At 32.8% G+C, this 72,089-nt stretch overlaps 2 protein-coding genes across 7 annotated transcripts; one reads left to right on the top strand and one right to left on the bottom strand.

Moving 5' to 3' along the window:
- Nucleotides 1–29,266: 29,266 nt before the first annotated feature.
- LOC139890525 (uncharacterized) lies at nt 29,267–36,375 on the top strand. 6 transcript variants are annotated; one of them, XM_071873403.1, is made up of 14 exons: nt 29,267–29,349; nt 29,614–29,728; nt 30,721–30,782; nt 30,927–31,014; nt 31,116–31,177; nt 31,254–31,350; nt 31,680–32,072; nt 32,744–33,178; nt 33,562–33,666; nt 33,803–33,907; nt 34,011–34,097; nt 34,399–34,570; nt 34,696–34,741; nt 36,149–36,375. In XM_071873403.1, the coding sequence occupies exons 2-14, from the start codon at nt 29,630–29,632 to the stop codon at nt 36,270–36,272; spliced, it is 1,875 nt and encodes a 624-aa protein (XP_071729504.1). In that variant the 5' UTR covers nt 29,267–29,349; nt 29,614–29,629; the 3' UTR covers nt 36,273–36,375. The 6 variants fall into 6 exon arrangements, with proteins under 6 accessions (XP_071729504.1, XP_071729502.1, XP_071729503.1 ...); XM_071873401.1 differs by having other exon boundaries at nt 29,268–29,349; nt 29,610–29,728; XM_071873402.1 differs by lacking the exon at nt 29,267–29,349 and adding an exon at nt 29,374–29,434 and having other exon boundaries at nt 29,610–29,728.
- A 1,564-nt stretch (nt 36,376–37,939) lies between these two features.
- LOC139890524 (uncharacterized) lies at nt 37,940–42,199 on the bottom strand. The gene is made up of 12 exons (XM_071873397.1): nt 41,983–42,199; nt 41,467–41,540; nt 41,184–41,343; nt 40,850–40,874; nt 40,663–40,752; nt 40,418–40,589; nt 39,548–39,621; nt 39,406–39,469; nt 39,183–39,254; nt 38,572–38,705; nt 38,409–38,482; nt 37,940–38,279 (listed from the first exon to the last, which is right to left on the bottom strand). The coding sequence occupies exons 1-12, from the start codon at nt 42,197–42,199 to the stop codon at nt 38,221–38,223; spliced, it is 1,215 nt and encodes a 404-aa protein (XP_071729498.1). The 3' UTR covers nt 37,940–38,220.
- Nucleotides 42,200–72,089: the final 29,890 nt, after the last annotated feature.

Below are 72,089 nucleotides of genomic sequence, written 5' to 3'. Positions count from 1 at the left end.
AAATACCTGTAACTTCTGATGAAGCTATTCCTACTCCACAAGAACCACAACCTGATCAAGATAAGGAAAAAGAACCGGTAGTTGAGAAGGTTAATGAAGATAACACAGTTCAGGCTAAACCTTATGTTAAACCATACCAACCACCACTTCCTTACCCGAGTAAAATGAAGAAAGAGAAACTTGAAGTCGAGCAATCTAAATTCTTGGATATGTTTAAACAGATAAATGTAAATCTTACTTTCATTGATGTGATTTCAGGAATGCCTAGATATGCTAAATTCTTGAAAGATCTAATCTCAAATAGAAAGAAAATGGAAGAACTCTCGGCTGTTACTATGAATGCTAATTGTTCAGCAGTGCTGTTGAATAAGATACCAGAAAAACTATCTGATCCAGGAAGTTTCACAATTTCATATTTTCTGGGTAGTCTTAGTTCAATAGAAGCATTAGCAGACTTAGGTGCTAGTATAAATTTAATGCCGTATTCACTATACGCTAAACTAGACCTTGGAGAATTGAAACCAACAAGAATAAGCATACAACTAGCCGATAGATCAATAAAATATCCTAGAGGGATAATGGAGAACATGCTAGTTAAAGTTGGTACTTTAGTATTTCCAGTAGATTTTGTTGTTCTGGACATGGAAGAAGATTCTCAAGTTCCTCTCATATTAGGAAGACCATTCTTAAACACGGCTAAAGCAATGATAGACGTGTTCAGTAAGAAACTGACCCTAAGTATAGAGGACGAGAGTGTTACCTTTTCAGTTGATAGAGCAATGCAACAACCTCAATCTGCAGATGATACATGTTATTATATTCAAACTATAGATTCACATGCAGAATTATTAGAAGAATTTCCAGAATTACAAGGAACAGGAGAATGTTCTTTAGGAGAAGGTAATGAACCAATAGATGAAGCTGAAATGTTAGCTACACTTATAGCTAATGGATATAAACCAACAACAGAAGAAATTCAAATGCTAAAAGAAGAAGATAGATATCGATACAAATCATCGATAGAAGAACCACCGAAATTAGAGTTAAAGCCACTTCCAAACCATTTGGAATACGCTTATTTACATGGTGAATCTGAATTACCTGTAATAATATCGTCTTCTCTTACTGAAAATGAGAAATCACAACTCATTTCTGTGTTGAAAGCTCATAAACCAGCCATTGCATGGAAGATTCATGATATCAAAGGAATAAGTCCTTCGTATTGCACACATAAAATCCTTATGGAAGAAGGTCATAAAACGTATGTACAACGCCAACGAAGACTAAATCCTAATATGCAAGATGTAGTTAAGAAAGAGATTATTAAACTGCTAGATGCAGGTTTGATATATCCAATTTCTGATAGTCCATGGGTAACCCCAGTTCAATGCGTGCCTAAGAAGGGTGGCATGACTGTCATTACAAATGAGAAAAATGAGCTTATTCCTACTAGGACTGTAACAAGATGGCGTGTGTGTATTGATTATAGAAAATTAAATGACGCCACCAGAAAAGATCACTTTCCCTTACCTTTCATTGATCAAATGTTGGAAAGATTAGCCGGAAATAGTTATTATTGTTTTCTAGATGGATTTTTCGGATATTTTCAAATTCCAATAGCACCCGAGGACCAAGAGAAAACCACGTTCACGTGCCCTTATGGTACTTTTGCTTACAAACGCATGCCATTTGGACTTTGCAACGCCCCTGCAACCTTTCAAAGATGCATGATGGCGATTTTTCACGACATGATAGAAGAATGCATGGAAGTTTTCATGGATGACTTTTCAGTCTTCGGTGATACATTTGAATCATGTCTAGTTAATCTGGAACGAATGCTTATTAGATGTGAACAATCAAATCTAGTTCTTAATTGGGAGAAATGCCATTTCATGGTTAAAGAAGGCATCATTCTTGGACATAAAATTTTAAAAGAAGGAATTGAAGTGGATAGAGCTAAAGTAGATGTAATTGCTAAACTTCCACTTCCCACCAATGTTAGAGGAGTTAGGAGTTTTCTAGGGCATGCCGGTTTTTACCGACGTTTCATAAAAGATTTTTCTAAAATTGCCACTCCTATGAATAAACTCCTAGAAAAGGATGCTCCATTCATCTTTTCAGATGAATGTATCAAATCTTTTAATATTCTTAAAGAGAAACTTACTAATGCGCCGATCATGATAACACCAAATTGGAATCTACCATTTGAACTAATGTGCGATGCAAGTGATTTTGCAATGGGAGCCGTTTTAGGACAAAGGATTGAAAAAAGATTTCAACCTATATATTATGCTAGTAAGACGTTACAAGGAGCACAAACGAACTATACAACTACTGAAAAAGAACTCCTTGCTATTGTCTTTGCTTTTGACAAATTTTGATCATATCTCGTTCTAGCAAAAACGGTGGTCTATACCGACCATTCTGCTCTTAGATACCTATTTTCGAAACAAGATGCTAAACCAAGATTAATCCGTTGGATCTTACTCTTACAAGAGTTTGATATTGAAATCCGAGATAAAAGAGGAGCAGAAAATCTCGCCGCTGATCATCTTTCTCGTCTTGAAAATCCTGAGTTAGAAGTTCTAAATGAATCGGCCATACAAGACAACTTTCCTGATGAATATCTATTGAAGATAGATTATTATGAAATACCATGGTTTGCAGACTATGCAAACTACTTAGTATGTGGATTCCTTGAAAAAGGATTATCGTACCAAAAACGAAAGAAATTCTTCAGTGATATAAAACACTATTTTTGGGAAGATCCACATTTGTTTAAAAGTTGTTCAGATGAAATAATACGCCGATGTGTATTTGGAGATGAAGCTAGTAAAATTTTAAACCATTGTCACACAGGACCAACAGGAGGGCATTATGGGCCTCAACTAACAGCAAGAAAAGTTTATGAAGCTGGATTCTATTGGCCTACAATTTACAAAGACGCACACCTTCTTTGCAAATTCTGTGATGCTTGTCAAAGGGCCGGAAAAATAAGTCAACGTGATGAAATGCCACAAAATTTTATCCAAGTATGTGAAGTATTTGACATTTGGGGTATTGACTTTATGGGTCCATTTCCAAAATCTCATAATAATCTCTATATTCTCGTTGCCATTGATTATGTATCTAAATGGGCAGAAGCACAAGCTCTCCCAACTAATGATGCATGAGTTGTAGTCAACTTTTTAAAACATCTTTTTGCAAGGTTTGGAACACCGAAAGCTTTAATAAGTGATCGGGGAACTCATTTCTGTAATAATCAACTTGAGAAAGTTCTTAAAAGATATGGAGTAACTCATAAAATCTCCACCGCATATCATCCGCAAACAAGTGGACAAGTTAAAAATACCAACCGAGCTTTAAAACGTATTCTAGAGAAAACCGTAGGATCAAATCCGAAGGAATGGTCCACTAAATTGGAGGATGCACTCTGGGCTTTTAGAACAGCCTACAAAACTCCAATTGGAACCACACCTTTTAGACTTGTTTATGGAAAAGCATGTCATCTTCTAGTAGAAATTGAACACAAAGCATTTTTGGCTTTGAAGACATGTAATCTTGATATACATGAAGCTGGACGTCTACGATTAAGTCAACTAAACGAATTAGAAGAATTAAGACATGAAGCATACGAAAATTCGTTAATCTATAAAGAAAGAACGAAGAAATGGCATGATAAAAGAATCAGAAGTTCAAAAGAATTCAAAGAAGGAGACAGAGTTCTTCTTTTCAATTCACGATTCAAGCTATTTCCTGGAAAATTGAAATCAAGATGGTCTGGACCATTCATAGTCAAAAGAGTTTTTCCATACGAAACAGTAGAATTAATAAATTCAAATGGGATTGAATTTAAAGTTAATGGTCACAGAGTTAAACATTGCATAGATAGTCCAATGGAAGTCGACAATGAAGTTAATCACAATTTCGATACCACAGCTAACTAAGTGTGGGGAGAATCAAGTCTTTAAAGGATAATATGTATTTCTGTTAGAGTTAGATTGTCTGTTTTCGTGTAGTTCTCGAAAATGGAACCCGAATGGTCTTTCCCTAGCAGACCCTAAAGAACTAGTCTTCTCCCCCCATTCTGAATTTTTATTTTTTTTTAGGTTTTTACGAAATGAAGACTGCCTGTGAACTAAACCATGGTCTAATGCTACACGCTTTGATCACTAAACGTAATAATGACACACTTCCGAGTGAAATAGTATCAGTAATCAGAGAAAGATTGGACGGAGTAAGAAAAGAATCCAGATGCGAAGATAATAAGTCACAATTTGGTAAAGGAAAATCAAAATCCACAGCGAAAAGAAGAGCACGACACCTAGAAAGATGTCACAAATGCGGAAAATGGTCACATGGAGGTAAATGTTCAAATAATCAAACCTATTCAAATACCGAATTTGTTACTTTATGCAGAGACGGACCGTTCATATGTTTAGAAGAAAAAACACTGAATGCTCGAGGTTACGCCTATGTAGCCATGGAAAACCAATTAAACCGACTATCTTATGAATGGGATAGATCATATAACTAAGAATACTATCTCACAGGTAAGTCTGTACAGTTTTTTTTTGTTTTTATTTTTATTTTTATTTTTAACCTTTTGATAATAAAAACGCTAATTTATTCGCTATAAAGTATTAAATTGGTATTGAATAAAATTAGGTTTGGCGACCGAAATTATTGATATCATTCAAAAATTTATTAAATCACTGCAAAATTTAACGTTTATTCTTAAGGTATAAATATCTTTAATCAATCAACCCAAAATATTTCAAAAATTCGTCATGAGTTAAATTAGGTCTTGGAACCGAAATTACTTTACCGAAAAGAGGGGCGCATATTTTTGATAATATTTGATTGATTAAAGTGGGATAAAAAGCCAAAAAGATTTTTAATTTTATTTTTACCATGTTTTTAAAATTAATATATAAATCTTAAATTAATATTGTAAACTTTGTAAAATCAATATATTTAAAATTGTAAATATTTGAAAAATTAATATAAGTTTGGTGTGAATTTATAATATGAATTTTTAAATTAAGTTTGGTGTGAATTTTTAATTTTTAAAATATGAATTTTATTTTTATGCATTTTAAATTGTAAGTTTGGTGTGAATTTTTAATATTAATTTTGAATTTTATATTTAAGTTGTGTGAATTTAAAAACAAAAATTTACTTTATTTCGTTAAGTTAAAAATATGATTTTTAAAATTCGTCGTAAGTTGAAGACTAGGTCTTTGAACCGAAATTGCTTTACCCGAGGGAGGGACGAGAACTTTTATTATCATTATTTTTAATCTTATTGAATTAAAGTATGCCAAAAACATTAAAAAAAAAACCAAAAATCTTAGCTTTTAAAACAATCGCTACAAAAAGACAAATTTTAAAATTTTGTTGAAGGACGGACTAGGACATCGATCTGAAACGACCTCGTCCTAAATAACAAGGGAAACAAAATTTTAAAATTAATTACTTAATTGTTTTAATTAGTATAAGATATATATAAAAAAAATACAAACTCCGCGACTCGCGGAGTTTGAAGGGTCAAACACCGCGACTCGCGGAGGGACCAAAACCCAGAAAAAATAAAAACGTAATCAGCTCAGTCCACACACCACAACACAAAAATAAACTGCGAAATAAACCCCAAAAAACCCGAAAAACACACACCAAATTCGCAATTTTTGACCGTTAATCAACAAATCTTTTACTAAAATCATGTTGAGAAGGATGCTATCAAGGAATTACTCAAGAAAAAGGGTAAATTTCTACACCTAAACACCATTTAATCCGAAAATTAGTGTTCTTGAGCAATTTTATACCCAATTTGATTTTGATGCTTTTTAGTGTAATTATGCTTAAATTGTTTATGTATTATGCTTGTATAACCTTGATTGATGCTATTTAACATGATTAGAAGCCTTAAACTTCAAATTTTGAGTAATCTAGGATTTGTGTTCTTGAGCAATTTGGGGCTTTTTGATATAAACAGGTTATGGCCGATTTTTGTCATGAATTGTTGCTAAATTAAGTAGTGTAACATGTTTAGGTAGTTAAATGATCCAAACTTTGAGCCTAAACATGATTTTGAGAATTAAAGTGGACTTTTTCAAGTCTAAAATTCATGAACTTGATTTTTGAGAGATAATGCCATTTAAAACTTGTTTAATTGCTAGTAATGATTATTTTGACATGTTATTTGAGTTGAATGCTTATGAACTTGGCGAACATTTTCGTATATGCTTATTTGAAAAAGTGTAGATTTTATGAAAATATGAAAATGAGCTTAAGTTTGATATAAATTAAACATGTCATTGTAATTATTTTGATTGATGATTTTGCTGACACTAATGCATATTTGGATGCACAAAATTGTGTTTGATGTGTTTTGCAGACTGAAAGGGGTGAATCTTCATCCCAAGCTCGCAATGCTCCTGCTGAGAATGCGGAACAACAGGAGGTGGATAACTACTACAAACAAGATATACCTCATCCAGTCATGACATTTTCTGATATGCACTTGGAAGATTTGCACCCGAACCTGAGATTTGATAGACTTTGGATAGATTATCCAAAATACCAAAGGGGTTTGCATACTCTTCATTCTAAAGCTGTTAAATTACCTAGGGTCATATAATGGGGACCATTAGAAGCTGTAGAATTGGCCGGGCCAATAAGGGAATTACTTGCACAGAGGTATGGTAATTCTACTTTTAACGATTGGGAACGGTTATTCAACATGCGTAGACCTGTATATAAAGTATGGTGTGAAGAATTGTTGTGTAGTATAGAATTAAATGATCGGGTAGCTAGTTTAACCGATCGATCTTTTATTAGATTTTTGTTAGGAGGTTCGATGCGCCACATGTCTTTACTAGACATGGCTCAGGCTTTACGTATATATACGCCTGAGGAGCTAGCATCTGCCGATTGTAGAGGGTTGATACTAAATGGTAGAAAGATAGACGAAAATTTTGATACGCATGGTGTATGGAGTCAAATGACTAGCCATCACCGATTTAAAGGGGGAAATTACTCTTATTTGGATATAGATAGAGCTGAATTAAGAGTAATTCATAGGTTTTTAGCCAATTCGATTACACAATGAGGTAAGAACAAGGAAAAGGTAAATGAACAGGATTTGTTTTACCACATGTGTATTCGAGACCCACAAAGCGCTGTAAGTATACCTTATTGTGTGGGTTATTATTTATCAGCTATGGTTAGGGGGATGAGACTGCATAGCATAATAGGAGGTGGTATATTTATTACTTTGATTGCTGAATATCTCGGTGTGGATATAAGTCGGGGGGACTACTAATCGAAGAACCAGAACCCCGAGATACAATAGGTTTAAATGTATACCATGGTGTGAAAGTTTTGAAGAGGCGAAATAACGCCGCAACACGATATAATGGTAGACATCCACAGGTTGAGAGAAACCAACAGCAAGGTAATGTAGGAGGGGGAAATGAAATGGCAGAAATGCAAAGGTTTATAGCTTCACAAGAGTATGAAAATGCTAGACATAGAGCATTTGAAGATTGGCAAGTTCATCAAAACCAAATCATAGCTTATTGCCAACATATAGGTAGAAACTATATTCCTACTCCATCGCCCATATTCCCTCCCTGGTCTATAGAGATCCAACCACCGTATCCTACGTATAACCCAGCCGAAGCATTTTATAACACCTATGGTTATGCATGGAACCCCTACTGGTATTAGTATCATCCCTAGTCTACTTAGTTTTTTTTTTATTATTTGTAATGTTGATACATTTAATACTTATGTTGGATTTGTAATAGTTTTATTATTTTCTAAATTTTATTATTAGATTTCAATAATTTTTGAATGTGGGGTAATATACCAAACTTCAAAAATATGTATATATGTTTGCAGTTTATCTTATGTACACAACAGGGTAAAACAACGCATTTTCAAAGACTGGCATTAAGTTCAGCAAAAGCAACTAATTTTGACGACAAGATGCAAAATATATGTGAAATAACAACAAGACGGAATGAACAAATGATATGCACCATTTATCATTCAGCAAGCAAACACAAATATGTTTGGAAACTTTGGTAAAATTTAATCATTTTCACACAAATCACCCTCAATAATTTAAATTGTTACTGATTTCTTGCAAATGAGGGCATTGCAAGATCTTAAGTGTGGGAAGGGGTTAAATTCTTTCTGATTTTAAAATTTTTACTTTATACACTTGGTTACCATTAGAAATACTAGTAAAGTAGTAGTTGTATTAGAATCTAGTGCTCTCTGATAATAAAGAACAGCCCTAGTCTTATACACTGACTACCCAATTCTAGTAAAATTTTTAAAAATTTTCAACTAAATGAACTCAAAATCATGTTTATACATATTTATGAACGATAAAACTAGGTGTTAACACCGAAATTATTGTTACCTCGGAAAGGACATAAATTGAGAAACAAACCAAAATGTTAAAATTCATTTAAAATGGAATAGAGGACAATAAAAAGGAAAATAAAAGCCAAGTGTAGGAAAATTCTCCAAGTTATTCAAAACATATGTCACATATTTTTGTACAAATAACTGAAAATACTTTTGCTTTGGACTAAACTAAAAAGTTTTACCTGATTTACTGTAAGAAAGATGGATCTACACGATGAATCAATTCCATCATTAAAAGGAAGTAAAGTCTTCCGAAAAAGAAACGCGCTTCTTGATTTAGGTCAGGAAGTTGTCGTCCAGACCAGCTGTAGGTTGACAAAAAATCTAGAAAAGTCATCACTAAAATTAGCAGGAAATCCACGGACCTCAGCATAAAACAGGGTCGCCAAGTGGTCAGATTTATCCTAACCATGAGAAGGATTTATCTCGTACAATGGGAGGGCGCCGTGCAAATTAGCTGGATAAGACTAATGAATCAGATCCCCAGAAAGGATAATCTCCTTAAAAGATCAAAAATCAGCTTTTAAGCCTGATATTACTCAATCCTTGAGATTGACCTTAAAGATTGAGAATTACAAACTCATGAAATTCAATGATATCTAAACTCGAGCCTGAACGAGAAAATATTTTGATCAAAATTACAAACCGATTTGTTTTCTAAAAACCCATTTTCAATGCGTTCATTACCATTGGACGTAAAATCCTAGGAATTCACCTGGAATTCATTAGGTCACCTGAACCAAATCGGGTGTCAACCGTAAGAACGGTGGTTGTATAGCATGGTCAAAGACAGGACATTGTGCCAGACCAAAAAATCATAAGGGTGAGCTTTACTATTGCTCCTACCAAGGATAGTAATTGCGTCCGACACGTTATAGACCATAATTAAAAGCATGTCAGGGGACATTGCCTTAACAGTTGCTTGTTCAACGCTTTCCTTTACAACCGGACGGTAGTTTACCGAAAGGTAATATACGGGACAAGTAAACTAGACGTGTTGCTTTCCTAATACAAGGTTAACAAGTGGGTGACACAAAACCATAAGTTTTGAGCTAAAATTTTCAAATATGAAACCCACCAAACCCACAAAAATAATTTGCAAACACCGGTGAAGGGTTATTCCGGAAAACTTATCTAGGGTAAAAACTAGATTTAATTTTCAAAAGATCAAATGTTTTCATAAAGATCCAATTTTCTTAATGGATCTAAATTTTTATAGTCATGTGGGACTGTAAACCATATCGTTACTACCATTGTTTATACCGCCGTATAGAAATCACTGATGTACAAAGTGTGAAGAATAAAGAAGTGATTCTAGTATTTCAAGACTATATTGCTTTAGGACAAGCAACGCTCAAGTGTGGGAATATTTGATAATGCTAAAAACGAACATATATTTCATAGCATTATTCCTCAAGAAAGACAAGCTTTTAGTTGCAATTGTTCTATTTACAAGTGATATTCGTTTAAATATTAAAAGGTGAAGACAAAAGACAGATTCGACGAATTGAAGACGCAAACGACCAAAAAGCTCAAAAGTACAAAATACAATCAAAGAGGTTCCAATTATTGATAAGAAACGTCTCGAAATTACAAGAGTACAAGATTCAAAACGCAAAGTACAAGATATTAAATTGTACGCAAGGACGTTCTAAAATCCGGAACCGGGACCAGAGTCAACTCTCAATGCTCGACGCAACGGACCGAAAGTTATAAATTAATTATGTATATAAATATAATATAATATATAATTAATTATATAAATTATATATTTATATTATATTTATATATTAAATTCCGTCGGCAGATTAAAAGACAAAGATGTGTGAGCTGGAAATACGATCTCCGCGACTTGCGGAGTTTGAAGAAGAAAAGGGCCGTGAGTCGCGGAGCCCCAAATGTTGAAACTGCCTATAAAGCTCGCGCATTCTGATCGTAAAAAATATATCAATATATCCATCCATCTATCTATACGTAATATTTATATTTATAATTTATATTTTAATTTTAATTTTAATCCTAATAATAAGGGTATGTTAGCGAATGTTGTAAGGGTGTAAGTCGAAATTCTGTCCGTGTAACGCTACGCTATTTTTAATCATTGTAAGTTATGTTCAACCTTTTTAATTTAATGTCTCGTAGCTAAGTTATTATTATGCTTATTTAATCTGAAGTAATCATGATGTTGGGCTAATTACTAAAATTGGGTAATTGGGCTTTGTACCATAATTGGGGTTTGGACAAAAGAACGACACTTGTGAAAATTAGACTATGGGCTATTAATGGGATTTATATTTGTTTAACTAAATGATAGTTTGTTAATGTTAATATAAAGATTTATAATTGGACGTACCCATAAATTACCATATATACTCGATCGGACACGATGGGCGGGGTATTTATATGTACGAATAATCGTTCATTTAACCGGACACGGGAATGGATTAATAGCCACTAGAATTTTTAAAACAGGGGTGAAATTATGTACAAGGACACTTGGCATAATTGATAACAAAGTATTAAAATCTTGTTACAGTTTAAGTCCCCAATTAGTTGGAATATTTGACTTCGGGTATAAGAATAATTTGACGAGGACACTCGCACTTTTTATTTATGACTGATGGACTGTTATGGACAAAAACCAGACGGACATATTAAATAATCCAGGACAAAGGAAAATTAACCCATGGGCATAAAACTAAAATCAACACGTCAAACATCATGATTACGGAAGTTTAAATAAGCATAATTCTTTTATTTCATATTTAATTTCCTTTATTTTATATTTAATTGCACTTCTAATTATAGCACTTTTATTGCACTTTTAATTATCGTACTTTTTAATTATCGCAAGTTTATTTTATCGCACTTTTATTTATCGCAATTTCATTATCGTTATTTACTTTACGCTTTAAATTAAGTCTTTTATTTAATATTTTACATTTTGTTTTAACTGCAACTAAAGTTTTAAAATCGACAAACCGGTCATTAAACGGTAAAAACCCCCCTTTATAATAATAATATTACTTATATATATATATATATATTTGTATTTTTATAAAAGTAAACTAATATAGCGTTAAGCTTTGTTTAAAGATTTTCCCTGTGGAACGAACCGGACTTACTAAAAACTACACTACTGTACGATTAGGTACACTGCCTATAAGTGTTGTAGCAAGGTTTAAGTATATCCATTCTATAAATAAATAAATATCTTGTGTAAAATTGTATCGTATTTAATAGTATTTCCTTGTAAAATATAAAGCTATTTTATATACACCTCGCATAACATCAAGGTGAATCACGATTAAAATGATGAAGGTAAAGATATTAATATCATGTTAAAAGATTAGGATATGAAGTATGATTATGATAATAATTAGGTTTTAATTGAAGAAGAAGGAGGAAACGGAAGAATATAGGCTAAATAAAATTAGACTGAGGATTAAATCAGAAAATCTTGGACAGAGGAATGGTTCAGTGGTGTGTTGGGTTTAACGAGAGGTCCTGGGTTCGAACCCAGGCCACTGCTATATTTTTTTTTTTATCAAGAGAAGCTGTTGGGTTATTTGAATGGACTGCTTCTTGGGCCGATAGGTGGGTTGCCATATTTCTGGTTGGGCCGAAAAAAAAATAAATCGGGTTAAATATAAGTTAGGTGTATTTAAATTTAGAAATACAGAAATGGTAGAATGATTTGAGGTGTTGTTGGATTAGCTAGAGGTCACGGGTTCGAGCCCATGCGTGGGCAACTATTTTTTTTTTGAAACTCTTGCGAGGTAGTTTTCTCACTTTTATTTATTTATTTATTCATTTATTATTATTATTATTATTATTATTATTATTATTATTATTATTATTATTATTATTATTATTATTATTATTATTATTTTTATTATTATTATCAAAATAAGTATTATTATTACAATCATTCAATTTATTAAAATAAGAAATATTAATATTGTTATCAACATTAGTAAAATTATTATCATTATAACTATTATTATTATTTTTATTATTATTATTATTATTATTATTATTATTATTATTATTATTATTATTATTATTATTATTATCATCTTTATCATTTTTATTATTAGTACTAGGTATTATTGATATTAAAATTATTATTAAGGATTATTATGTTTTATAAAAATACAAGTTTATTTATTATTACTAGAACCATTATTATTAATAATAGTATGACTTTTATATAACAAATAAATATTATATATTAACATTACATAAAAATTTATATTAAACATATTAACCTTAATTATATAAATATTACATATAACAAGTTATTAATTTTTGATATAATACAAATTACAAATATAATATATATTAATACAACTATATGTATGAATATTGATTATTTTACAAAACCACTATATATAAAATATAACTAAAAATATAAAATATAAAATAAAATATATAAATTTATACAACTACAACATAAAATATATATATATATATATATATATATATATATATATATATATATATATATATATATATATATATATATATATATAAATCTTACATAGAAGGAATTATGTGGGTATATGTGTTAATATGTATATACATAATATAGGTTCGTGAATCCGAGGCCAACCCTATACTTGTTCAATGTCGTTCTATGTATTTTTACTACAAAATACATTCGGTGAGTTTCATTTGCTCCCTTTTTAAATGCTTTTGCAATATATATTTTTGGGACTGAGAATACATGCGCTGCTTTTATAAATGTTTTATGGAATAGACACAAGTAATTAAAACTACATTATATGGTTGAATGATCGAAATCGAATATGCCCCTTTTTATTAAGTCTGGTAATCTAAGAATTAGGGAACAGACACCCTAATTGACACGAACTCTAAAGATAGATCTATCGGGCCCAACAAGCCCTATCCAAAGTACCGGATGCTTTAGTACTTCAAAATTTATATCATGTCCGAAGGAGGATCCCGGAATGATGGGGATATTCTTATATACAAATTGTGAATGTCGGTTACCAGGTGTTCAATCCATATGAATGATATTTTTGTCTCTATGCATGGGACGTATATTTATGAGAAATGGAAATATGAAATCTTGTGGTCTATTAAAATTATGAAATGATTATTTATGTTAAACTAATGAACTCACCAACCTTTTGGTTGACACTTTAAAGCATGTTTATTCTCAGGTACGAAAGAAATCTTCCGTTGTGCATTTGCTCATCTTAGAAATATTATTTGGAGTCATTCATGACATATTTCAAAAGACGTTGCATTCGAGTCGTTGAGTTCATCAAGATTATTATTAAGTCAATTATAATAAGATATATTACGAAATGGTATGCATGTTGTCAACTTTCGATGTAATGAAAGATTGTCTTTTCAAAAACGAATGCAATGTTTGTAAAATGTATCATATAGAGGTCAAGTACCTCGCGATGTAATCAACTGTTGTGAATCTTTTATAATCGATATGGACTTCGTCCGGATGGATTAGGACGGGTCCTTTCAGTTGGTATCAGAGCGGTGGTCGTAGCGAACCAGGTCTTGCATTAGTGTGTCTAACTAGGAGTTGTTAGGATGCATTAGTGAGTCTGGACTTCGACTTAATAGCTATTAGATTACTTTAAGGAGTCTGGACTTGAACCTGGTCTGCATGTTAAAAGTTTTGCTTATCATTTCGTGTCGAAAATTACCTGCTTATCATTCTTAGAGAATCACTTGCTTATCATTCTTAGTCTAGACACGTTTTACTGCATTGACTGCATGAATAGTGTATAGACAAACTTCATATCTTAGCGTATCTGCTACTTCATATCTTAGCGTATCTATTACTGTAACGTTGTCTGACATATTTCGTAGATTCCTCTGTAACTTATGGGATTTTAGTATTATATATGCATATGTAAATTATGTACTGCAAGGTACTAATCTACATCCTATAATCTATTTCTTATCGAAAATCCTTCATCTGATTGTACGAGATGAATCCCTCAACCAGTTCGAGTCCCTCAGATTTCGATAGCTATTCCGATAGTTATTCCGACAGCTATTCCGACATGGATATTCACCTAAGCTCCGAAAGCAATGTCACCAGAATGAATCAATCAATCAGCCATCCCAATTCATCTAATGCATTCGTAGTCGACTTAATCAATGGAGACGCGAAGAAGGCGATCCCTTCCACCAACCGAATTCACCTCTTGACAATGAATCTGAAGCGTTTACCGGCGAACCTATCCGAAACACCATTTTCAGCCTCATTTCCAGGGTAGCTCGTCACGATTATATTATATCTAAAATTCTAAACCTTATTCATCTGCTCGTTCCGACCGACAATCATCTTGGAATAATAGGAGTAATAAGTCAACGAGTTTCGCGCTCGAGTTGTAGTCTTGAAAAATATGGTGCAAAACGTACCAGCTTCAGCAATATCAATGACACCAACAGTACCATCAACATCAATACCAGTACCATCAACAATTCATGCCTCAACATCTCATTCTGTACCTCTGAGTATAATCATCGTGTTACGAACCGTTCTACATCATTTATCTTCGCTCGACATGGCGATTATGTAATCTCTAATGTTTTAGAGATTATGTACTCCAGTTCTAACTGTAAATCAGATGAGTTTAATATCATATTAACTCATTAAATCCCTAATTACATCTGAAGAAAATATATATGTATATGTTTTCATAAAAATTGTAATTAAAAATTCTTTTGTACAAACTGTTAATGGTGAAAATATTTTAACGGGTAGGTAATACCCGAGGAATATTTAGATTTCACATTAATAAGTTACACTGTACATTCTTCGAATTTGATTCAACGATCATTTACTATCCTATTTACAACCACCGATATATGTATCCGTTCACCGCAAAATAACCCTTTTCATTCAATTTCATATTTGGATTTTGATCTATCAGAATCCAACAAGTGGCATAATGAAGAAATAATGGACACAATAAAAATTGATTAGAAACAGACTAATTAACAATATGAAATTTTGTTAAGAAACCACGCTAACAAGATCCTAGCTAATTGTTCCTAGCTAACTGTTAATTCCGTATTACATTTTATTTTATTGCAGTTTATTTATAGCATTTTACATTCTCGCAATTTCATTTATCGTCATTTAATTTATGTTATTTACTTTACGCACTTTATTTATCGTCATTTAATTCCTGATATTTATTTTACGCATTTTAAATATCGGGACACGTGTACAAGGTTTTGACATATCATATGGACGCATATATATATATTATTTGGAATAACCATAGACGCTCTATATGCAGTAATGATCGAGTTCTCTATACAGGGTTGAGGTTGATTCTATAATAATATATATACTTTGAGTTGTGATCGAGTCTGAGACATGTACACGGGTCACGATACGTATTAATTAATTCGAATATTATAAACTATATATGAATTATTGAATTGCCAACTGTGGACTATCAATTATGGACAATCAATATTGGACAATTAAAATGAATTAAAATATTGACTATAACATATGAAACTAAACAATTCTTCAAGTTTGCCACTTGATTTCATCTTAAACCTCGTTTGTATCTTGATGATTACAATCTGCGTTCAAACCTTTCATGATTCTTGAAAACACCTCAATCGATAGGATGAATCAACCGCACTTCATCTACGGAAGGAAAGATTTATGCATATAGTTATGTACCTAAGAAACTCTCGGCAACTGAGTAAAAGTTTAACACGTAGCCGCGTCAGATCCTTTGGCATTTATTAGCAAAAATAACTTTGCGATCCCTCTTCATAGTAGCAAATTTTGTCACAGATTCAGCAAATCAACTTCGACTTTTCGTTCGAAACAACTTTATTATCACCTTGACTTATATGTATGCTTTTTTATTGTTACCGGGGAACCTTTTATATTCCACCATATTACCGTCAGCGTTTAATCATCTAAAAACACAATTCTCCTGAAACCACCTCGGATTGATAACCGATGATTCAGATATCGTAGCTTTAAATGCAGAGGAAACAGAAAAATTGTAGATGATCTAAATGCCAAGAGTTTGACGATAAAGAAGGGAGTGTTGGGAACGCTCGATAGAAAAATTTGGTACTGAAAAAAAAAACAGATTGAGCAAACCAGGAAGGAGATCTAGGTCAAATACAAGGACCATACCATATATTCAAAGAATCCAGGTAATTCTGGATCCGATGAAACCTTCAACGAATATCTTGCTCCGTACTCATGTTAAAATCTTGCGGAAAATCTTTCTTCATCGACCATCGAACTTAGAAATTCCAAAATATCATCATCAATATCTTCGATATTTCTGAGAATATTTTCATAAATATTCTCGTCCGAAATTATATACCTCTTCGTGCTTCCTGTGTATCATTATATTGGAAATATTCAATAGAAAATTTAGTATCGAAAAACAGATTATGCGAAACTATGAAGGAAGTCGTGGACAAATCACAAAGAATAAGTTTGACTTCAAAGAATCCAAATGATTCAATGCCTACTGAAGTCTTTAGCGAATATCTTGCTCCCTACTCAAAACCCTTGCGGACAATAGGCTCCATCATTCTCTGACCTTAGATATTCAAAGATATTATCGTATCTTTCATTATAAATATCCTCGATATTTCTGAAGATATCTTCATAAATATTCTCGTCTGATATTAATTATGTCTCCGCGTTATTTGTATTACCACATAAAAGAAACTGTTTTAGTTTCTAAATTCCGAAACCTTCGAATTTAAAATATGAATGTTATTGAAGTAGTGTTGGGAACTGATGCATGAGTTAGTATAATATAATGACACTTGATTAACGTGATTATATTACAGTAAGTCATGCTGAGTTTCTAAATGGAACAGGATGATTCACAGATTATAACGTCATCATGTACCATGTTACATAACTCTTTCATTCTGCTTAACTTCTGAACATATCAAAGAAATATATTCTTGATAGTTCTATTCTCAGTAATTCAGGTAATTTGACAAAACAAAATGTGCTACTACCTTTCCTTTCTACCTTGTATATTATGATAATTCGAAACTCCATACCTATGAATTCTGGACCGTTATTTGCGAAAAGTAAACAAAAGCATGAAGCTCCGAAATAGAAAGGGGGTATAAATCGCAGCAAATAAGAGAGCGCATTAACTGTGGATGACAAAAATTATAGGAGACAGAAGCAGGGACAATGAAATATAAAGGAAGATATAAAACCCAATAACAACACAGAAGTTATAAACCGTGGATATTAATACGGATAGCAATATAAAGACACAGTATAATTAAGAATAGTATCACCCCAAGGTAATAGTAGAAGTAAACAGATTTTTCTGATGGAAGATTGAAAAGAAGAAAGACAGAAATGATAATTAGGAAAATATCAAGGATTAGAACTGAATTAAGCATTTTCACAATCTTTTGGATGCATGAACTAAGGAAGAAAGTATAGGAATGGTGAAAATAATGGAACGAAAGAATTTAATTTATAATGGAAAATATCAGACAGAGTAATCGAGGCAGATCCCTGTATTTAATTAGAAAGATCTTAATTTCCATAAATTTCGAAGAATCAAATCTTATAGATTTCGAAGATTTTCTTTTAAATCCATGGAATTCCGGAATTACACCAAGACAACGTCAAAAGTAAAGAAACACCTTATTTTCTAAATTCAATCGCGACTACGTCAAAAGTTATGGAAAATCTCCATTTCTTCATCTCGATCTTTTGTGATAGCTTCATTCATACGCTTCGATTAATTGAATCATTTTATCCATATTACTCAATGATGATAAAACTCTATTTATCAACTCATATTCGTCATGAAAATATTTTTATTGTTAACCATGACCACCTCACTCAAATTTCGGGACGAAATTTCTTTAACGGGTAGGTACTGTGACGACCCGGGAATTTCCGACTAAATTTAAACTTAATCTTTATATGATTTCGACACGATAAGCAAAGTCTGTAAAGTTGAGTCTCAAAACTTTTGAACCTTTTTAATGTATTCATTTACCCTTTGACTATTCCCGACGATTCACGAACAATTGTTGTTACTAAAATATGTATATATATATAATTTGAAATTATAAAATATAATCTAAACATTACAATTAAAGGTGTAAAATAAGATACAAAATAATTACGTGTAATTTAAAATGAATATATATATATATATATATATATATATATATATATATATATATATATATATATATATATATATATATATATATATATATATATATGATTTCTGCGTATAATTATTATTACGTATACATTATAATACATATAAAGTTTATAAATATTAAATATTCAATAAAAGTTATTATATAATGTAGTACCTAAATATTACACGATTAATAATATAATACAAGTAAAATATAGTTGTTATATTAAAATTATTACTTTCATAAATATTAACATTAATATCAGTATTATTAATATTGTTATATATATATATATATATATATATATATATATATATATATATATATATATATATATATATATATATATATGTGAAAGTTGATACATTTGATTTATTATAATATTATTATTATTATTATCCTTATTGATATCATTATTATCATAACTAGTAGTAAAAATTATAATTTTAGTTATTATGATTAATATTAGTATTATTATTAGATATTATCATTATTTACAATATTAGTAATAATTATCATTATACTTATTATTAAGATTGTTATTGTTAGATTTATTATTATTATTATTAATATTGAAAGTATTATTATTATTATTATTATTAATACATTTATACTTATAAATTACTGATCCAATCAGCTAAATTATTACAGAATCCGATATGCAATCCCTATCAATTTTAAATTTTCTCTTCTGTCTTCTTATTATGATTGAATATTCATGTCGATACATCAAAAACAAACAAATGCACCACTATTGCTAATTGAATGCTTTCTGTTTCCTGTCTATCTCAATTACTTTCTAAGATTATCACTATCTATTACATACACATATACATGCAAACTGAGAGACACAAAATCACCACCATCATCACTTGTTTTTTTTTCTTTCTTCTCTTTCATTACCTGTTTATGTGAGATAAGCAAGACAATCAAAACCATCAACCACCTTCACCATAAACCACCATGAATATCCTTTACGGTTTCTTCATTTGTCGAACACAACCATCACCTAAACCATCACTTGCTACTGTCGTCATTTCTTTCTACTTCTGTTTCTGTTTCTGCAACAGTAACACAACCCAAACCGACATCTTCCTTGTTACTTGAAGAACCCATCACCATCTAAATATGCAACTGTTTCTGTCAAACCACAACTCGAAACCAACATCATCAATAAACCTTCGAATACAACCGTATATTTTACTTCTATTTCTTGCTCATCGTTTCTGTTTACAGCTCGAACAAAATTGCTGCAGTTTAGCTTCTGTCTTTCGTTAGTTACTGAAAAAGACCACCATCATCGAGCCACCACTTGAACCGCCTAAGAACCCATTTACCTCTACCTGCTATACATTTCTGTTCTTCCTTCTGTTATGTCCGAGATTCAGAAAAACCACCATGGAACTTATTGTTTCCTTTTCCTGAACACATCAATACCCACTTGCTCGATACAAACCCAAACCAAAAACCCATGACTACCACTATTATTTTCTGTTTAAATAATGAAGATACACAATGAAGATGATGGATTAAATTTCTTGGCGTGTTCCTTTTGTAAATTTCTTTCTGTGGCCGACAGTTACGATCCCACCCACTACTTTCTGTTTCATCTAATTAATTCACAAAAACTGATCAATTAAACCGATATGGACTGAATAAATTGATGGGTTTGTTCTTATACTTGGGCCGTTATGTATTGTTGGGCTGCTGGACTTGTTACAATGTTGGGCCAATTATTATCGGTTCAAAAACAGAAAAACTGGATCGGGTGATTTTAGGATAATGGTATAAAATGTTTCGGTTTTCAATTCTGTTTCTATTTTTCTATTCCAGTTTTTTTTTCTTTTCATGGTAATAAAGACAATAGTGATTATGAGTTGATGATTAGGTTATTATGAAAATGAGGTTATGAGTATGATAGTCGATGTATGAAGGATACGGTTATACTAGGGTGCCTTATGATAATAAGGATGAGGAGGTGAATCACGATTAAAATGATGAAGGTAAAGATATTAATATCATGTTAAAAGATTAGGATATGAAGTATGATTATGATAATAATTAGGTTTTAATTGAAGAAGGAGGAGGAAACGGAAGAATATAGGCTAAATAAAATTAGACTGAGGATTAAATCAGAAAAGCTTGGACAGAGGAATGGTTCAGTGGTGTGTTGGGTTTAACGAGAGGTCCTGTGTTCGAACCCAGGCCACTGCTATATTTTTTTTTATCAAGAGAAGCTGTTGGGTTATTTGAATGGACTGCTTCTTGGGCCGATAGGTGGGTTGCCATATTTCTGGTTGGGCCGAAAAGAAAATAAATCGGGTTAAATATAAGTTAGGTGTATTTAAATTTAGAAATACAGAAATGGTAGAATGATTTGAGGTTTTGTTGGATTAGCTAGAGGTCACGGGTTCGAGCCCATGCGTGGGCAACTATTTTTTCTTTTGAAACTCTTGCGAGGTAGTTTTCTCACTTTTATTTATTTATTTATTCATTTATTATTATTATTATTATTATTATTATTATTATTATTATTATTATTATTATTATTATTATTATTATTATTATTATTATTATCAAAATAAGTATTATTATTACTATCATTCAATTTATTAAAATAAGAAATATTAATATTGTTATCAACATTAGTAAAATTATTATCATTATAACTATTATTATTATTATTATTATTATTATTATTATTATTATTATTATTATTATTATTATTATCATCATCTTTATCATTTTTATTATTAGTACTAGGTATTATTGATATTAAAATTATTATTAAGGATTATTATGTATTATAAAAATACAAGTTTATTTATTATTACTAGAACCATTATTATTAATAATAGTATGACTTTTATATAACAAATAAATATTATATATTAACATTACATAAAAATTTATATTAAACATATTAACATTAATTATATAAATATTACATATAACAAGTTATTAATTTTTGATATAATACAAATTACAAATATAATATATATTAATACAACTATATGTATGAATATTGATTATTTTACAAAACCACTATATATAAAATATAACTAAAAATATAAAATATAAAATAAAATATATAAATTTATACAACTACAACATAAAATATATATATATATATATATATAAATCTTACATAGAAGGAATTATGTGGGTATATGTGTTAATATGTATATACATAATATAGGTTCGTGAATCCGAGGCCAACCCTATACTTGTTCAATGTCGTTTTATGTATTTTTACTACAAAATACATTCGGTGAGTTTCATTTGCTCCCTTTTTAAATGCTTTTGCAATATATATTTTTGGGACTGAGAATACATGCGCTGCTTTTATAAATGTTTTACGGAATAGACACAAGTAATTAAAACTACATTATATGGTTGAATGATCGAAATCGAATATGCCCCTTTTTATTAAGTCTGGTAATCTAAGAATTAGGGAACAGACACCCTAATTGACGCGAACTCTAAAGATAGATCTATCGGGCCCAACAAGCCCCATCCAAAGTACCGGATGCTTTAGTACTTCGAAATTTATATCATGTCCGAAGGAGGATCCCGGAATGATGGGGATATTCTTATATACAAATTGTGAATGTCGGTTACCAGGTGTTCAATCCATATGAATGATATTTTTGTCTCTATGCATGGGACGTATATTTATGAGAAATGGAAATATGAAATCTTGTGGTCTATTAAAATTATGAAATGATTATTTATGTTAAACTAATGAACTCACCAACCTTTTGGTTGACACTTTAAAGCATGTTTATTCTCAGGTACGAAAGAAATCTTCCGCTGTGCATTTGCTCATCTTAGAGATATTATTTGGAGTCATTCATGACATATTTCAAAAGACGTTGCATTCGAGTCGTTGAGTTCATCAAGATTATTATTAAGTCAATTATAGTAAGATATATTACGAAATGGTATGCATGTTGTCAACTTTCGATGTAATGAAAGATTGTCTTTTCAAAAACGAATGCAATGTTTGTAAAATGTATCATATAGAGGTCAAGTACCTCGCGATGTAATCAACTGTTGTGAATCGTTTATAATCGATATGGACTTCGTCCGGATGAATTAGGACGGGTCCTTTCATAAATCATTGTTATAAAAAGGATCAGCGAGCACATATCAACCATTCTTGCCAACTTCTAAATATAATTTTGCGTCAACACTAGTTACAATAGTATAAATTATATAATTAAAATTAATATTGATATTTTTTTTGTCGCATGTTAGACATTGATTCAAGTTGTCTAAATAATGTAAGAGTCTAATGGTGGAAAGTTTTTGAGAATTATCTTGAAGGGAATTCTCTGAGTGAATATTATTTTTAGAACTTTTGGAAGGAAATGTTGTGGCTATAAATTGGAGTTATTGTATGTATAGAAAATTGGATGAGATTAAGAGAAAAAATATCAAGTCTATGAGAGTCGTCTTACTGCATCCCGTGAGGTGGTCTGAGTGATTCAATAACGATGGGAGCGAATTCCATTATTGTAATCAACCGCTTTGAGAGTGTTGAGAGATACAGTATGTGATACAGTAATATTCAAGAGTATTGTAATGGGCGTTCATTATTATAATATTGTTCGTATATAGTGAAATTTAAGTGGTAGTTGGTCCTGTAATTTTTACTCTCCCTTGAAAGGTTTTTCACGTAAAACATTATGTGCGTATTATTTTTATGTTTTGTTAATTCGTTAATGATTTATATATGTTTGTGTGATTCTTAGTGTAGTATCAATTCCAAAAGTGGTATGTAGGCGAGTCGATCCCAACATCGCAAACTAAGGTAGTGTTCGTTTCACCCATCTTAGTAAGGTAAATAATATTGACCGATTCTTCAACTAATTTTGGTTTTTGTATTACTTTAACATTATACTGATCTAGTTGATCTAGTTAGTTTAAATATAAAAATAATGTGGTTGTAAAATCAATATTGGTATTTGCTAACCCTATGAAAGTGACACTTTTTATTTTTGTGTTGGTGTAGAAAATAGCAAAATCATGATTAAGCCACTTTTTATTAATATGGGTATCCAACATTTTTTTTTAATAACTGACTAATCTCAGAACGACTACTCGTTTTGCGAGCAGCTCAGAGTCATTGTAGGCGAACCTCCGTGATTATGAGAGAGAATAACTTTGTGAATGATAAAAATCGAACATTTACCTCCACATTGAAAGGCCAAGATCTTACAATGCCAATGGTTGGATGTCCTAAATTATTCGTAAATGATGTGCTTATTATTACATGCTCCTTCTAGAAGGTCATTCATATCACTATCATTGTACAACTAGACTTCAAATAGACCACGAATTAACTTATCAACTGGTTGAAAGGTTATGCACGAGTAGGATCAAGAGGGAAGTAACCAATCGGGGGGAAGCGGGGGAAGCAATTTTTTTTTTTTTTCGTTTTTTGAAAAAACTTTGTTCACGGACATTATAGATGAGATGAAAATATGAACATTTAGTAGAGACACTTTGTGATAAATGTTTTTATTTTGGCGGAAAAACGCTCGAAGAAGTAATATATAACAATTATCGTGTTTTTCGAGCGTATTTTGAGGTTTTAGCTATTGGGGTTTAGATATTAGGGTTTAGATATTAGGGTTTATAGGGTTTAGATATTAGGGTTTAGAAATTTAGGGTTTAGGGTTTAGATTTAGGGTTTAGATTTAGGATTTAGATTGAGTTTTTAGAACGGTTTAGAGTTTAGGGTTTAGGGTTTAGGGTTTGGTGTTTTGGGTTTATGGAATAAACCCAAAACACCAAACCCTAAACCCTAAACTCTAAATCGGGCTAAATTTTACTTCACAAAACATGGAAAAAAAAAAAACGTTCATATTCTTCACGAACAATATTATCTTGAATGTTATTTTTGTCGATCGTTTTTCCGCATAAATAATAACATTCATCACGAAGTGTCTCTTCTAAATGTTCATATTTTCGTGTGATCTTGATGGCGGAAAAAAAAATTAAAAAAAAACGAATTTTTTTTTTGTTTTGCTTCCCCCGATTGGTTACCTCCCCATTGATCCTGCCTATATATATATATATATATATATATATATATATATATATATATATATATATATATATATATATATATATATATATATATATATATATATATATATATATATATATATATATATATATGAAATCTAACAATAATTTAATACATATTTATTCCTACCCAATTACTCCTTATGTACACTCAAGAGTTTCTTCCCGAGAGACGGTAAGAATGTAATGATTCGTATAAAAAAAATAATCGGTAAGATGGATGGATGTCAACATCGCGTTCGACTCCTCGTCAATAACTCTTAAGTGTAATTCAAAAAAATATGTACATGACATATGTGGTTATATAAATATAGTATATGTGTTATATTGCAAGTTTGCATTTATAAATTTAGGAAACACATTAAAATTTTGTATCACTTCTGGTAAGAGAGCTTCATGTAAAAAAAGCATTTTTTATAGATAGACGAAGAGAAGTAATAGGTAATAATTAAGAGATGTCAACGTCGAGTCCTCAAACATGTAACTATGGTAAATATGCAAACGATGTTTCGACAAGTGTATTGTCGTTGCATATACCTAATTTATAAAAGTCTCGTATCATCGAGAATGAGTTTGAAAACGTTTAAAGTGTGATGAAAGTCAACTTGTCTTACTGGACATCGATTCCGAAAGTTACGTGTTTGATTATATGGTTTGGTTTTATTTGGGCCGAAGTCGACATTGTATATTGCTGATGGGCTTTTGGGCTAATGGCCACTCAAGAGTCAAGTCTACGTATTTCTTTGAGCTAATTGATATAACTAGTTGTGGAGCTTTCGCTTCGCGTCGGGGGTTCCGTTTTGAATGCGAGTTAAAAAAAAAAAGTCTTGATCTATTTCGTAAAAAAGAATTTTTCCCGACATCTAACATTGAAGGGTTGTTCTTTTTGTGAAAGTTGCTTCTTTTAGCGTTCGTTTTTTTTTTTTTAAAAAGTTACTTGGTCTATTTTGTAAATAAGAATGTTTTTCGACATCTTTTCGTAGCATTGAAGGGTTGTTCCTTTTATGAAAGTTGCCTCCTTTATCGTTGAGGAAGAAAAAGAAAGAAAAAAAAAGTTAGTTGATTTTTTTGGTAAAAAAGAATTTTTTTTCGACATCTTTTGGTAGCATTGAAGGGTTGGTTCTTTTACGAGAGTTGCTTCTTTTATCCTTGGAGACAAAAAAAAGAAAGTGAAATGACAAAAATATCCCTGGTTACTATTGATGAATAGTGCTACAAGGTTTTGTCTATTAGATATATAGATAATACAAATACAGGTAAAAAAAAAATACAAATACCAGCTACTATGTTTAATTTACAAATAATTTAGGTACAATATATTATTTAATCCATGTATAAAATTATTATATTTTTCAATAAATTTTTTTACTTCAGTTTATTATAAAAGAAAATAAAAAAAAGAAATTGAGAATAAAGTCTCTTTCAATATGCAACAAGTTATGTGTATAGATTTCATACCACTAAATAAGAATCCATATATAAACAAAATATCTATTTATATATGCTTATATGATCATATATCATCATATAAATCACCTCTAATATACTCTTTGGTCTCATAATAACTATTTCATTTTAACTATTGAAGCTTTTTTTTGCAAACTTGAATTTAAATATTTTTGTTTATGTTAAATAATATTTGATGTGAACCGTTCCACTCGTACTTCTCTAACGAGAATCACTTCGTTCCACTCTCCCAACAGACCACCATGCCATTTCTAGCGGCTTAGCCCACCATTGAAACCACATTTAAAACTCAACCGATTCCTATAGATTTCGTCGAATATAATATAAAATAAATTAAAAAGTCAAAGTCAAAATTAAAAAATAAATATTTTTGAAAATAAAAATGAGATGTTTATTCTAAAAATGAAATAACCGTAATAAGAGTAACTTACTAAAAATGAAAATGAAAATAAATCTTATAAGACCTTTTTCGTTTGTTTATTTGTACACTTTTTAATACGTAGACAATGAGAATGACAAGTGAATAAAACGAGGTGGGGATCTATCACTTGTTGCCGCAGGTCTCTTTGTTTGCAGTAATTTGTTTTGATAAAATATTTGTTGTATGCGTTTGACCTTAATAATAGTTGTATTTAGAAGTACATAATCGAATCTTATAATTTGGTATGTGTGTTTTAAGTTTTATGTGATGGTGCTACTTTAAGGTTGATGTTTTTAATCTTTATAATAGATAATAAATTTAGGGTATGTTTGTTTACCTTTCAATGGAATTGTTCAATAATAACTGATGAACCTTTCAGCATTCAGCACGTTTATTCTGACATCTGATTGACAGATGATGCTGAATGGTTCAGATATGCTGTGTTGAATCATTCAGAACTGAAATACTCTAACCAATAAGTACATAAATTTTATGTAATATCATTTTTAAATTATATCAGAAACACTTATTAAACAATATTATAGTTTTATCATATAAAGGTTAATAAGGTAATTTTACATCATTAACATTAACATTGCTAATTCAAGATAATTATCAAACAGATTATTTTCATTTGAAACTAAATTCATCTATAACTATTGAATCATTCAGACTATATAAATCATTCATTACTTAACCATCCAATTTTATTAAAGGCACCCTTAATTATATATATATATATATATATATATATATATATATATATATATATATATATATATATATATATATATATATATATATACCTTTTAGACTGACAACTAGTTATAAAAAAAGTTCAATGAAAATCATTTAAATAAATTAAACATAACCTTTTATATATTTAAATATTTATAATAAGTATAAGATATGTATTGAGGTGATAATACCATCACCATTTTTAATAGGGTTTTACTAACGTACGTCACGGAAGTATATGTTAAGGTCTGTTTAATGAACATGAAATTTTCTTATATATCATTATTTGTTTTTAATATTCATTAATTCAATCTTATAATTTCCTTTTTATGTGTCCATTAATTGCAAATTCTATTTTTTAATGAAAATTACGAGCTAATTAAATGCAACTTAACGTATATCCCTGTCGTATACGTTAGCAAAACTCAAATTATGGTGGATCTAGTAAAGCTACGCTAATATACCAATCAATCTATATGCCTGTATGTAAATGTAAATGTATAAGTAAAACTACGCTAATATATCAATCTATTTATTTATCTATATGCTTAAATGTAAATATAAAGGTGTGTTTGGATGAAACTAGCTGTAGCTGGAGCTTGTAGCTGGAACTTATGGACTAGAGCTGGAACTGGAGTTTATTTTTGAAGCTGGTAGCTGGAGCTTATTATTTCATATAAGTGTGTGGTAAACTAACTGGAACATATTTTTCAATTCATAAGCTCTACTTTTTATCATAAGCTACTAGAAGTAGCTTATTTTTCTAGAGCTTATGATTTTTCTAAGCTCTACTTTTTATGTCTACCAAATAAAACTTATTACTTAGAGTTTATGAAAATCACAGGACTGTTTATAACCCTGCCTATGACATCACAGGCAAAAGTGCATTTTTTGGCCTAAAAAGTGTAAGGTGACTGTGACTGGACCATGTCAAAATTTGACCCTCAATAACCCAAAATGTCAAGTGTAATGTGTCAAATGTTAGTAGGGTCCACTAATTTATTTATTTTATTCATCGCGCCTCAATTCCGAGTCTTGACACCCGAACAACAACATCAACTATTCTTGGAACAACAACGACGTTATGAAGATGCCCAACAATTTCGCAATTTTCAATCACCGATGACTCCGATTTATCAAGAAACGGTGCCGGAAACTTCGATCGAAACGGTTCCGGAAACACAAGATCGTTCCAAAAGAAAGCACAAAAAAAAGAACGTCGAGTTAGGTATAATTTTTTTCCCAAATTATGTTTTTTTCGTATTTTTTCTGTTTCTTTTTATTTTTTTTCGGAATTTTTTTTACTTTTTTTTTTCAGTTTCAGATTTCAGTTTTTTCTGTTTTTTGTGATTGTATGTGAATTTACATATATATATTAGTTAGTATATGTAAATATGTATATGTATTTGTTAGTATATGATAAAATGAATAAAAGAAATAAAATAAATAAATTATTTTCGGAATTAAAAAAAAAACTCAAACGAATATAAGTGTGGAATTATTTTTTTGAAGAAGATTGAAAAAAAAATTGAAAAACTTGAAGATGAAGAATAGGAAGGAGATGAAGATGGAAGAAGGAATAAATAGGTTTTAATTAATTATTTTCGGAATTAAAAAAAAAAAACTCAAACGTATATATATCCGTTGAATTTTCCAGCTAGTGTGCTCGTGACACGTCACACGCGTCCCTGACGAGTCTCTGACCTGACATCAAATAGTAGACTGACGCCTCCACGCGTCAAATTCTGACGCCGCGTTGGAGGCGTCAGGGCGTCAGTTTTTATCACATCGTCTGACACGTTTGAATGTGACACTGAGTTTGTTTCAGTCTAAGCTCAACCTCCCATAAACTAACACTTTTGTGCCAAACATACTCATGTAAATGTAACGTTTTTTTCTCGGTCGACAATAGAATCGCACGCTAAATTCTCTCTCTAGCTGTACAACTAAAAGATCCGTAAAATCTCTCAAAAATCACAAATTTTGAGGTCAGTTTTATCGATTCCATAAACTTTACCCGATACGATTACGAACTCTATATTCATCTTTCTTTTTCTTCATCAATTAAACACTGTATGTCTGTATGTATGTATGTACGTCTCACATGTTTAGATCTGATATTTAATTATTATTATTCATCTTAGCTAAATTTTGATATTAATTAATTGCCGAGTTTGATGACTGATGTATTTATATTGGTAACGAAACGGGATCATTTGAATATTGCTTGATTATTTGATTGATGTAGTTAGGGTTTTGATTGGAGAAATGGCGAGTCGGTTGAAGGAAGATGAGAGAAACGAAAGGAATATAAGGAATCTTATGAAACTTGCTGAAAATCGGAGGTGTATTAACTGCAATAGTTTGGTACTGTGTTTAGTTCTTTCTGTATTTTTTTTTTTTTATATCAGATATGTATAAATTATTTATATCTTGATTATAATGTTATTATTCTTACCTGCATATATCTATTTATCCATGTATGTATATATTTGAAGTTTTCGATTGGGTTAAATAGTTGGTTTTATTCTCTATATTACAATTAGAATATCTATCTATATATCCATTGTTGTGGAAGTGAAAGTGAGGACAATGTGTAGGTACATCAGAACTGCTTCCTAGTGTAAGAAAATAATAAGAAGTAATCAGCAAATTTGTGTTCACTACAATCCATTAATAAAGTTGAAAAACATCTTAGTCCGTATGAATATGATTATAGGGTCAGCTAATGACTGGGGTTGGCTATTGGGAACCTTGTTTGTTAATAGGGACATAATATTTTTAGTACTGATGATCTCTTATATTTTAGTTTCTGTTCTAATATTTAGATGCATGCATAGAACATGACACATAGTCCTCTCTGCTTTGCCCAACTTGACACAGTTATATTTCGCCCCTTCTTGATGACTAGTATTCAACATAAATATAACTTGTTGTCTGTTAGTAGTGGCTAGGCATTGGATCATGATGTATGACCATTTCCCATTATGGTGGTTCTGAAACCTGAATGTCTCCTCTTTTAACATTGAACATGGCATGATAACTTGGAATTGCTTCAAACTCTGGAACATGGTAGACACTTTTAGCTTTTTAATATAAATCAATAATCGTGAACAAATGTGAGGCTGGAGTAGCGTTAATGTAATCGCTCTTATTGCTACTAAGCTAACTCTTTTATTTTGTTTTAGCTATTTGGTTACTTCTTGATGTAATAACTGCAGTTTAAGTAAGGCAACAATTGATGTCTATAGAGTTGAGCAATATGCCTTTAGTTGTTCTGACCATTATTGTTGATTTAAATATTGACAAAAATCTTGATATTGATGCTCTTAGCATTTTTCATGTCATTTTGTTAACAGGGACCGCAGTATGTGTGCACAAGTTTCTGGACATTTGTTTGCACAACCTGCAGCGGCATACAGTAAGGGGTCCACATTTTATGGTGAAATGAAGTTTATTTTGTATCTGTATAGAGGATGATAGTTGTACTTAGTTGTATTAATAAAGACAACTTCAAATTCGATTCTTGCTCACCTATTAACATGTGCATTTCAATTTTCTACAGCCGAGAGTTCACTCACAGGGTAAAATCTGTGTCGATGGCTAAGTTTACTACACAAGAAGTTAGTGCCCTTCAAGGTGGAGGAAATGCGGTAATATTGTTTTCTAAATACCCCTATTCATTCTAATTGCTTACAAGTAGCTACTTTCTACAGAATTTGCCCTGTTTGATCTCTTTTTATTGGAATAATAGAGCGCCAAAGAAATTTATCTTAAAGAATGGGATGCACAACACCAATCGCTTCCTGACAGCAGGTATGTGATTATGAATGTAATGCACGGTTTTGTTCTTCATTAGAAACTTTAATTTTGAAATTCTTCATGTTTTCAGTAATGTTGAGAAACTTCGGGATTTTATCAAGCATGTCTATGTGGATAGAAGATATTCTGGTGAGAGAAGCTTTGACAAGCCTCCAAGAGTCAAGACGGTATTCCCACCTCACGTTCTAAACAGCACCAATCTTTAGTGTATAGCTAGAATATGTAGATTTTAATGATTTATAACTCAAATAGGCTGCCTATGACCCGCCTTTGGGAACAGTAATTATATTAGGTGGTAAAATGGGACTTTGTCAGTTATCATATCTTAACGGTGGCTGTTGAAGCTATTAGGTTCTGTAGAACTCAAATAGGCATGCCACATGTTAATAGTGATGGTTTCATACTAAGAGATTCACGTCTTTTGTTGTTATTAGTTTTGAGTTGTTCCAAACCTTGTACTGTTTCCGTATCTTGAATGTATCTGCATATAAAACAGGGAGAGGCAGAAGACAGGTATGGTTCTAGAAGTCCACCTTACGAGAACGAACGTCGTTACAGTGATAGGCCTAGTCCTGGTGGAAGAAGTGATGTTAGTTCCAGAAATAGTTATGATGAAAGACGTAGTCCTGGGTATGACAAAGATATCAAGAAAAGTCCTGCCCGTGTAGATATTGTTAACGATTGGCGTCGAGAAGATAGATATGGGAATACAAGGAGCTCCGATGCAGGTTCAAAAGTTGAAGTCAGGTCACCAGATCGAGAAATTTCTAGCCCACCAATAGTTAGACCGGTTAGGGATATACTGGGAGATAGTGTCTCACCTCTACGGGTCATAGAACCCCCAAGAGCCAATGGTTCAAGGCCAGTAGATGTCTCTTTGCAAACACAGGTGATAGTCTTATCCGTCACGGTTTATGTTAAGTTATGTGGCGTTGCATTTGTATATACTTGAGGCAAAAACATGTATGAAGATCAAAGGTGGTTTAATGTGTGGGTTGGATAATGGGTCAAATAACATAAGTTTCAGTACGGGTTGGAAAGATTCAGGTTAATGTGGGTTGACCGGGGCAATCTTGGTCCAAAATAAAATTATAAAATTCAGTAGTTCGTCATTTACGATCACAAAAGTTTTACTTTTTTTTTTTTTTTTTTTAATAATAATCTAGTTTATGTAAGGAAATGATTTAGAAGTATTAATGCACTACGAATTCTTTTTGGGTAGTTTTTGATGCATAATCCCTCTTTTCTTCCAATCTATATTTTATTTTTTCTCGCTTAACTATCAGAAATAAGTCATAACAGAACGTTTATAACTAACTAGATCTAATCTGCTACATCTAGTTGGTTTGTTGACATTTGCCTATCAGCTTGCTCTTTTTGATGTATATGCTTGTGGAGCAACTTTAGAAACTGTTATTATACTATGGTAATGCATTTCCAGTTTTTGTAACATCTTCAAGCAATCTGTTATTATTTGCTCATAAGGTTGTGGTTGTTTCTTTGTCTTTCGTGTTCCAACATAATTTGAAACGTAATCTTAAGTTACCTTGCTGGTTGCAGAGAACTGTTTCTTCCAGTAGCTTAGCATCTTCTAATGAAAATCCAACCGATCTTAGAAGAGAAAATTCATTAATTGATTTTGATGCTGATCCTGAACCTCCTTCAACTGCTCCCGTGGCACAGCAAGTCACTCCTCCTGCTCCCGCTACATTTTTGGCCCCACCTTCAGTATCATCAAATGATAATTGGGCCAGTTTTGATTCATCAGCTGTAGTAAAACCATCTCAAGCCCCTTCAAGTGGTAACTTGCTTGACATGCTTTCTGATTTATCAGTTCCTGTATCTGGTTACAATCATGCAATTTCAAGTGTACAAGTGTCACCTTTTGGTACAACTGCTCCTCCTGTTACACCACCATCGACGTTTACACCTGAAGGTGCATCATTTAATGCTTTTGCTATTCAACCGCCTACTTCAACATCAACATTTAATCAGGTTTTTCTTTTTGACCATCTTTCTCTTTGACAGTTCTTATTCTAGGTGGCAAGATAGGCATTAGGCGGGTTGGGTAACAGGTTAGTTGGTTTTGGGTTAAAACACATCAACTTTTATGGGTTCGAAATGAGCCAGGTGGGATTGAGTTGACCTGCAACCACTATTTTCTCCATCTAAAAACGAAACAATAAAAAATGATTTTGGAGGTTTTTCGCTTATGAATGATTCTGAGCAACTTCACCTGTTCAACATCATTCCCCTTCAAGCCCAATCGACCCACTCATAAGTGAATCGTTGATATTTATACATCTAGTATTATGTATTATTGCCCGTTTAACAACTAGTTGTTTACAATCATCCGTTCTACTTGCAATTTCATGCAGGCATGGGGTGGAGATAAGCAAGGGCCTGCTAGTGCTCCAGGTGTAGATTCTCAAGTTACATCCAGTGTCAAAGCTAAACCTGCAGCTAAACAAGAATTACCTGCGGTAATTGTGTATAATTTTATTGTCTTTATCAGGTGTTTGATTCTATGCCGTGTCTATTTGTCAAAAACGGGACATTTGACATGTATTGTTGTATGTTTTTTCTGACTCATTTCTAATGAGTTATGTGTGTATGAAGGATTTATTTACTTCAAGCTATGCACCTTTCGCTGCTCAGGGCCAAAGCTGGTACCCAGCTCCACAATATGGCATGGGTTACAATACACAATATAACGTTTCACAGGTTCGATGCAAGTAACCAAAATTAAATTAATTTCTTGTGATTTTATCTCTTATGTTCCTTTGTATGAGATGCTAATGCTTCTAAGTTCACTGTGGTATTTTAGCAGCCCATGCCTCCTGCTTTCATACAGTCATCACAACCCTCAAATCCTTTTGATATCAGCGATTCACCTGCAGTTCAATCTACACCAGTAAGCAAATGAGTTACAATTGTTACTCAATGTTATATTTTACTTTCGCTTGAGCTTTCATGATATATATATATATATATATATATATATATATATATATATATATATATATATATATATATATACATATATATATATACATATATATAAAACCCAAATTATCTTGTGTCCCAAAATTAATAACGACTACTTTTGTAACAACTGTTTCACCGTACCTAATAATGGTTGGTCTGAAATCAAGAATTGCTTGAAAATAAAATATTTTCATTCTTACATGGTCCGTGTTATACTTTTTTGGTAGTTCCCTTCAATGGCATCATTACAACATGCTTTACCACACGTGGGACCACCATCGGGAATACATCGAACCTCGAGCCTTGGTGCTCCGGCACAGGCGTGGATGCCACACCAACAATCTAATCCTTTAGCAATGCCACCCCAGGGGACATCATATGGATCAGCAATGCCATCTGGTACTGTTCCCTTTTTTCATTATCTTACAATCTTGTAAACCTATATTATAATTATATTATTATACCATATTTATGGCCATGGCTATTCTCATTATCTGACATGACAATGTATTATATTGTGTCAGGTCCGTTCATGGGACAAGTACCTCATAACATCCCACCTCAACCCAGGTATATCATTGCACTTTATCTTCAGGTTCTTGATTTTCATTGTAGAAACATTGAATTATTAATCTGTCTCCAAAAATAAATACATAATTACATTACTTGAGCACTTCACATCATGTCTGGCGGTCTTAATTTCCAGCTAAAACTGAGTTTCTCGTCCATTTCTTATAGTTGACAACTTCATATCATTTTTTACAATTAATTATTCAATACAAATACCTAGAGGTGTAATGCAATGAATACTCGCTTTAACAAGAAATTTTTAACAGGCACTGTTAATAGTTTTAATAAATACGTTCCAACTAGTTTTCGAACCCTCGCTTCGCGCCAGGGGTTCGGTTTTCAATGTATTTTATTGCGTTTAGTTTGTAAAATTATTTCGTGGCTAACGATGATGTCGTTGAAGCGCAACTTGAGTCGAACTAAAGGTATAACCCGTGAAAGATTTAAATGTTATTTTAAATTAACAATATATGTGCATCTCCGCGTTTCGCTATGGAATTGTCGACTTTTAAAAATTTAACGAAAAATCAACGTGTATGAAAAGTACCCCAAATATTTAGCGTTTTTTAAAAAGCGTCCGTTTTGCGTATAGTTAGTGACATTGTGTTCCTAAAATTATTTCGAGTTTAACGATGGTGTCGGAAAAATTTAACTCGTTGCGAGCGAGTGGATATGACCCGTTGAATATTTGGGTGGAGTTTATTTAAGATTTTCTATGAAAATGGTTATTTGACACTTTACCCCCTGTTTGGGGGGTCGATTTGATTTTCTGAAAAAAGTGAGGTTTGGGGGGGGGGGGTGCTTTGTAAGTGACATTGTGTTCCTAAAATTATTTCGAGTTTAACGATGGTGTCGGAAAAATTTAATTCGTTCCAAGCGAGAGGTATGACCCGTTGAATAATATTTGGGTGGAGTTTATTTAAGATTTTCTGATGGTTTTTTGACACCTTACCCCTGTTTGGGGGTCGATTTGATTTTTTGAAAAAAAGTGAAATGAAATTTAAGGGAAAAAAAAGGTGAAAAGATGAAAACGCCCCTAGTTACTATTATAGATAGTATAGTAATATCCTTCCCCAACTTTTCACCTAGACGTTGAATGTTGCGCGATGTGTACGTAATTGATCACATCTTAAATGGTTAGATTATTACACTATTTGATTGTATAATTTTATCTGTTTTTCTAAGTATAATTTTATCTGTTTTTCTAACCTGAGCAGACCAGGCATATATTTAATATACTTGTTTTGACATGCCTGCCTGTATGTTTTGAGGACCAAATCCCAAACAAATAAATAATATATGTACAACAGACCTAATTTTGGTTAACTCATATAATGGTCTATTACATATTGTTGATCCATATTTTTCTCATCATAAAATAACAAATAATGCATTATGACTGTGCAGAGTAGGAAATTTTGGATATGATATGACATCTTTTAATTCTATGAATCCAAATCAACAACAAAGTGGATTGTATGCGGCATCTGCTACTACACCAAATACCTTCTCCTCTAACCCATTTGGGTAATCACATAGCTGTATATTCCGATTATATATATTTATATATACACATATATATGTATATATATGTGTGTGTGTGTGTGTGTGTATATATACATACACATACATGTATGTATGCATGCATGCATGCATGTATGTACAATGAATCAAGGGGTATGCAAATCATCTAATTTCTTGCCCAGAATTATCAAAGGGAAATAATTCCTTGGGCTGGTATCTTGTTGTAGATTGTGTTTATCGATCACGCCTGTTGATAATAGTTAGGTGCATTTTGTTTGGGTAAGTTGAGGTTTTTTAGTTATAAAAACAGTCATGTAGTAAGAAAAAGAGCGTTAGTGGGGAGAGATGATGAAGAAAAAATTGGTATGATGAAGTCCTTTAGATTTTTTTTATACTTTTTTGGTGATTTCTTTTGCTTATATTGCTTCTCCCTACATAAGTTGTATTATTGTTATTAGACCTAATATATACTAATTAATATGTTTTTTTGTTGCAATTTGTGAATTGTGTTGCCTTTTATAATTCATTGTTTTTGTTCTTTATGTATGCTCAAGTGATCTTGTCATGTTATAAGAATTGTGTAACACCTGAAGATGTAGAGAAACAAGTTGCAAGTGCATTCAAAATAATTACACCAGTTTCCTCTATGAATCTCGGTGGTAATTCTTTTGTACGACTTGAATCATACAAAGTTATTTGGATTACGCTAAAAGAAAAGATAAAAAGAAGAAAAGAAAGATTAAAGGGCTATCTTCTTTTTTAACAAGAAGTTAGCATCCCTTTCTATATGTCAAATAAGAAATTAACAACAAAATATCGCTGGTCACCTTTCACTTTGCAAGGACAATGATGACTACTTTGCCTAGCTTTTATTTCCATCATTTTCTCGTGCTTCCCCTTGCTTGATAAAAAATGTCATTTTAATACTGAAACAATGACCTTTGTCAATTTCTTGTTTACTAAAATATACGTTTTAGTCATCATATGATATGATGATATGATGACATAAGCTTAACTGCCATAACATCAAATATGTTTTCACCAAAAAAACTCCACTGCTTTATACCCTTTTTTGTATTCACAAATCACAATAGGTACATTGCATTTTGATATACTTATTCTTTTGGTACTAATAATATTCCATACCCTATACTAGAAAGTAAGGTTGTAAAGATCAACATATTACCTAAGATTTTCTTTTATCTTTGCACGATTGAGATCGTAATCAAATTGTTATCTTAAGATTCTACCCTGACTACCCATATAGTATATCTCATTCTCATGCATGTTTTATAATACAACTATAAAGACGTATGATTTCAAAATCTTATGCAAGATCAGGATTGTTTTCAAATTATAATAATAGAATTAAAAGAAAGGAATCACATTAATTTTGGATTCTAAAACCGTTAACACCCATATGAATATCAAATTATAATAGAATTAAAAGAACTCACGTATGAGTATGTTCATCAATTTTAATATTTTCTGTATGTATTACATTACATAATATGGAATGACTAACTTGTGCCCTTAGGGCATAAGATAAGAAGCATTAATTACACTTAAACTTTCTAATAATAATATAATAAGCATTAAATAAACTACTTATATTTCCATTTGTACATTCATATTAATTACGGATAATGTTATTCATGGAAGGTTTTGGTTTAATAATGAAGCACAAAATATTACTAGTATACATTAATCTTACAACCATTAGCTAGAACATACATTTGGTCTTTCAGGATCATGGTTGTTCTAGTTTCGGCCCTTTGTCTTGTATATGCAACATATAAATTACATAACACAAACATTTGTTGACTCGTGTTAAATATTTACAAAGGCATATCATACCAGTCTTCTTCAATTCTCCAATTTTGCATAAGTTTTGTAACGTAATGCCGTGGAGACTAAGACAGCCTGCTTCATTTGGTGAAGGTACAATGATCCTGTCAAGTGGATACGTCTAGGTGTCTGTTTTTCCATATGATTGGAGCTATTAACATCCACACTACATACCAAAGGAACGTAAATAATATAATGTAACCTCAGTACAAATCATATTTGTGTTCTTCGTTACAATATATATTTTTGTTTTATGCTTTTAGGAAAAATGAATGAAAGTAGATTGAATACTCACAATAAACACAGACTGCTAGCCACTCATTTACGATTCTGACCCAAGTACTAGTCCAACCCACATCAATTGTCCACCTGCATAGAGAGGGCAATTAGGTAAATTTCAAGAAATCAAGTATTAATAATGAATGATTATCTAACAATCAAGAGAGCAGTTTAATTACTTTTTCATGGGATGATGATAATTCCACCCAATTAATAACATTGCAAAGTACATAGCTCCTGTTGCGAAAACAAGGTGGAAGAATCCAAAACCATATGGCACTTCTTCTTCATCTTGTGTCTCATCTTTTCTAAACTGCAACGTAATATATTCATCTTAACATTTGTATAACATTTGATTAGGTGATATTTATAACACAATTAAATGTACTCAGTTGGTAAATAAATTGAGAGTATAGCCAATGAAGCATTGCTTCAACGGCATCCCCTTCACCTTGTGTGTTGGGGCTGGGGTTAGGTCATGGGTTCTAGCCTCGCTCTGCCAATCCTATTAATTAATCTGCCCGAAATATGGATATCCAGATTGACCTTAGGGGGGGTTTTCTCCTGGATCCATTCAGGATTCAAACCCGGTTCGCCTGCCCCTCGGGATGGTTAAAGGATCGGGTTCCTGTAATGCGTTTTGAATTTCCTCCCGAACGCGTGTGTGTGCAAATGATGAGTGTCGTTGAAATAAATGATATACTGATGCAAACTTGCCGTTCAAAAAAAAAAAAAATTAAAAAAAATAAAAAAATAAATTGAGAGTATATAGTAATGAAAAAGGTGTTGCCTGAAAGCATTTTGAATCGATTCCTGTTGAAAAAGTTGCAATCACAATTGCAAGAACGGCAACAACAAAGCTCTGTTGACAACAAGATGAACTGAAAAGAGTCAAGAGTTGAATCTTGAGCATATAAGGACTTGTTTTGAAGTTTAATTTTGTTTACTTTTTTAATTGACTTAAGAACAAATAGCTGCAGTTTCATACTTAAATATGAGGTTATGAGTCTTACAATGATTGCTAGCCAGTCTCTCGAGGCTTCAGATTTTCGGAGACATTTATCATCTGGTGGTTCACTGCACCCACAAATATGTGGTCAACTATAAACACAATTCGGCTACAAAAAAACAAGGTTCCGAAACACAAACACATACCTTCTAATAGCGGACCAGCAGAGGAACACTACATACAGTCCCATAAAACCCGGAGTCAAGAATCCTGCGCTGATCTGTTACACAAAAATTGGCGATTAATGTAACAGTGGTATGATGAACATAAGCATTATAATAAAGAATTTTTCTAACGACAGACCTTAGAGCTTGTTAGTGCATAAACGTAAATCCCTAGTTCATTATTGTGTATTCGTGAATTCTATGGACATTGTAAGTACTCGGATAATTGGTTGTTGGTTTATTGTGTTTACTATTACGTTTACAATCAATTGTAGGCATTTAATATTAAAGTTACTTACTATCTGTGTAACCGCACGGATGCAGAATGCATCCGTACGGATACAAGTGCAACCGCACGGTTACACGTGCAGACCTTATTTAATGAGAATTTCGGGTTCATTGTTAGGGTTACGAACCAAAACTCATCCCTAGCCGTGTTTTCGTTTCTCTGCAGGTCTAGCACTCCAGGTTGTCGATCGATAACATATGAAAGTCTATTTGCTTAATTAGATCATAAGTGTTTGAGTCGTTTTTGATATAAAACCCAATATCGAGTTATTCCGTACTCGATATTGAAGATTTGGTCGATTAATGCTGTTTAATCGTTCCTGCAAAGCTATCATTAAGCAGCACTAATGTGTTGTACAAAGCAGTTAATGTTGACTTTTACAAGACAATTATTAAAATGTACAAGTCTTTTTTGCACCTTACCGTCCTTAGAAAAATTCAAAATTAAAATACTGATACAAAATGTTGGGGAGTCAACCCAACCTTTTGACCCGCATTAAAAATAACCCATTTTGGTTTATACCCATGTTGGCATATCACTAATATCAATATTAATGATCTTACTTTTGGGTGAAGAGAGGCACTGGTCATAAGTTGTAGGAGTACAAGAGTCCATGTGATGAAGAAAATATTGAGCAAGCAACTCGGTTGTGGTGTGTACCAAATGTACATCATAATAATCCCAATGATGCACACTATGTATGCAGCAGTTGCAAGCAGCATCGAATGAATATGGCTTTAATAAAACAAATTTAACAATCATTAGATTCCACATATTTATGCTATTTGTATGATTAATAAAGACTTACCATCTCTCTGCATATTTTTCAGATAGACAGCAATCATTCAACCATGTAATGAAGCTGATTATACTGACAAGCTGAATTAGCAGGAACACACTACAAATGATCATAAACAAATCGGTTAACATGTCTTCATATTTTTCACTGCAGTCGAGAAACGATAAAATGATGAAATGTTTAAGGAGACTGATACCCTGCTCCAAAATGTGCAATATCTCCTGCCAAAGAAAAACAATACATAAGATCAAATAAGTCAGATTTATTTGCAATAATTTTTATGAGTAAAGGTGACAACTTTGACCCATTACCTTAGAATGGGTCAGGTTTGGATTACTTTTATTTCTATCCGGTAAGATTAAAAAACATAGCCAAAAGAAATGGGTTGATAGACTTATATTGAGGGCTAAACGAAAGCTAATGTTTTTCCAACCCGCCCATTTCGCCTGCTTTCAAATGTTAATCAATTATGACCCGCTACCCAAACCATTCCACTGTATCTATTGATATTTCTGCAGTACTATACTAACCATATACGAGAATCATTTCGGTAGGAAGAAAAAATGTCAACACAACAAGTGCAATCATGAGGAAAACCTTAGCAGACCACCAACCAGAATGCCATAATTCTTTTTTTCCATGCAATCTTGAGGTCCCAGCCGTCGAAACAAACATTGTGAAATAAAATATCTAATTAATACATGTTAAGATTTTCCCAGAAATTATGACATGAAAGATAGATTTTTTAAAATATTTATGTTGTATTATGAATGTATTTGGACATATGCTATAATAAATGATTACAAAGGATACAAAACATCCCATGCTAACTCTCAGAACACCTTCTGTACCTAAACAGTCTTTACCACCTTGGCAACTTTTTAATCCTGCAACAAGTATTCTAATTTAAAAATATTTTTACAAATTAAACTACATATAAGCAATAAGCCACATGCGCGAATTCAAACCATTTACTCATAAATGGAAAGAACTGCGTTGTGCTTCATTGTAAACGGCTCAAACGAGTTGAAAACCATCCAAGTCTATTTTTAATGCAATAACCTCTTGAAATTTTATTCAAACATTCAAATTATTACCATAGCAGCATTCTGTTCGCATTATAATGTATAATTTATAACCAAAATAATTCGGAGTAATAATTTAAAAAATAAAACAACAAAAAGTCTTTTTCAATCAATATACCCAATCTGGCCCATTTACACCTATACAAAAATGACCCATTCCATCAAACTCATTTAGACCCCGTTACCCAACCCACCAATCCTGCTATCTCTACAAAAAATGATCTGACGGAAGAAATTATCTCACTCTTCATTTCGGTCAATGCACTAGGCCCGTAGTCACGAACGGCCCACGCAGCCAAATTTGCTAGAAGAAACATCACACTGTATACGTATCTCGCCATCCAAGGATTCGACCCATGTCGAAACTGGGTCAACCAAGAACCCTCTATAAGTTTAGCATAACTATCGCTGATACTATTCGATGTTTCCATTATTCCGCCTTCAAGTTTAGCTATGATCATCGAATTATCGTTGTGAAATTACTCTACAGGCTCCCTGATCATCTGCAAGCTTTAACCTTTTCTACTCTCATTAGTTGATCAAGAACATTAAATCATACATGCTGATATTTGGAATCAAAATCTACATATTTAGAGTTAATAATAATAGTTTATGGAAAATGCTAGAATTAAAGAGATACTTTGCTGAGGTTGTAGGTGAGCAGCAAATCTGTAAAAGTACACAATGAGACACATTTTAGACTTTATTTGATTTTTTTAATATGTTTATAACTTTCATTGAATATTAATTATTAATATTAATCAAGTATAATTAAGTATAGTTATAGTTATTAAAGTATACTCCGTATTTGTTAATATAACACCATCAACCAATCAAAACAAATGGTTGTATGCCCTTTCCACTAAGCAACCTTAATTCCCACGATATGTGGATTATTATTAATTAATTAGATCTCTACAACTTTTATGTAATAATTCAATTGTAGCCTAACTTTAACGTATTCTTTCTTTTCTAGAGTCAAGGAATCAAAATCATATAGTATACGTGTTGTAAACGTGAAAAAATATATTTACGTCCTAGAGCAACACGAGTAATAAAGTAAAGTTCGGTAAGAAATAATTAAGTTAATGTAAATTATTTACAAAAGTTTGATGCTATTATATTGTAGGTATTTCGGTATTTGTACATTCTTTTCTTGTCACCTAATCCTACCAAACGTTAGCCTAGAATATTATTTACAGAGTTAATATTATTATTAAGTTGTACATTCGTCAATTTGAGATGACATTAATAAAAAAAATTACTCCGTAGTCCGTAGAGCAAGTTAAATGAAAATCGTAATTGGTTGATCAAGTGTAACTTAACATATACATACAGATCGATCTTATAACATAGGAAGCTTCAATCACATGCAAACACAATTAATTAGTGTATATAGGAACTAACATTTCAAATATTAAGTGCATTTGATAATAACTAAAATATACTCGTAAGTCGTAAGTACTAAATGATTTGTAATAATGTACATTTCATTAATATAGTTCGAATGTAGTAGGTACGTACCTGATCGACGATCGGTTAAGTTTTCTTCAGAAGCAAGTAAGAAAGAATTGAAAGAGATATATAAATTTTGGCAAACAGGTACAATTCTTGAATCTGCCTAGCTAGCTTTTACGATATATAAGTGAAGAGAAGAGAGCGGAACAGATCGATATTATATACGGAGTATATGATATGCTTTTGGGGTAATTTCTTTTTATTATTTATTAATTAGTCCGTCAACTTTTTCTTTTTATGTGATTGAATCTTGATTACTTTTCGTACCTAATATCTGTAAACTATACATACATGCATCATGTGTATATTTATCTATTACGTACTGAATTTATATAAATAGAGAGAGACGGAAATTGCTTTAGGAAGAGAGGATATATATCACTGCGTTAGTAAAACAATCACAGCACGTCAAGGTAGAAAAATGAAGTTGTGTTGTTAACTTTATAATCTCTGTTGTGAAATCAACTGTTTGGAGTTTTTGATGTTCAATAATTATTATATATGTATTGATAGAACTAAGATCATTTTAATTATGTCTGTGAAGTCAATGTCAAATATTCTAGTATACTTTTGGTTATAAAATGGGTTTTTAGTGACGTCAAAGTCAAATAGTGTACTTTTGGTAAAAAAAAAAAAAGTGGAGTTTTAGTTGTGGCTGTATTTGACTTTCATTAACTCAAAATGTCAAATATTTGTAGATTGCTCTGATAAAATTTTATTGAATGTTGAGTGATAAAAGAATAAATTAATAATATCATTATATTCTTGTAAATTTTGATTGGGCAATACTCATCTCATGCCTTCGATGGCTTTCGTTGGAAATATGACTAACGCTTTTAAGCGTTAGTCTGATGGTTTTCATTGGATATATGACTAACGCTTTTAAGCGTTAGTCTTTGACGCTGCTTTAAATTCCTTCTTTTCCGTCACACGATGTCCAGCTCAACTAACGTTAAATGTAGTGCTGCCTTGCATTTAGTTTAATTGTACGTTTCCATAGCGATTGAGAGTTAGCATATTTTTTGAGAGTCGAAAATGTCTAACGTGTAAAGACTATGTTTTTAAAAAAAATACTCTGTATGAATTAAATTATGGTAAACAGCAACATCATTCCCTATCCTATATATTACCCCTTAACCGAACTTCCTCCACATCAGTGTCAGATCATCATTAAAACCGTAACATTCCTAGAACTAAATAATTCATATCTTACACTTTCACCTCAAACTTAACAGATTTAAATTATTTTTTAAATACAATAGAAACATAAAAGTAATACTTTATTAGAAAAATATAACATTACATTAATTTAAATTAAATTAACATCACATTAATAATAAAAACACTACATAATATATATATATATATATATATATATATATATATATATATATATATATATATATATATATATATATATATATATATATATATATATATATATATATATATATATATATATATATAATTAAAATTAATGAAAATAATAAATAATACGAAACTTATACTCCCTCCGTCTCATATTAATAGTCTATTATTCCTCTTTAATTTATCTCAAATTAATAGTCCACTTTCATAATTAGATAATAATTGATTAATGTACTTTTATACCCTTACTTTATTTAAGTAAGACAAAAATTAGGTAAAAAGTTAAGGTAAAATTGGAAAGTAGACAAAAAAGTACATGTGACAGCCACTTTTTCTTAAATTGTGTGTTTTTTTGTCCGGTGAGTATTAAATTGGGACGGAGAGAGCAATAAATTAAACTAGTCTAGATTTGTAGGTTCTTCGTCTTTTTCTTCGCGTAGGTGTAACACTCTGAACTCAAACGTACATGTGCAGGCATTTAAATAAGAGGCCGAAGTCGTAAAACCTGTTTTAATGTAAAAACATACTTCGTACGACATATCTAACAATGTATTATGGTTGGTTTACCTCAATTATAATTGGGTGTATCAATTGTGGCGTATAAATATTTAATTTTATACATCTCATTCAGTTTCAGAGTGGCACGCCGCACCAAAAAAGTGGCACGCCGTGCCAAAGCAAAATTCAGCAAAACCAGTTTCAGAGTGGCACGCCGTGCCAAGGCAAACATCAGAAAATTCAGAACTTAAGTGGCACACCGTGCCAGTTAGGTGGCACGCCGTGCCAAAACCTGCATCAACATTCTTTTCTATTTTTTAAAGAGGTTAAATGAAGGGCACTTTGGTCTTTTCATGTCATGAACGGTTTTGAGGCCTTAAATCTAACCAAAACCTGCATCAACATTCTTTTCTATTTTTTAAAGAGGTTAAATGAAGGGCACTTTGGTCTTTTCATGTCATGAACGGTTTTGAGGCCTTAAATCTGACCAAACCTTATCCCTATCCTCATTTCATCTTCATTTCTTCATCTCCTCATCCCCTCAAAACCCTAGAAAGAGAAACCTCATTTTAGAGTGAGAAAGCTCAAATCAAGGAAGAAGAAGGTTGAATCGGGTCAAGGTGCAAGAGTTAAAGTTGTTCATCTCGTTCGTGGCTATATTTTGATAGTGGTGGTAAGTCCTAACTTCAAATTTCGTTTTCATGACTATTGTTCATAATTGGGGTTTTGACTTGTGTGTTCTTGAGGAAACCCATTTAGTCCTTTAATGGAAATTTGGAACTAGTAATCGGGTTTAGAGTTGTTGTTGTTGTGTTTTGGGTTGGAAACCGACTTGGCCATGTTAGGGCTTATGAAATTGGGCGTAATCACTAGTATTAGTGATTATGGAAGTGTGTGATCCATTTGGGTGTAATTGGAAGGCTAATTTTGAATTGGGTCAAAATTAGGGTTTATAGTTGACTTTTGGAGAAAACAAAGTGTTAACACTTGTGTTTGGGTTTAATTATTGTTATAGGTTCATTTTCACTTCTGTTAGTGATTATTGGTTAGTTTGGGCACGGGTTGTTTTTGAAAGTGCAAATGGGTCAAAATTGCACTAAGTGGTCAATTGGGTCGGATTGTAATCCTTCATAATGGTGTTGTGTGTTATTGTGATGATGTAATAGGTGCGTTATATTGGCTGTTCACGGATTTGGATTGCTGAGTGGAATACTTATACATGTATGTATATAGTTTACCTAGTTGTGTTGGGTCGTGTTAATGTGGTTTAGTGGGGTTTCGTAACCTAGATTCACTAGATTGATTATTGTGAGTTGCATGTCACCCAAGTTGTGCGTAGCATACCACATCGGTTATATGGCGATTATTGTGAGCAGCATGTCGCCATGTAAGATAGTCGGCGATTGTGTGAGTTGCACGCTGTATTTGATATTGTGTCAGTTATTGTGAGTTGCATGCTGTCATGATGTTATGGTGGTTGTGAGTTGCATGCCACCATGGGGCTAGTGATTATTATGAGTAGCATGTCACTGACGGTTTTTGCGAACGGCCGATGGTTCTCTTGTAAGAACCATTCCCGTTGCTTATGGTTAACCATGGTTGTTGAATCGTTATGCTTAGCTTTAATATTTCTATATTAATATGCTAATGATTTGCTAGTTTGTACGATTGGTGGTGCTAGCTTGATGTTCGTTGATATGTGTGTACATGCATTATATTGTGTTCGTGGATGCGGTTAGGTAAAGTGTATGCGTATATGTATATTTATTGCATTCACTAAGCATTAGCTTACCCTCTCGTTGACATTATTTTTATAGGTCCGCAAGGTGACGGAAAGGGTAAGTACGGGATGTAGCGGTTTAGCTTTTGATGCTAGAAGGCTTGGCTTTTACTTACGTAAGGATTGGGTAATTTGTCCCAATCACCATGCTCGGTCTTTTGTCGGTTATTACATTAGAGACTTTTTATATGTAATTAAGTTTTTTAAATTACGATTTGAGACATGTAATGAAAGTGCTAAGTGTGTAAACACGCTATTGTATTAAAGGCGTTATAAAAAATATAATCGAGTGTCGAAATAAATGTGTATAAAGAAAGAAAAAGAAAAGTAATTATGGGACGGAATAACAACGGGTTGGGTTGTTACACTAGGGGTGGTGGCAATACGAATTTAAGATTATTTCGGTATTTTTTAAGAAGTTTTTGTTCTTTTTAAGCAAGTTCGAATTAATGGTTGTGTTGAGCACTTTGAACGCGCGACTCATCCGTTTCAAAATTGACGATTCCCGTTTTTCTTGTTAAGTTTTAACAATTTCTTGTTACGCTATCAAGATTTGAGAACGGAAGTCATCGGATGAGCAACGTGAGGAAGCGGCGTCGGATGAACCCTAACTATTATGACTTTTTCTGCTAACTCCTTGATCGGGTGAATGACGGATCAGGTCATCCGCAGATACATCTGGGTGATTCGGGTTTGGATCAGCCGTTAAAGGTTCGTCATCTTCAAAGTGATCAGTGGTTCTGGTTGTGCACGTCTTAGGTTGCCCATTACGCCTTCCCGACAATTAAATTTGGACAGCTGAGAAATACTTTTCAGGCTTCTTCGTGCGTAAACCCGTGACCCCATCGCTCCCGATATGCCTCACGTGATGCTTTCATGATGTCCAAGTAGCTAGTTCCACTTCTTCATTCCTCTTGTACCGATTGTGAATATATATAAATAATTTAATTCCGCGTGACATTTTCACTCATTTTCCCGTTAGTTGGTTAAAGTTCCTTTTGCGATCAACAACACGTTTATAGTTGGATAAAATCGTATTCCAAAAAGAATCGTGCGTTTGCGAGTTTCCGATTGACGGATTTCCCGAAGTATCACGCTAACGTTTACCAAATATTTTTTCTTCATCTGATATCCAAAACAGAACTTAAAGTTTCGAGCATTCACTTGTTTTGCCTACTTTTTTCTTTCTTTTTTTGCTGGTTGTTCGGTTTCGGGTACCGATTCAATATTTGGTTGTGTTGGTTGTTGTGGATTACATGACATTTTGATAATGCTAAAAACGAACATATATTTCATAGCATTATTCCTCAAGAAAGACAAGCTTTTAGTTGCAATTGTCCTATTTACAAGTGATATTCGTTTAAATAATAAAAGGTGAAGACAAAAGGCAGATTCGACGAATTGAAGACGCAAACGACCAAAAAGCTCAAAAGTACAAAAGACAATCAAAGAGGTTCCAATTATTGATAAGAAACGTCTCAAAATTACAAGAATACAAGATTCAAAACGCAAAGTACAAGATATTAAATTGTACGCAAGGACGTTTCGAAAATCCGGAACCTGGACCAGAGTCAACTCTCAACGCTCGACGCAACGGACTAAAAATTTCAAGTCAACTATGCACATGAATATAATATAATATATAATTAATTCTTAAAATTAATATATATATTATATTATATTTAAAAACCGTCGGCATAAAAAAACAAAGACTTTTGAGTCTCCCCAGCTGGCCATGCGATCGCATGGCCTTGAAGGGCAAAGCCCATGCGATCGCATGAGCCCTTTTTCCAGGCCTGTCCTATAAAGTTCGCGAGTTTTGGACGCAAAAACACACATCTTTTTCTTCTCCTCATTCAACGTATAATATTTATATTTGTATTATAATTTTAATTTTAATTTTAATTTATAATAATAAGGGTGTGTTAGCGAATATTGTAAGGGTGTAAGTCGAAATTCTGTCCGTGTAACGCTACGCTATTTTTAATCATTGTAAGTTATGTTCAACCTTTTTAATTTAATGTCTCGTAGCTAAGTTATTATTATGCTTATTTAATCCGAAGTAATCATGATGTTGGGCTAAAAATATTAAAATTGGGTAATTAGGACTCATGCGATCGCATGAGCCCGTCTGACACGCCACAGTTGACTGCAGCCTGCATTAATTACGAATTATAATTATAATTATTATTATTATATTTAAACCCTAATTAGGGTTATATATTATATAATTTAATTTAGTGTTATTTATTTAATTTGTATTTTTAGTTTAATTAGTTTATTTAAGTTGTAAAATTAATAGTTTTATAAAATAAATAATATAAAAATAATATTTTTATAAAAACTGTAATTTTTACAACTTTTAGTATATTTTTATATTTTGTCCCTTTTTAATTGTTTTAGCGTAACTTTTGTATTTTTCGCTCGTATTTAGTTTTAAGACATAGTTTTTGCCATAGTTATTTTTATTTCTAGATTTTTAGGCTCTGCCGTAAAATCCCTTAAGTGCTTTTTCTTTAGACTAAGATATAGGTGCTTTAGAATTTTGCGACACCTTTTTAAGTTTTAGTACCTTTTTAAGATATTGCCATTTGGGATATAGTTTTACTTGTAAGCTTTAATATTTTTAGACGCCTTTTACCTATGTATCAATTATCATTCCAATTAGTAATCTCAATTTGCGATTATAATTTTAAGTTAGTGATAGTAATAAGGTTGGGTTAGTCAAGTGTTTTTAAGTTCTATAAGTCATTTTTTTTTATTATTTCTTATTTTTCGACGCCTTTTATTTTTTCGATCTTTTCTTTTTCGACCTTTTTCGACGCGCTCTTTTTCTTTCTTATTTCTCGTCATTCTAGTTTTTAAGACATAGATTTTTTTTTTCTACTTCTTATCTATACTTCTTAAAATTACGAAAATTTATTTTAAGTGGTTAAATTGATAGACATCAAAATTTTTTGGTTCGTAGTAATAGTTGGATTTGTACGTGGACCGGGTTATTGGAGCCAAACAGCCCTCAATTATATTGAGACCAAACGAATCCTGCCCCTCTGCTGCATCTTTTGGCTATTCGAAACGTGGGCAAAATCAGAAAAGTCTATTAATTGGATAACTTATATAATTTTTCTTTCCTTTTAAAAAACTAATAGGATATTCAGTGAATGCACCGAGCAAGACGTTCACCACCTTTTGTACGTTCACCACCTGTAACTCGATCAAGACATCTAGCAAATATTACCGCCGTTGATTTTTCTTTAGAATCGTCATCCAGTCGACCAAGTACTCCAATTCAAATTTCCGATAATCCATTTTTTGAACCCGACCTCACAATTGAGAATCCGGGGAATATTCAGGGACGATTCATAGATCCTGAACCATTAAATTTTCCTCCGGAACCACCAATCATTCAAACAGAGATTGTTAAGGAACGAACCATTAAATCAGAATCCTCTAGTGATTCTGATTCAACAAATTCAATTATGGAGAATCTGGAACCTTTAAGTATGGAAGACCGAATGAGAGCTAAACGCACTGGCCAAGGTCACACAATTACTCATCCAGATATTAATGCGCCAGATTATGAAATCAAAGGACAAATTCTACACATGGTGACTAATCAATGCCAATTTAGTGGTGCGCTGAAGGAAGATCCAAATGAACATCTTCGTACCTTTAATAGGATCTGCACTCTATTTAAAATCCGAGAAGTGGAGGATGAGCAGATATATCTCATGTTATTTCCCTGAACTTTAAAGGGAGAAGCCAAAGATTGGTTGGAATCGTTACCTGAAGGGGCGATTGATACATGGGACGTTTTAGTTGAAAAATTTCTTAAACAATTCTTTCCGGCATCTAAAGCCGTAAGTCTTCAAGGAGAAATTGTTACGTTCACACAGAAACTGAATGAAACTCTATACGAGGCGTGGACAAGATTTGGAAAAGTTATTAAGATGATGTCCGCAACATGGTTTAGACACCTGTCAAATAGTACAAATATTCTACCAAGGATGCGACATCACTACAAGAAAAGACATAGATATAGCAGCTGGTGGTTCCATTATGAAGAAAACCGAAACTGATGCTTATAAAATTATTGATAACACTTCTTTCCACTCACATGAGTGGCACCAAGAAAAAGATATCGTTAGATCATCAAAGCAGCTAGAGCCGATTCTAGCCATGACTTAGATTCCATTTCCGCAAAGATAGATGCTGTGGAGAGATGAATGGAAAAGATGACTAAAGATATCCACTCAATACGAATTAGTTGTGAGCAGTGTGGAGGACCACATTTGACAAAAGATTGTCTCAGTATTGAATTAACAATGGAACAAAGAGAGAATGTTTCATATCTAAACCAAAGGCCTGGAAATAATTATCAGAATAATTATCAACCGCCAAGACCGATTTACAATCAAAATCAGAATTATAACCGAAATATTCCATACAACAACCAACAAGGTCCTAGCAATCAACAAGTATCTAACAATACTTACAACCAGCAAAGACCTAATTTTCAAAACAAACCACCACAACCCGATGATAAAAAGCCGAATTTAGAAGATATGATGACGAAGCTAGTTGAAACTCAAACGCAGTTTTTCACATCTCAAAAACAAACTAATGAACAAAATGCTCAAGCATTTAGAAATCAACAAGCTTCTATTCAAAACTTGGAACAAGAAGTAAGTAACCTAGCAAGGTTAATAGGTGAAAGAAAACCGGGAAGTTTACCTAGTGATACAAATGCAAACCCCCGGAATGAAACAGCTAAAGCCATTACCACAAGAAGTGGTACAACACTTAAACCACCTGAAATACCTGTAACTTCTGATGAAGCTATTCCTACTCCACAAGAACCACAACCTGAACAAGATAAAGAAAAAGAACCGGTAGTTGAAAAGGTTAATGAAGATAACACAGTTAAGGATAAACCTTATGTTAAACCATACCAACCACCACTTCCTTACCCGAGTAAAATGAAGAAAGAGAAACTTGAAGCCGAGCAATCCAAATTCTTGGATATGTTTAAACAGATAAATGTAAATCTTCCTTTCATTGATGTGATTTCAGGAATGCCTAGATATGCTAAATTCTTGAAAGATCTGATCACGAATAGAAAGAAAATGGAAGAACTCTCGGCTGTTACTATGAATGCTAATTGTTCAGCAGTGCTGTTGAATAAGATACCAGAAAAATTATCTGATCCAGGAAGTTTCACAATTCCATGTTTTCTGGGTAGTCTTAGTTCAATAGAAGCATTAGCAGACTTAGGTGCTAGTATAAATTTAATGCCGTATTCACTATACACTAAACTAGACCTTGGAGAATTGAAACCAACAAGAATAAGTATACAACTAGCCGATCGATCAATAAAATATCCTAGAGGGATAATGGAGAACATGCTAGTTAAAGTTGGTACTTTAGTATTTCTAGTAGATTTTGTTGTTCTGGACATGGAAGAAGACTCTCAAGTTCCTCTCATATTAGGAAGACCATTCTTAAACACGGCTAAAGCAATGATAGACGTGTTTGGTAAGAAACTGACCCTAAGTATAGAGGATGAGAGTGTTACCTTTTCAGTTGATAGAGCAATGCAACAACCGCAATCTGCAGATGATACATGTTATTATATTCAAACTATAGATTCACATGCAGAATTGTTAGAAGAATTTCTAGAATTACAAGGAACAGGAGAATGTTCTTTAGGAGAAGGTAATGAACCAATTGATGAAGCTGAAATGTTAGCTACACTTATAGCTAATGGATATGAACCAACAACAGAAGAAATTCAAATGCTAAAAGAAGAAGACAGATATCGATACAAATCATCGATAGAAGAACCTCCGAAATTAGAGTTAAAGCCACTTCCAAACCATTTGGAATACGCTTATTTACATGGTGAATCTGAATTACCTGTAATAATATCGTCTTCTCTTACTGAAAATGAGAAATCACAACTCATTTCTGTGTTGAAAGCTCATAAACCAGCCATTGCATGGAAGATTCATGATATTAAATGAATAAGTCCTTCGTATTGCACACATAAAATCCTTATGGAAGAAGGTCATAAAACGTATGTGCAACGCCAACGAAGACTAAATCCGAATATGCAAGATGTAGTTAAAAAAGAAATTATTAAACTGCTAGATGCAGGTTTAATTTATCCAATCTCTGATAGTCCATGGGTAAGCCCAGTTCAATGCGTGACTAAGAAGGGTGGCATGACTGTCATTACAAATGAGAAAAATGAGCTTATTCCTACTAGGAATGTAACAGGATGGCGTGTATGTATTGATTATAGAAAATTAAATGACGCTACCAGAAAATATCACTTTCCCTTACCTTTTATTGATCAAATGTTGGAAAGATTAGCCGGAAATAGTTACTATTGTTTTCTTGATGGTTTTTCCGGATATTTTCAAATTCCAATAGCACCCGAAGATCAAGAGAAAACCACATTCACGTGCCCTTATGGTACTTTTGCTTACAAACACATGCCATTTGGACTTTGCAACGCCCCTGCAACCTTTCAAAGGTGTATGATGGCGATTTTTCACGACATGATAGAAGAATGCATGGAAGTTTTCATGGATGACTTTTCAGTCTTCGGTGATACATTTGAATCATGTCTAGCTAATCTTGAACGAATGCTGATTAGATGCGAACAATCAAATCTAGTACTTAATTGGGAGAAATGCCATTTCATGGTTAAAGAAGGCATCGTTCTTGGACATAAAATTTCAAAAGAAGGAATTGAAGTGGATAGAGCTAAAGTAGATGTAATTGCTAAACTTCCCCATCCCACCAATGTTAGAGGAGTTAGGAGTTTTCTAGGGCATGCCGGTTTTTACCGACGTTTCATAAAAGATTTTTCTAAAATTGCCACTCCTATGAATAAACTCCTAGAAAAGAATGATCCATTCATCTTTTCAGATGAATGTATCAAATCTTTTAATATTCTTAAAGAGAAACTCACTAATGCGCCGATCATGATAACACCAAATTGGAATCTATCGTTTGAACTAATGTGCGATGCAAGTGATTTTGCAATGGGAGCCGTTTTAGGACAAAGGATTGAAAAACGATTTCAACCTATATATTATGCTAGTAAGACGTTACAAGAAACATAAACGAACTATACAACTACTGAAAAAGAACTCCTTGCTATTGTCTTTGCTTTTGACAAATTTCGTTCATATCTCATTCTAGCAAAAACGGTGGTCTATACCGACCATTCTGCTCTTAGATACCTATTTTTGAAACAAGATGCCAAACCAAGATTAATCCGTTGGATCTTACTCTTACAAGAGTTCGATATTGAAATCCGAGATAAAAGAGGAGCAGAAAATCTCGCCGCTGATCATTTTTCTCGTCTTGAAAATCCCGAATTAGAAGTTCTAAATGAATCGGCCATACAAGACAACTTTCCTGATGAATATCTATTGAAGATAGATTATACTAAAATTCCATGGTTTGCAGACTATGCAAACTACTTAGTATGTGAATTCCTTGAAAAAGGATTATCGTACCAAAAACGAAAGAAATTCTTCAGTGATATAAAACACTATTTCTGGGAAGATCCACATTTGTTTAAAAGTTGTCCCGATGGAATAATACGTCGATGTGTATTCGGAGATGAAGCTAGTAAAATTTTAAACCATTGTCACACAGGACCAACAGGAGGGCATTATGGGCCTCAACTAACAGCAAGAAAAGTTTATGATGCTGGATTCTATTGGCCTACAATTTACAAAGACGCTCACCTTCTTTGCAAATCCCGTGATGCTTGTCAAAGGGCCGGAAAAATAAGTCAATGTGATGAAATGCCAATGTCATTCAAGTATGTGAAGTATTTGACATTTGGGGTATTGACTTTATGGGTCCATTTCCAAAATCTCATAATAATCTCTATATATTCTCGTCGCCATTGATTATGTATCTAAATGGGCGGAAGCACAAGCTCTCCTAACTAACGATGCACGAGTTGTAGTCAACTTTTTAAAACGTCTTTTTGCAAGGTTTGGAACACCGAAAGCTTTAATAAGTGATCGGGGAACTCATTTATGTAATAATCAACTTGAGAAAGTTCTCAAAAGATATGGAGTAACTCATAAAATCTCCACCGCATATCATCCACAAACAAGTGGACAAGTTGAAAATACCAACCGAGCTTTAAAACGTATTATAGAAAAAACCGTAGGATCAAATCTGAAGGAATGGTCCATTAAATTGGAGGATGCACTCTGGGCTTTTAGAACAGCCTACAAAACTCCAATTGAAACCACACCTTTTAGACTCGTTTATGGAAAAGCATGTCATCTTCCAGTAGAAATTGAACACAAAGCATTTTGAGCTTTGAAGACATGTAATCTTGATTTACATGAAGCTGGATGTCTACGATTAAGTCAACTAAACGAATTAGAAGAATTAAGACATGAAGCATACGAAAATTCGTTAATCTATAAAGAAAGAACGAAGAAATGGCATGATAAAAGAATCAGAAGTTCAAAAGAATTTAAAGAAGGAGACAGAGTTCTTCTTTTCAATTCACGATTCAAGCTATTTCCTGGAAAATTGAAATCAAGATGGTCTGGACCATTCATAGTCAAAAGAGTTTTTCCATACGGAACGATAGAATTAATAAATTCAAATGGAATTGAATTTAAAGTTAATGATCACAGAGTTAAACATTACATAGATAATCCGATGGAAGTCGACAACGAAGTTAATCACAATTTCGATACCACAGCTAACTAAGTGTGGGGAGAATCAAGTCTTTAAAGGATAATATGTATTTCTGTTAGAGTTAGATTTTCTGTTTTCGTGTAGTTCTCGAAAATGGAACTCGAATGGTCTTTCCCTAGCAGACCCTAAAGAACTAGTCTTCTCCCCCCATTCTGAATTTTTATTTTTTTTAGATTTTTACGAAATGAAGACTTCCTGTGAACTAAACCATGGTCTAATGCTACACGCTTTGATCACTAAACGTAATAATGACACACTTCCGAGTGAACTAGTATCAGTAATCAGAAAAAGATTGGACGGAGTAAGAAAAGAATCCAGATGCGAAGATAATAAATTACAATTTGGTAAAAGAAAATCAAAATCCGCAGCGAAAAGAAGAGCACGACACCTAGAAAGATCTCACAAATGCGGAAAATGGTCACATGGAGGTAAATGTTCAAATAATCAAACCTATTCAAATACCGAATTTGTTACTTTATGCAGAGATGGACCGTTCATATGTTTAGAAGAAAAAACACTGAATGCTCGAGGTTACGCCTATGTAGCTATGGAAAACCAATTAAACCGACTATCTTATGAATGAGATAGATCATATAACTAAGAATACTATCTCACAGGTAAGTCTGTACAGTTTTTATTTGTTATTTTTATTTTTAACCTTTTGATAATAAATGCTAAATTGTTCGCTATAAAGTATTAAATTGGTATTGAATAAAATTAGGTTTGGCGACCGAAATTATTGATATCATACAAAAATTTATTACATCACTGCGAAATTTAACGTTTATTCTTAAGGTATAAATATCTTTAATCAATCAACCCAAAATATTTCAAAAATTCGTCATGAGTTAAATTAGGTCATGGAATCGAAATTACTTTACCGAAAAGAGGGGCGCATATTTTTGATAATATTTGATTGATTAAAGTGGGATAAAAGTCCAAAAAGATTTTTAATTTTATTTTTACCATGTTTTTAAAATTAATATATAAATCTTAAATTAATATTGTAAACTTTTTAAATTAATATATTTAAAATTGTAAATATTTGAACAATTGATATTTTTAAGTTTGTATGTATAAAAACAAAAATATAATATAAGTTTGGTGTGAATTTTTAATTTTTAAAAAATGAGAATTTTTAATTTTATGCATATTTTAAATTTAAGTTGTGTGAATTTAAAAACAAAAATTTACTTTATTTCGCTAAGTAAAAAATATGATTTTTAAAATTCGTCGTGAGTTGAAGACTAGGTCGTTGAACCGAAATTGCTTTACCCGAGGGAGGGACGAGAACTTTTATTATCATTATTTTTAATCTTATTGAATTAAAGTATGCAAAAAATATTAAAAAATCCAAAAATCTTTACATTTAAAACCGCGCTTTGATTTGACAAATTTTAAAATTTTTGTCTAGGGACAGACTAGGACATCGATCCGAAACGCCCTCATCCTAAAAAGAAACAAATTTTTAAAATTTTATTAATTTTATGTTTTATAAAGTATAACCTTTAAAAAAAAAAGAAGCCAAATCACTGTAGCCGGCACCCCATGCGATCGCATGTGGTTTGCACTTGGAACCCATGCGATCGCATGGGGACCAAATGCAGGCCAGACTCAAAACAGACAGCAGGTCTGTCTTCTCCACACAACACACACACAAACACGAAACTCTCTCAAATCTTCACCAAATTTCGCCAATTTTCCATCGTAATTCGTCATTTTTCTTGCTCTAATCATGCCTAGATTCTCATTCTTCAGCAAATGGTAAAAATTACACCCTTAAACTCTATAAATTCCTAGTATTTGTGATAATTACCAATTTTTTACCTAATGCAATTTTGTTAATTTCTAGTGTAATTAGTGTTAAATTGTTAGTATTTTATGTATGTATAACCTAGATTGATGCTATTTAACATGATTTGAAGCCAAAAACTTCAAAATTTTTAGAAATCTAGGGTTTGTGTTCTTGAGCAATTTGGGGCTTTTTGATATAGACAGGTTATGGCCGATTTTTGTCATGAATTATTGCTAAATTGAGTAGTGTAACATGTTTAGATAGTTAAATGATCCAAACATTGATCCTAAACATGATTTTTTTTGGAGATTAAAGTGGACTTTTTAAGTCCAAAATTCATGAACTTGATTAATTTGATATATTTGCCATTTGAGACTTGTTTAATTATTAGTAATGACTAATTTGACATGTTATTTGAGTTAAATGCTTATGAATTTTGTATACATTTTCATATGTGCTTATTTGAAAAGTGTAGAATTGTGAAAAATTGTGAAAATGTGTATAAGTTTAATTTTGATTTAACATGTTATAGTGATTGTTTTAAGTTGTTATTTTGCTAACACTAATGCATATTTGGATGCACAAATTTTGTGTTTAATGTGTTTTGCAGAAAGCCGATACGGGAGGTTCAGGAGCATCATCATCTAGACGACCAGCACCAGCACCAGAACTAGAACCAGAAATGCAACACGAACAAGAACAACAACAAGAACTACAACAACAGCCTGATCAGCACATACCTTATTATGATCCGGTACAGTTTGTTGATGAATTCATAGTATTCCCAATGAGGCAGCCAGTAGAATTCCCAACGATTCCTGAGCACACTCTGCATCCTAATCTGAGATTTGATAGGAGATGGAGAGATTACGAGACATATCAAAGGAACAAATTCAAATTGGTAACAAAAAATGTAGAGGTGCCAAGGGTAATCGATTGGGCCCCTTTGGAAACGGTCCATCTAGCTGACCGTGTTAGACAGCTTTTAGTTCAAAGGTATGTCAGTTCTTCTTTTACAGATTGGGAACGTCTTTTCACCATTCGTAGACCTGTATATAAGGAATGGTGTGTTGAGTTGATGAGTACTGTATCACTTGATACAAATATAGTTAGAATAGATGATAAAAGATTTCTTAGGTTTATCCTTGGCGGTAGGATGTACAGAATGTCCATGCTGGACATGGCAAGGGCTTTACAGATATATACTCCTGGTGAGTTGCTACTACCCGATTGTACAAACTTGATTCATTATAGTGAAAGGGTAGATAGCAACTTTGACGCTGACGCCATTTGGAGGCGTATGTCACATTTTGATGTTTTTACACGAGCAGGAGGACACTCCTATACACATATTGACAGAGCCGAGCTTCGTATTATTCATAGATTTTTGGCTAACTCGATTACACAGAGAGGTCACAATAAAGAAAAAAGTACCTTACATGATTTATTCTACCTAAAGTGTATTCGGGATCCTAGAAGCTTTGTCAATATCCCTTACTGTGTTGCTTTTTATTTATCTAAAATGGTAGAGGGAATGCAGGAAGGGAGTATAATAGGAGGAGGTATTTTTGTTACTCTCATTGGAGAGTATTTAGGTGTTGATAGGAACCAAGGAGGTCCATTACAGCTTTGTAGAGAACAGGTTGAGCCCTTAGGATTGAAAGTTTATGTGGGTGCTAAGGTATTGAAAAGTAGACGTAACCAGGCGGTACCTTATGAGGGATCTCATCCTCAGGTAGAGAGAGGCTCAGACGAGGAAATGGTGAAATGTCCCGTTCTTATTGATTAAAAACGTTCCATATAATTGATTTCGTTGCGAGATTTTGACCTCTATATGAGACGTTTTTCAAAGACTGCATTCATTTTTAAAACAAACCATAACCTTTATTTCATAAATAAAGATTTAAAAAGCTTTACGTAGATTATCAAATAATGATAATCTAAAATATCCTGTTTACACACGACCATTACATAATGGTTTACAATACAAATATGTTACATCGAAATCAGTTTCTTGAATGCAGTTTTTACACAATATCGTACAAACATGGACTCCAAATCTTGTCCTTATTTTAGTATGCAACAGCGGAAGCTCTTAGTATTCACCTGAGAATAAACATGCTTTAAACATCAACAAAAATGTTGGTGAGTTATAGGTTTAACCTATATATATCAAATCGTAACAATAGACCACAAGATTTCATATTTCAATACACATCCCATACATAGAGATAAAAATCATTCATATGGTGAACACCTGGTAACCGACATTAACAAGATGCATATATAAGAATATCCCCATCATTCCGGGACACCCTTCGGATATGATATAAATTTTGAAGTACTAAAGCATCCGGTACTTTGGATGAGGTTTGTTAGGCCCAATAGATCTATCTTTAGGATTCGCGTCAATTAGGGTGTCTGTTCCCTAATTCTTAGATTACCAGACTTAATAAAAAGGGCATACTCAGTTTCGATCATTCAACCATATAATGTAGTTTCTATTACTTGTGTCTATTCCGTAAAACATTTATAAAAGCGCATGTATTCTCAGTCCCAAAAATATATATTGCAAAAGCATTTAAAAAGGGAGTAATGAAACTCACTTTCACAGATTTTTACTTCGTCGGGAAGTAAGACTTGACCACTGGTTGATTCACGAACCTATAACAATATATACATATATATCAAAGTATGTTCAAAATATATTTACAACACTTTTAATATATTTTGATGTTTTAAGTTTATTAAGTCAGCTGTCCTCGTTAGTAACCTACAACTAGTTGTCCACAGTTAGATGTACAGAAATAAATCGATAAATATTATCTTGAATCAATCCACGACCCAGTGTATACATATCTCAGTATTGATCACAACTCAAACTATATATATTTTGGAATCAACCTCAACCCTGTATAGCTAACTCCAACATTCACATATAGAGTGTCTATGGTTGTTCCGAAATATATATAGATGTGTCGACATGATAGGTCGAAACATTGTATACGTGTCTATGGTATCTCAAGATTACATAATATACAATACAAGTTGATTAAGTTATGGTTGGAATAGATTTGTTACCAATTTTCACGTAGCTAAAATGATAAAAATTATCCAATCTTGTTTTACCCATAACTTCTTCATTTTAAATCCGTTTTGAGTGAATGAAATTGCTATGGTTTCATATTGAACTCTATTTTATGAATCTAAACAGAAAAAGTATAGATTTATAGTCGGGAAAATAAGTTACAAGTCGTTTTTGTAAAGGTAGTCATTTCAGTCGAAAGAACGACGTCTAGATGACCATTTTAGAAAACGTACTTCCACTTTGAGTTTAACCATAATTTTTGGATATAGTTTCATGTTCATAATAAAAATCATTTTCCCAGAATAAAAACTTTTAAATCAAAGTTTATCATAGTTTTTAATTAACTAACCCAAAACAGCCCGCGGTGTTACTACGACGGCGTAAATCCGGTTTTACGGTGTTTTTCGTGTTTCCAGGTTTTAAATCATTAAGTTAGCATATCATATAGATATAGAACATGTGTTTAGTTGATTTTAAAATTCAAGTTAGAAGGATTAACTTTTATTTGCGAACAAGTTTAGAATTAACTAAACTATGTTCTAGTGATTACAAGTTTAAACCTTCGAATAAGATAGCTTTATATGTATGAATAGAATGATGTTATGAACATCATTACTACCTCAAGTTCCTTGGATAAACCTACTGGAAATGAGAAAAATAGATCTAGCTTCAAAGGATCCTTGGATGGCTTGAAAGTTCTTGAAGCAGAATCATGACACGAAAACAATTTCAAGTAAGATTTCCACTCGAAATAAGATTGTTATAGTTATAGAAATTGAATTAAAGTTTGAATATGATTATTACCTTGTATTAGAAAGATAACCTACTGTAAGTAACAAAGGTTTCTTGATCTTGAATGATTACTTGGAATGGATTTAGAAAACTTGGAAGTAAACTTGCAATCTTGGAAGTATTCTTGATTTTATGAAACTAGAACTTTTGGAATTTATGAAGAACACTTAGAACTTGAAGATAGAACTTGAGAGAGATCAATTAGATGAATAAAATTGAAGAATGAAAGTGTTTGTAGGTGTTTTTGGTCGTTGGTGTATGGATTAGATATAAAGGATATGTAATTTTGTTTTCATGTAAATAAGTCATGAATGATTACTCATATTTTTGTAATTTTATGAGATATTTCATGCTAGTTGCCAAATGATGGTTCCAACATATGTTAGGTGACTCACATGGGCTGCTAAGAGCTGATCATTGGAGTGTATATACCAATAGTACATACATCTAAAAGCTGTGTATTGTACGAGTACGAATACGGGTGCATACGAGTAGAATTGTTGTTGAAACTGAACGAGGATGTAATTGTAAGAATTTTTGTTAAGTAGAAGTATTTTGATAAGTGTCTTGAAGTCTTTCAAAAGTGTATGAATACATATTAAAACACTACATGTATATACATTTTAACTAAGTCGTTAAGTCATCGTTAGTCGTTACATGTAAACGTTGTTTTGAAACCTTTAGGTTAACGATCTTGTTGAATGTTGTTAACCCATTGTTTATTATAACAAATGAGATGTTAAATTGTTATATTATCATGATATTATGATATATAATATATCTTAGTATGATATATATACAGTTAAATGTCGTTACAACGATAATCATTACATATATGCCTCGTTTCGAAATCATTAAGTTAGTAGTCTTATTTTTACATATGTATTTCATTGTTAATACACTTAATAATATATTTACTTATCATTTAATATAATTAACCAAGTGTATCAATATCTTAGTATGATTCATATGTACCTAGTAAGACGTTGTTATAACGATAATCGTTATATATAACGTTTTCGAGTTTCTTAAATTAATAGTCTCATTTTTATGTATATAACTCATTGTTAAAATACCTAATGAGATACATACTTATAATAAAATCATGTTAACTATATATATAACCATATATATGTCATCGTATAGTTTTTACAAGTTTTAACGTTCGTGAATCACCGGTCAACTTGGGTGGTCAATTGTCTATATGAAACCTATTTCAATTAATCAAGTATTAACAAGTTTGATTGCTTAACATGTTGGAAACACTTAATCATGTAAATAACAATTTCATTTAATATATATATAAACATGGAAAAGTTCAGGTCACTACAGTACCTACCCGTTAAATAAATTTTGTCCCGAAATTTTAAGCAGTTGGAGGTGTTGACGTATCTTCTAGAAATAAATGCGGGTATTTCTTCTTCATCTGATCTTCACGCTCCCAGGTGAACTTGGGTCCTCTTCGAGCATTCCATCGAACCTTAACAATCGGTATCTTGTATTGTTTAAGTCTCTTAACCTCACGATCCATTATTTCGACGGGTTCTTCAATGAATTGAAGTTTTTCATTGATTTGGATTTCGTCCAACGGAATAGTGAGATCTTCTTTAGCAAAACATTTCTTCAAGTTTGAGACGTGGAAAGTGTTATGTACAGCCGCGAGTTGTTGAGGTAGCTCTAGTTGGTAAGCTACTGGTCCGACACGATCTATAATCTTGAATGGTCCAATGTACTTTGGATTTAGTTTCCCCCGTTTACCAAATCGAACAACGCCTTTCCAAGGTGAAACCTTAAGCATGGCCATTTCTCCAATTTCAAACTCTATATCTTTTCTTTTACTGTCCGCGTAGCTCTTTTGTCGACTCTGGGCGGTTTTCAATCTTTGTTGAATTTGGATGATTTTCTCGGTAGTTTCTTGTATTATCTCCGGACCCGTAATCTGTCTATCCCCCACTTCACTCCAACAAATCGGAGACCTGCACTTTCTACCATAAAGTGCTTTAAACGGCGCCATCTCAATGCTTGAATGGTAGCTGTTGTTGTAGGAAAATTCTGGTAACGGTAGATGTCGATCCTAACTGTTTCCGAAATCAATAACACAAGCTCGTAGCATGTCTTCAAGCGTTTGTATCGTCCTTTCGCTCTGCCCATCAGTTTGTGGATGATAGGCAGTACTCATGTCTAGACGAGTTCCCAATGCTTGCTGTAATGTCTGCCAGAATCTTGAAATAAATCTGCCATCCCTATCAGAGATAATAGAGATTGGTATTCCATGTCTGGAGATGACTTCCTTCAAATACAGTCGTGCTAACTTCTCCATCTTGTCATCTTCTCTTATTGGCAGGAAGTGTGCTGACTTGGTGAGACGATCAACTATTACCCAAATAGTATCATAACCACTTGCAGTCCTTGGCAATTTAGTGATGAAATCTATGGTAATGTTTTCCCATTTCCATTCCGGGATTTCAGGTTGTTGTAGTAGACCTGATGGTTTCTGATGTTCAGCTTTGACCTTAGAACACGTCAAACATTCTCCTACATATTTAGCAATATCGGCTTTCATACCTGGCCACCAAAAATGTTTCTTAAGATCCTTGTACATCTTCCCCGTTCCAGGATGTATTGAGTATCTGGTTTTATGAGCTTCTCTAAGTACCATTTCTCTCATATCTCCAAATTTTGGTACCCAAATTCTTTCAGCCCTATACCGGGTTCCGTCTTCCCGAATATTAAGATGCTTCTTCGATCCTTTGGGTATTTCATCCTTTAAATTTCCCTCTTTTAAAACTCCTTGTTGCGCCTCCTTTATTTGAGTAGTAAGGTTAGTGTGAATCATTATATTCATAGATTTTACTCGAATGGGTTCTCTGTCCTTTCTGTTCAAGGCGTCGGCTACCACATTTGCCTTCCCCGGGTGGTAATGAATCTCAAAGTCGTAATCATTCAACAATTCAATCCACCTATGCTGCCTCATATTCAGTTGTTTCTGATTAAATATGTGTTGAAGACTTTTGTGGTCGGTATATATAATACTTTTGACCCCATATAAGTAGTGCCTCCAAGTCTTTAATGCAAAAACAACCGCGCCTAATTCCAAATCATGCATCGTATAATTTTGCTCGTGAATCTTCAATTGTCTAGACGCATAAGCAATCACCTTCGTTCGTTGCATTAATACACAACCGAGACCTTGCTTTGATGCGTCACAATAAATCACAAAATCATCATTCCCTTCAGGCAATGACAATATAGGTGCCGTAGTTAGCTTTTTCTTCAATAATTGAAACGCCTCCTCTTGTTCATCTTTCCATTCCAATTTCTTCCCTTTATGCGTTAATGCAGTCAAGGGTTTTGCTATTTTGGAGAAATCTTGGATGAATCTTCTGTAGTAACCAGCCAATCCTAAAAATTGACATATATGCTTCGGAGTTTTTGGGGTTTCCCACTTTTCAACGGTTTCGATCTTTGCCGGGTCCACCTGGATACCTTCTTTGTTCACTATGTGACCGAGGAATTGAACTTCTTCCAACCAAAATGCACACTTTGAAAACTTAGCGTACAGTTTTTCTTTCCTCAATACTTCTAGCACTTTTCTCAAATGTTCTTCGTGCTCTTGATCATTCTTTGAGTAAATAAGTATGTCATCGATGAAAACAATGACAAACTTGTCAAGATATGGCCCACACACTCGGTTCATAAGGTCCATGAACACAGCTGGTGCGTTAGTCAATCCAAACGGCATAACCATAAACTCGTAATGACCATAACGCGTCCTAAAAGCAGTTTTTGGAATATCATCCTCCTTTACTCGCATTTAATGATATCCAGAACGTAAATCGATCTTCGAATAAACCGACGAGCCTTGTAGTTGATCAAATAAGTCATCAATTCTCGGTAGTGGATAACGGTTTTTGATGGTAAGTTTGTTCAACTCTCCGTAGTCAATACACAACCTAAATGTACCATCCTTCTTCTTGACAAACAAAACAGGAGCTCCCCATGGTGATGTGCTTGGTCAAATGAAACCACGTTCTAATAGTTCTTGCAGTTGGCTTTGCAGTTCTTTCATCTCGCTGGGTGCGAGTCTATAAGGAGCACGAGCTATTGGTGCAGCTCCTGGTACAAGATCTATTTGAAATTCAACAGATCGATGTGGAGGTAGTCCCGGTAATTCTTTCGGAAATACATCGGGAAATTCTTTTGTGACTGGAACATCATTGATGCTCTTTTCTTCAGTTTGTACTTTCTCGACGTGTGCAAGAACAGCATAGCAACCTTTTCTTATTAGTTTTTGTGCCTTCAAATTACTAATAAGATGTAGCTTCATGTTTCCCTTTTCTCCGTACACCATTAAGGGTTCTCCTTCTTCTCGTACAATGCGAATTACATTTTTATAACATACGATCTCTGCTTTCACCTTCTTCAGCCAGTCCATGCCAACTATTACATCAAAACTCCCTAACTCTACTGGTATCAAATCAATCTTAAATATTTCGCTACCCAGTTTAATTTCTCGATTCCGGCATATATTATCTGCTGAAATTAATTTACCGTTTGCTAATTCGAGTAAAAATTTACTATCCAACAGCGTCAATGGACAACTTAATTTAGCACAAAAATCTCTACTCATATAGCTTCTATCCGCACCCTAATCAAATAAAACGTAAGCAGATTTAATGTCAATAAGAAACGTACCCGTAACAAGCTCCGGGTCTTCCTGTGCCTCTGCCGCATTAATATTGAAAACTCTTCCGCGGCCTTGTCCATTAGTGTTCTCCTGGTTCGGGCAATTTCTAATAATGTGGCCCGGTTTTCCACATTTATAACAAACTACATTGGCATAACTTGCTCCGACACTACTTGCTCCGCCATTACTCGTTCCGACACCATTTGTCCTTTCGTTCTATTAACCCCTGGTCCGTAGACCTCACACTTCGCCACGCTATGACCATTTCTTTTACACTTGTTGCAAAATTTGGTGCAGAACCCCGAGTGATACTTTTCACACCTTTGGCGTAGCTGCTTCTGATTGTTGTTGTTGTTGCGGTTGTTATTGTTGTTGGGATGATTGTTGTTGTTGTTGTTGTTGTTGTTGCTGCTGCTGCTGCTGCTGCTGCTGCTGCTGCTGCTGCTGCTGTTGTTGTTGTTGTTGTTGTTGTTGTTGTTGTTGTTGTTGTTGTTGTTGTTGTTGTTGTTGTTGTTGTTGTTGGGCCGTTTGTTGTAGTTGCGATTGATGTTGCGATTGTTGGGATAATTGTTGCGATTATTATTGTAATTGCTGTTGTTGTTGTATTGGTGATTCTTATCACCGTTTTCCTCCCACTTTCTTTTGACTTGCTTCAAATTGGCCTCTTCAGCCGTCTGTTCTTTAATTCTTTCCTCAATCTGGTTCACTAGTTTGTGAGCCATTCTACATGCCTGTTGTATGGAGGCGGGCTCGTGTGAACTTATATCTTCTTGGATTCTTTCCGGTAATCCTTTCACAAACGCGTCGATCTTCTCTTCCTCATCTTCGAACGCTCCCGGACACAATAGGCACAATTCTGTGAATCGTCTTTCGTACGTGGTAATATCAAATCCTTGGGTTCGTAACCCTCTAAGTTTTGTCTTGAGCTTATTGACCTCGGTTCTGGGACGGTACTTCTCGTTCATCAAGTGCTTGAATGCTGACCACGGTAGTGCGTACACATCATCTTGTCCCACTTGCTCTAGATAGGTATTCCACCATGTTAGCGCAGAACCTGTGAAGGTATGCGTAGCGTACTTCACTTTGTCCTCTTCAGTACACTTACTTATGGCAAACACCGATTCGACCTTCTCGGTCCACCGTTTCAATCCGATCGGTCCTTCGGTTCCATCAAATTCCAAAGGTTTGCAGGCAGTGAATTCTTTGTAGGTGCATCCTACACGATTTCCTGTACTGCTAGATCCAAGGTTATTGTTGGTATGTAGCGCAGCCTGTACTGTGGCTATGTTTGAAGCTATAAAAGTACGGAATTCCTCTTCATTCATATTCAAGGTGTGTCGAGTAGTCGGTGCCATTTCCTTCAAAATTGTCAAATGGAACAAGTTAATCATACAGAATATTAAGAGTAGTTAATAGTATTTCGTAGCATAATATGAACTCATTTATAAAAGCTTTTTCTTCATATTAGCGTTTTATAAGTTTAAATTCGGGTAGTACCTACCCGTTAAGTTCATACTTAGTAGCTAATGTACAATTCAACTACTACAATTCTATATGAAAAACTGATTATAATAATATTTCGCGTTCAAACTTTTATACAATATTTTACAAACTTACCATACTGCTTATTTTACATAAAGCATGAAATATAGCACACAATAACTTTGATACAAGATAGTTGTGAAGATAATTCTAGCTAGTACACAAGTCGTTCAGCAAAGGCAATAAAGACACGTAATTCATACGTCCAGAAACAAGTCATACATTCTGGTTTTACTAGGACTACTTCCCATCCTTGGTCTTGTGGAACATAACCGTTATGGCCGTTGATAAGACAGCGTGTTGTAACGTCATCAAAGGGACGAGGGTTACCTAATGACCAACAGTCTCGTAATAACCTAAAAACCTCATTTCTTACCCCAATTACCGACTCCGTCACTTGTGGGAACGTTTTGTTTAATAGTTGTAGCCCGATGTTCTTTTTCTCACTTTGGTGAGAAGTGAACATTACTAACCCGTAAGCATAGCATGCTTCTTTATGTTGCATGTTAGCCGCCTTTTCTAAATCATGAAGTCCTATATTCGGATATATTGAGTCAAAATAATTTCTTAACCCGTCGCGTAAAATAGCATTTGGGTTCCCCGCAATATATGCGTCAAAGTAAACACATCGTAACTTATGGATTTCCCAATGTGATATCCCCCATCTTTCGAACGAAAGCCTTTTATAAACCAAGGCATTCTTGGAACGTTCTTCGAATGTCTTACAAACTGATCTCGCCTTAAATAGTTGTGCTGAGGAATTCTGACCGACTCTAGACAAGATTTCATCAATCATGTCTCCGGGTAGGTCTCTTAAAATATTGGGTTGTCTATCCATTTTGTGTTTTTATACTGTAAAATAGACAAGAGTTAGATTCATAAAAAAAAAAATACTTATTAATACAAGCAATTTTTACATATATCATAAAGCATAAGCACACTATATTACATATATTACACCACACGAATACAACTATCTTATTCCGACTCGCTCGTTTCTTCTTCTTTGGTTTTGGTTCATTTTGCCAAGTTTCTAGGGATATATGATGTTCCCCTAATACGAGCTGTCATTTTCCACAACGGTTTAGAAAAACCTGGTGGTTTAGAGGTTCCCGGATCATTGTTACAACTTAAGGGCTTCGGGGTTTGACGATACATATAAAGTTCATCGGGGTTGGAATTAGATTTCTCTATTTTTATGCCCTTTCCCTTATTATTTTCTTTTGCCTTTTTAAATTCAGTTGGGGTAATTTCTATAACATCATCGGAATTCTCGTCGGAATCCGATTCATTGGAGAATTGGTAATCCTCCCAATATTTTGCTTCCTTAGCGGAAACACCATTGACCATAATTAACCTTGATCGGTTGGTTGAGGATTTTCTTTTACTTAACCGTTTTATTATTTCCCCTCACCGGTTCTATTTCCTCCTCCGGTTCCTCCTCTTCCGGTTCTGATTCTTCTTCCGGTTCTGATTCTTCTTCCGGTTCTTCTTCGGGAACTTGTGAATCAGTCCAATATATATTCGACTCTTCGTTATTATTAGGTGAGTCAATGGGATTTGTGCTAGAGGTAGACATCTATCACACAATATCAAACATGTTTAAGAGATTAATATATCACATAATATATACATGTTAATAATATATAGTTTCCAACAAAATTGTTAAGCAATCATTTTTAAAGAAAATACGGTCGAAGTCCAGACTCACTAATGCATCCTAACAAACTCGATAAGATACACTAATGCAAATTTTCTGGTTCTCTAAGACCAACGCTCGGATACCAACTGAAATGTCCCGTTATTATTGATTAAAAACGTTCCATATTAATTGATTTCGTTGCGAGGTTTTGACCTCTATATGAGACGTTTTTCAAAGACTGCATTCATTTTTAAAACAAACCATAACCTTTATTTCATAAATAAAGGTTTAAAAAGCTTTACGTAGATTATCAAATAATGATAATCTAAAATATCCTGTTTACACACGACCATTACATAATGGTTTACAATACAAATATGTTACATCGAAATTAGTTTCTTGAATGCAGTTTTTACACAATATCATACAAACATGGACTCCAAATCTTGTCCTTATTTTAGTATGAAATAGTGGAAGCTCTTAGTATTCACCTGAGAATAAACATGCTTTAAACGTCAACAAAAATGTTGGTGAGTTATAGGTTTAACCTATATATATCAAATCGTAACAATAGACTACAAGATTTCATATTTCAATACACATCCCATACATAGAGATAAAAATCATTCATATGGTGAACACCTGGTAACCGACATTAACAAGATGCATATATAAGAATATCCCCATCATTCCGGGACACCCTTCGGATATGATATAAATTTCGAAGTACTAAAGCATCCGGTACTTTGGATGGGGTTTGTTAGGCCCAATAGATCTATCTTTAGGATTCGCGTCAATTAGGGTGTCTGTTCCCTAATTCTTAGATTACCAGACTTAATAAAAAGGGCATACTCAGTTTCGATCATTCAACCATATAATGTAGTTTCGATTACTTGTGTCTATTTCGTAAAATATTTATAAAAGCGCATATATTCTCAGTCCCAAAAATATATATTGCAAAAGCATTTAAAAAGGGAGTAATGAAACTCACTTTCACAGATTTTTACTTCGTCGGGAAGTAAGACTTGGCCACTGGTTGATTCACGAACCTATAACAATATATACATATATATCAATGTATGTTCAAAATATATTTACAACACTTTTAATATATTTTGATGTTTTAAGTTTATTAAGTCAGCTGTCCTCGTTAGTAACCTACAACTAGTTGTCCACAGTTAGATGTACAGAAATAAATCAATAAATATTATCTTGAATCAATCCACGACCCAGTGTATACGTATCTCAGTATTGATCACAACTCAAACTATATATATTTTGGAATCAACCTCAACCCCGTATAGCTAACTCCAACATTCACATATAGAGTGTCTATGGTTGTTCCGAAATATATATAGATGTGTCGACATGATAGGTCGAAACATTGTATACGTGTCTATGGTATCTCAAGATTACATAATATATAATACAAGTTGATTAAGTTATGGTTGGAATAGATTTGTTACCAATTTTCACGTAGCTAAAATGAGAAAAATTATCCAATCTTGTTTTACCCATAACTTCTTCATTTTAAATCCGTTTTGAGTGAATCAAATTGCTATGGTTTCATGTTGAACTCTTTTTTATGAATCTAAACAGAAAAAGTATAGGTTTAGAGTCAGAAAAATAAGTTACAAGTCGTTTTTGTAAAGGTAGTCTTTTCAGTCGAAAGAACGACGTCTAGATGACCATTTTAGAAAACATACTTCCACTTTGAGTTTAACCATAATTTTTGGATATAGTTTCATGTTCATAATAAAAATCATTTTCCCAGAATAACAACTTTTAAATCAAAGTTTATCATAGTTTTTAATTAACTAACCCAAAACAGCCCGCGGTGTTACTACGACGGCGTAAATCCGGTTTTACGGTGTTTTTCGTGTTTCCAGGTTTTAAATCATTAAGTTAGCATATCATATAGATATAGAACATGTGTTTAGTTGATTTTAAAAGTCAATTTAGAAGGATTAACTTTTATTTGCGAACAAGTTTAGAATTAACTAAACTATGTTCTAGTGATTACAAGTTTAAACCTTCGAATAAGATAGCTTTATATGTATGAATAGAATGATGTTATGAACATCATTACTACCTCAAGTTCCTTGGATAAACCTACTGGAAATGACAAAAATAGATCTAGCTTCAAAGGATCCTTGGATGGCTTGAAAGTTCTTGAAGCAGAATCATGACATGAAAACAATTTCAAGTAAGATTTCCACTCGAAATAAGATTGTTATAGTTATAGAAATTGAATTAAAGTTTGAATATGATTATTACCTTGTATTAGAAAGATAACCTACTGCAAGTAACAAAGGTTTCTCGATCTTGGATGATTACTTGGAATGGATTTAGAAAACTTGGAAGTAAACTTGCAATCTTGGAAGTATTCTTGATTTTATGAAACTAGAACTTTTGGAATTTATGAAGAACACTTAGAACTTGAAGATAGAACTTGAGAGAGATCAATTAGATGAAGAAAATTGAAGAATGAAAGTTTTTGTAGGTGTTTATGGTCGTTGGTATATGGATTAGATATAAAGGATATGTAATTTTGTTTTCATGTAAATAAGTCATGAATGATTACTCATATTTTTGTAATTTTATGAGATATTTTATGCTAGTTGTCAAATGATGGTTCCCACATGTGTTAGGTGACTCACATGGGCTGCTAAGAGCTGATCATTGGAGTGTATATACCAATAGTACATACATCTAAAAGCTGTGTATTGTACGAGTACGAATACGGGTGCATACGAGTAGAATTGTTGATGAAACTGAACGAGGATGTAATTGTAAGCATTTTTTGTAAGTAGAAGTATTTTGATAAGTGTCTTGAAGTCTTTCAAAAGTGTATGAATACATATTAAAACACTACATGTATATACATTTTAAC

Source organism: Rutidosis leptorrhynchoides, chromosome 2 (assembly GCF_046630445.1).
Source record: "Rutidosis leptorrhynchoides isolate AG116_Rl617_1_P2 chromosome 2, CSIRO_AGI_Rlap_v1, whole genome shotgun sequence".
NCBI classification, from domain to species: Eukaryota; Viridiplantae; Streptophyta; class Magnoliopsida; order Asterales; family Asteraceae; genus Rutidosis; species Rutidosis leptorrhynchoides.
Note: the sequence above shows the minus strand (reverse complement) of the source record. Positions and strands in the feature narration are given on the sequence as shown.

Bases quoted from the DNA above. Each gene is read 5' to 3' on its own strand.
- LOC139890524 (XM_071873397.1), bottom strand. From the start codon at position 42,199: ATGATCATAGCTAAACTTGAAGGCGGAATAATGGAAACATCGAATAGT. The intron at 41,344-41,466 runs GTATCCTTTGTA...TGTATTAATTAG, and splicing joins GAGTTAGCATGGGATGTTTT to ATATTTTATTTCACAATGTT. The intron at 39,622-40,417 runs GTAAGATCATTA...TTTGTGTAACAG, and splicing joins GTGCCTCTCTTCACCCAAAA to ATCAGCGCAGGATTCTTGAC.
- LOC139890525 (XM_071873398.1), top strand. The intron at 30,783-30,926 runs GTAAGGGGTCCA...AATTTTCTACAG, and splicing joins ACAACCTGCAGCGGCATACA to CCGAGAGTTCACTCACAGGG. The intron at 33,179-33,561 runs GTTTTTCTTTTT...AATTTCATGCAG, and splicing joins CAACATCAACATTTAATCAG to GCATGGGGTGGAGATAAGCA.